Source organism: Callithrix jacchus, chromosome 7, assembly GCF_049354715.1.
Source record: "Callithrix jacchus isolate 240 chromosome 7, calJac240_pri, whole genome shotgun sequence".
Taxonomy (NCBI): Eukaryota; Metazoa; Chordata; class Mammalia; order Primates; family Cebidae; genus Callithrix; species Callithrix jacchus.
The window spans coordinates 47,003,951-47,074,558 of record NC_133508.1 but is presented as its reverse complement, the minus strand read 5'-3'; the positions used below and the strand labels follow the sequence as shown (position 1 = coordinate 47,074,558).

At 50.7% G+C, this 70,608-nt stretch overlaps 1 protein-coding gene across 1 annotated transcript; it reads left to right on the top strand.

Annotated features, from left to right (window-relative positions):
- Nucleotides 1-10,139: 10,139 nt before the first annotated feature.
- Nucleotides 10,140-64,719, top strand: LOC118143124 (uncharacterized). The gene is made up of 7 exons (XM_078333100.1): nucleotides 10,140-10,209; nucleotides 10,661-10,730; nucleotides 25,684-25,759; nucleotides 26,031-26,175; nucleotides 26,328-26,781; nucleotides 27,090-27,376; nucleotides 59,429-64,719. Exons 1-7 carry the CDS (start codon nucleotides 10,140-10,142, stop codon nucleotides 59,431-59,433), a joined length of 1,107 nt encoding a protein of 368 aa, XP_078189226.1. The 3' UTR covers nucleotides 59,434-64,719.
- Nucleotides 64,720-70,608: the final 5,889 nt, after the last annotated feature.

The window sequence follows — 70,608 nt, the reverse complement described above, 5'->3', positions numbered from 1 at the left end:
GGAAGGGATTTTACAAATCATGAACTGCATCTGGCTTTGTCATCTTCGTAGCTTCACATGGCATTGCTCGGAGCAGAATTAACTCCATGCAGTGCAGTTATCAACATGAGCTATATAAGAGATTCAAGGCAGGGAAAGCCTTCATCTTCTGTTGATAATGAAGGCCGCCATCTTGTTCCCCTCCCTGTGGACTGTGGTTTTGTGTTGGTGGAGAAGAGGCCCGGCATACTGAGGTCATCAGAGAAGGCTTTACTCATCCGGAAAGAAGAGTCACTGTGATGCATGCAACTTTCTCCAGTTTCAATCCAGATGTTTTACCATCTAGAAGTCAAGGGACTTTTTCTGATTTAAGACACGGAGACTCTCCTGAATAGAATGGCAATCTTGAGTTTGTCTCTGCCAGCCCTGTTCTCCAGGCAGCACCATTTCCGGCCATTCAGGGGTTCTGCCTTATCCTTAAAAGGGAAAGCCTGGATGCTATGGCGCATATCTATAATTCCAACACTTTGGGAGGCAGAGGTGGGTGGATCTCCTGAGGTCGGGAGTTCGAGACCAGCCTGACTGACATGGAGAAACCCCGTCTCTACTAAAAATACAAAATTAGCTGGGCATGATGGCGCATGCCTGTAATCCCAGCTATTTAGGAGGCTGAGTCAGGAGAATTGCTTAAAACCAGGAGGCAGAGGTTGTGGTGAGCCAAGATTACACCATTGTACACCAGCCTGGGCAACAAGAGCAAAAAAAAAAAATAGGGAAAGACTGTTCGATTAACTGTAGACTGTAGAGGTAATATTTTAGAACAACTTCCAGACAGAACACTTTGCCTAGGTTTAACCTAGTTTTCTCCTGCTGTTACTGAAAATAAAGAGACAGTGGTATTGTTGCGTATTAACCCCACAAAAGGCACACAAGGAAAAGAATGTAGCCGGATCTGCCTTCACCCCTGTGTCTGCAAACTTCTCATCCCCACAATAGGAGGTGCGAAGAGGAATTAGACTGCATGCATTTAAAAAAATCAAGACCTAAGCGGACAGGGGTATTTGCATGCCAAAGCTGCAAGGTTTAGGGGCTGAGAAGAAATCAAACATTTGTTAGAACTTGCTCTTGAAAAAAGGGAAAGAATCATCAGGTTTGACAAAACATGGCTGGGAAAGCGGAGGTCAAAAGCAAAATTCGACAGTGTCCAAAAGGCCGCCAGTGTCCTTCAGTTTTTTTTCTTTTTGATTTAAAAATGAATGCTCATTTCCATTAATAATTGCCCCAAGAGACATTTTGTTAATCACTACTGACCAAGTGAGATGTGCAGCACATCTCCTCCATTCTTTTTCTTTTTTGGAGATGGGGGTCTCACAATGTTGGCCAGGGTGGTCTCTAACTCCTGACCTCAAGGGATCCTCCCACCCTAGCCTCCCAGAGTGCTGGAATTGCAGGCATGAGCCATCCTGCCCAGCCATTCTCCATTCTTAGGAGGACTTCCTGTGTTTACTGAGTCTCCCCTGTGTATGCAAAGGCAGTAGAGACCATTGCTGGTAAGGGCAGCAAAGGAGGATGCCCAAAGTCAGATCAGCACAGAGCACTCATCCAAAAATGCCCAGTAACTATCATGAAGAGACACAAATCAGAGACATGGGTTGGATAGAAAATCAATGGCGTAAAGTTGAGACAGAGAAGAATCTGCAGCCCTAGCATCATTAAGCAGAAGCATGGGAAAGGGCCCACATACTGGAGCCAGATGGCCTAAATCCTGCCACTTGCTAGCTATGTGATCCAAACCTCTTTGTGCCTCAGTTTCCTCAACTGTAAAATGGGGGTGATCCTAATAGCACCTGCCTTGAAAGGGTTGTATGATAATTAAATACCAACACAAAGAAAAAAACTATAAAAGATCAAACGTTCTATAGATGTAGGTATTAACTTATTATAACCAAAGGGGTCCATATTATAACCCCTCTAAAGATGGAGATGGGGAAGCAAGGCGCTGTGGCTCACGCCTGTAATCCTAGCATTTTGGGAGGCCGAGGTGGGTGAATCACGAGGTCAAGAGATTGAGACTATCCTGACCAACATGGTGAAACCCCGTCTCTACTAAAAAAAAAAATACAAAAATTAGCTGGGCATGGTGGCAGGTGCCTGTAATCTCAGTTCCTCGAAAAGCTGAGGCAGGAGAATTGCTTGAACCCGGGAGGCGGAGGTTGCAGTGAGCCAAGATCATGCCACTGCACTCCAGCCTGGGCAACAGAGCGAGACTCCGTCTCAAAAAAAAAAAAAAAAGGTTGAGATGGGGTCGGTGGCCATCACATTTTATTGCCATTTTCACACGAGACAGTTATTATATGAAAATTTTCACTGGTTAATGTTGTGAATTGAAAGATGGCCCCAAAAGATCTGTCCAGCTAGAACCTGTGAATGTGACCATCTGGAAAAAGGGTCTTTGTGGATGTAATGAAGGGTCTGGAGATGAGATCACCCCACATTAGGGTGGCCCCTAAATCCAGTGGCAAGTGTGTTTGTGGGAAGAAGACACATAGAGGAGAAGACACCAGGAAGACAAAGACAGGGACTGGAGTGATGTGAAACCATCTAGAAACCAAGGAGCACCAAGGACTGCCGGCCACTCCCAGAAGCTGCAGAGAGGCCTGGGACAGATGCTCCCTCTGAGCCTCCAGAAGGAACCAACACTGCTCACACCTCGAGTTTGGACTGTTGGTCTCCAGAACTGTGAGAGAATACATTTCTGTTAAGACACCAAGCTTGCAGGCAGTCATTAGAGCAGCCAGCGAAACTAATGCAGAGGACATTCTGGGTTTCAAAATTGGAGGAGACTAAAGAAACGCTTGCTTTGGACTTGAACCCTGTGCCTGTTCTCTGCCTCTGGTTATAAGAAAACGACTTGGTATTTTTCCTGGTTTCAGAGTTGAAATTTTTTTGCTTCAGTCTTCGATCTATCACATCTTCTATGGAGGGGAAACTGAGTCTCGGAGCAGAGACGTGGTCATCAAGGTCATGTGAAGAAGTGGTAGAGGCAGACCACTTGCCCAAGAGGGTACGATGACAGGTACAGTGAGGAGATCACAGGACAAAGAATCTGAAGACCCATATTCTAATCCAGGCGCTGCATCTCACAGGCTCAGTGACCTTGGGTGACTAAGACCCAGCCATTTATCACGTTTCAGTTCTTCCATCCATGAAATGGAAGAACTGGGCTACATGCTCTCTGGGGTATCTTCCCCACTATGACACCCCATGAGTCTGTGGTCTTCCCCACCTCAGCCTGGGTGCAGCCAGGAGGAGGAGAAGGAAGACCGCCTGATTGCAGCTGGCCCTCGTCTCTGTCCGCCAGCATAGCACAGGCTGCACAGCCTCACCTGTGTGCCAAAGCCCTCGAGGGAGGGCGGGTGAGGGCAGCCGCAAGACACTGTGCCCACATTGGCCATGGTGCACTGCAGCAGTGTGGCTGTGTCCCAAGCAGGATGCGGGCAGCAGAGCCTCCCCTCACCTCTGTTTAGAAACAAGTCACACACTCCTGGGCTTACTTCAGTAATGAAATGTACATGGAATTGATGCAATTGGTCTTTCTGAACAGTTTATTTAGAAGGGGAGTTTTAGTCTCCCCACTCAAACATACACACGCACAGGCACACACACACACACACACACACACACACACACACACATCCTCCTTTATTTTCCTTTCTCAAGCTCTGAGTTTGGGATAAATTCAAAACCTGTAAATACCTACATTCCTGACCGCCTTCTACCTCTCAGTATATCTATTCTGCCTAAGCCCTTGTGGGTCATATTAGAATGCACTATCTTAACCATATCTGCATTTAAAGTGCTTCTCTCTCCTGGAATTTTCTCAATTAAATCCCTACCTCAATCTTAAAGAATATTAACTTACACAGAGGCTGGAACGGGAATTTTAAGAATCACAGATGTGTCAGGACAAAATTGACACTTAGTGGCAATCTTGTACATTTCATGAGCATGAACAAATTTTAAATGGGGTTTTCTTGAAGGAAAACAAAAATAGAGATTTCCCAAACTGTTGAGAATTTGCCAGTGGATGGAGAGGAATTTTCCTCTTCTCTTCACCCCGGGTCTACCTCTGCCCTTCTTGATAAAGCAATGGTGTCGACCTGTCTGGTGCAAAGCAGACTGTCAGCTCGCCGCCTCTGCTCCTTTCTGGGCGTCAGGCTGCAATTCTCAAACTTCTGAACAAGTTCCACCTTCTCCAGAATTAAGGATTAAAGACTCTGCAGAGTCTCAATCTTTTTTTTTTTTGCAAGAAAAGCATCTTCAGGTGAACCAATCGGGGAGGTGGGGCAAAGCTTTGGACCTAGTTGAGTGAGAGCGTGGGGAGGGAGGAGGCTCCGTGGAGAGATGTCTTTGTAGGAGTGGGCATCTTGCAGTGTCAGGGGTTTAAATTCAACCGGCGGGGGGCAGGTGCGGGGTGGGGGAGACCATTCCTGCCTCCTGCAGCGTTGATTCCCAGCACCATTTGGGTGCAGGGACCCAGCTGACACTTCTTATTTCGGGTCCTGCCTCTCCCGAAGCAGTCTGCAACTTGCCAGCATCCAGGCAGGACGGCAGCGGCTCAGCAGATGAGAGAGGTAACTTTTAGGGAGGGGTGTGTTTGTTTCTGGATGCTAGATCGGCTTATTGACACACTCCTTGGATAGCCAGCAGAAAGATCCCCTTTCCTTTGGGTTTTAAAAAGCTTTCTCCCCTAAGAAGCTGGAGTCCTCTGCCTGCACTTTGCAGAAACTCTGGGTGCTAGGAACTCCATCCAGGTCCTTCCCCGATGGCTTACCGGCAGAGCACTATGGGGAGAGCTGAGTCAGTTGCTCACAGGAGTAAATTTTTAGAAATAATTTTTTAAATTGCTGTTTAAATTATTTTTTAAAAATATTGGGTTTCTTTCTCATGTTGGTTTTATGTTTGCACTTTGTATTTTAATTAAGCTACAAAGAGTATAAGTTTGTGAAGGAGATCTTGGTGGAGGTTTTACGATTGGAAAAAAAATTCTACTCCATTGCAGTCCCGCTGCAGTCCCAGAAACCTGGTTTAACTGCAGAGGCTCTCACGGTACAGCCTGCTTCTCCTCTTTACCCTTGCCAGAGTCTGAGCATCTGGTTCCCACTCGCCTGACTTCTCCAAGCCCCCCATCCCATCTCCTTACCCACCTACCCTCTGCAAAGGACCCCGGTAAGTTTGCTGATGTCAGTGACAGTTGGGGTTTGAAGGAGAATTTGGACACTGTAGCTTTAAGAATGCCGTACTGCGAAATCTTTCTCCTTCAAGTGACTGCAGACCGCAACAGCGGCAGAGGCAGCAGTGGCAGCAGCAGCAGCAGCAGCAGAAGGAGTCAGCTGGAGGAGGACGAGGAGGAGGAAAAGGAGGAGGAAGGGGAGGAGGAGGGAGGGAGGGAAGGGGATGCTGCCCACTCTCCGGTCAGCTTGTTGGGTGCCTCAGACCAGGGAGTGCTCAGCCCTGGGCAAATCCACAGCACCATCAGGACGTTGACTTTGGGCTAGTTTCCCTATCCCACATGCTGGGGGCGGAGACCCCGCGGACTTACTGATGAGTTGAGGCTTAGTCCTTGCCTTGGTCGCCAGCCGTCCTGTGCGTGTGTTTGTGTCTGGTTAACTGGCTCTTTCAGCCATGCGGAATTGGGCTGGAGGATGTGGGTCTGGTCTCTGTTGTGATGTTCCTCCACCTTGGCTTGAAACCTGGGAACACTGGTGCAGCCTTCACGGTCTTCTTCACTGGGGGTGGAGGTTTTCTTCTTTTGGATTTACTGAGAGGAGCTTTGGAGGGAAACTCGAAATAGAATGATGAGTGACCGCAGGGCAGAGGCTGTAACCTTTAAGAAGAAGACAGACCTCTTCTGGTAGCAGATGTTGAATGATGGGAGAATCGGGTGCCAGGCAGTCAGGGAGGGGGCTCCATAAGGGGTTCGTCTAGATGGGATTGCACAAAAGCAGCAGGAAGCGCACTTGGGGCAGTGGCTCTTTCTGGGGAAATATACAAGCAGCCTGAGGCATGTAAGTGATGGTCTCTGGGACCAAGACTCCTGCACGCCCAGCCAGAGGGCCTCCCCGAAGCCATTTGCTGCCACAGTAGGTGCCGCCTGGAGGAGCTCCCAGGCTGGCATTGCTGGAGTGGCATTCCCAGACATGCAGAGCTCAGCTCAGGTCTGCACTGGGGGGAATGTTATGCAGTGCCAACCGCAGCATCTGCCCAGGTGGTCCTGGGCCCTGGAGGGCTGAGCTCCTTGTGATCCCTCCCAAAGCAAAAAGGTATCCTTTTACAAAGAAATTTTAGACTCATCACAAATCACTCAAAGGATGTGCAGCAAACCTCTCAGATAGAAATGATCCAGGCAAGTCCCTGAAACAGCAACTGGGCTCTTGGGAGCAGCCGAGGCTGGTGGAGCCACATGACCCCTCTGGGTCCCGGCATTGTGTTCTGGTTCTCACTCTAGACAGGAGCCTGAATTAAGGCTGTGCTTAGAGTACCTGCCTGTACTATGGCAGGAAGCTGCTGGCATTGAAGCTCCTTAGGGCATGTGAGGTGCTCATACCAAACACTGCAGTCATTTAGACAAATGCTTTATGAGGCCTTAGGCTAAATCATCCCCTAGACTAGAAAAGCACTCTGCAGGCTTTACCCCACAATTAGGAGTGACTCTACTGTCTGCTTTTGAAGCCCCCATTCCCTCCTTGCAGCCCTGTCTCTTGCTCCATTTTAAAATACATTCCCTGTATGTTGAAACCATCTTTGACTTTTGTCCATCAATCTGCAGTACCTTTAATTTTCCAGACTAACATCCTTGGCCACAAATGATTTTGAGCCCAGCACACCCAAATGTCATTGGGGTCCCATGCACCAGGGGACAGCATGGTGTCCCCTGAGGTCAGCATGGTGGGATGCTAAGGATGGAACCTCACTTGTGCAGCAGGCTGAACTCTAACCCACCCCAGCCTCTGACCCCCAACCCTGGAAGCTGCTAGGACCAGCTGTTTGTCTCTGGACTTCTAGTTTGCCTTCACCCATGGGATGGAGGTATCTGTGACCTCTCCACCCTGGGGAGGGAGAGAACAGACTGGGCCTGCCCAGACGCACACCTCTCTTCTGGTGCCTCTCTGCCCAGGCTGGATGACAAGCAAGCATCCTTCCTGCCTGGAATTAGCCAATGGAGAGGGCTGCTGGTAAGGGCTGCAGAGCAAATGCCACCGTTGACCCCCCGCACTCTGTCCCTGCCCATTAGTCTCTGGTTCCCTGCGGGGAGGTCAAGGGAGAAAGGAACTTCACAGATGGGCCCCGGGGAAGAGCAGATGACCCCAGTGGAGCTTGTGAAAGGAACTACAAGGTTGAAATGAACAAGAGGTGGCCGCCCTGGCCTCTACGGTCTTCATATGGCCGGAGGCCCCCTTCCCTCAGACAGGCACTGTCTCAGCCAAAGCGACCACCGGGGTGTTTGGGAAGAGGAGGTGCAGCCACCAAGGTGACATGAGACCTTCAGGGACAGGCAGGTGATGGGGGAGATCTTAGCTTGGGACACCTTCGTCTCTCAGGCAGCAGAACAGGGAAGTTGGCCGCTAAGTAGCTAGTAAGACAAGAGCAGAGCTGGGATTGTGGGGACTGCATTTCCCAGGCAACAAATCCACTGCAGTGAATGAAATGATGAACACCGCACCTGACAGTCACCCTCGTATCAGGCCCACTAGCTTTGGGGTTGCCCTTGTCCCTGCCCACACATCAAATTCTCACGGCCTTGTCTGTGACCCCACAGTAACATCTAGGGGGTTCCTCGGGCCTGGGTTGCGCTTGAAAGAGAATTCTCCCTTTCCATTTCCAGAGACCTCAGAGCAGGGTGCATTACAGTCTGATGGACGGGAAAAAGGAGGCAAGAGCTGGCTTCAGAATTAGGTGGGGGTGCATGACTAGAGGGTGACACAGTGGGGGTTGCGTTTTGGACACTTTGTCCATGCCGTGGGCCAGGTTCCCCGGGACACCTCCCAATGCACCAGTGCTGACTCAGGAGTATTTCTCCCACTCACTGGGCTCCCACTCCCTTGCAACTGCCCCAGCCTTGGCCAGCCCAGTCCTTACAGCCGGCTTCTCCCGGTCTCCTTGCGCAGGGGCAGTTAGAGCCCAAACTGCTGCGGGCCCTCCCCCCTCCCCGCCCGCCTGCCCGCCTGCCCGCCGCCCGGGCCAAGTCAGCAGTGCTGAGCGCTACGGGGCTGCAGCAGCAGCAGCCGGCGATGCAGAGACCCTGCACCACTGCTCCGGGCGGCGCTCGCGTCCCGACGGCCACCTCCTGGCGGCTGCGCGCAGCCGGCGCCGAGACCCAGACGGACGCGCGGTGCTGATTGGTGCAGTGAGTGAGTCTCCGGCTTTATTTAGACCACCTTTTCTTGACGACTGTACTTCATTGGAGTTGAGGGCTGGGAGCAGGCAGCCTTCCCCGTGGGAAGAATGACAAATGGGAAGTGCTGCTTCCAGGCGCTCATACCAACTGGCTTCGCGCATCCTGGGATGGGCGGTTCACAGGCGCTTCGGGGCTGAGCGCCCACCAGGTGTGGCGCGCGCTTTTGGGAAACTCCGTGGAAGACCAGGACGGACCCTTGGAGGGTTAGGAAGGCTTTGAGACCAGCAAGGGGAAATCGTGTCCCGGGCCCTGGCTGTGGATCTCCCACTCCGAACCACGGACTCCAGTTTGGAAGGCCAGGCTGCCTTCCGGATTGGGGGGTAAGGAAGGGATCCCCAGCTCAGGCAGCCTCTTGGGCTAGAGCAAGGGGACCTCTGGGACCATATTCTTGAATGCTGCCACCTATGATTTCTGGGACAGCCCCTGGAGACAAATAGAGGCTCAAAGCTGTAGGAGAAAGACTGTGTGCCTGATGTCATGTAGTTGAACTTGGATGTGGAGAAAGTCCAGCTTCCCTTACAGAGGAAAACTGAGCCAGCAAATGTGGGTCGGGGCCAGCAGCTGCGGACCCTCCTGAGTGATGTGATGGGCTTAGGTGGTAGGAGCCAAGGGCCTGGGGACAGAGAGGGCAGCCCCAGGGGTCCAGACGGTACCTTCTTTCCAGAATGGCAGCCTTTGATACAAGTCTTTATTTATGCCAGCGGCATGAAAATGCTGCCCGAGAATCCCCTGGGGCCCATTCTTGGCAAAAGCCCCATCTCCCAGCAAGATGGGAAGTGATGTCACACTGCACTCTGGAGCCCACTGTTCTGGGGTTGTTCGAAGTTGTGAGATGGTTTGGTGACAGATGCCTCTCACTGTCCCAGACCTTGTGCTTCTGCTGGGAGACCCTCTGCCCTGGTGGCTGCTTTTTCCTGTCCCCACGCATTAGGTTGAGCATCTCCATCTTGGAGGCCGCACTGTGCTGGGGAGGAGAGGGAGACTGGAGAGGGGGAGGAGGAGGTGGCAGGGGCTGTGGGGGCTGCAGAACTTGTGCTGTGGTCTGCTGAAGTCATCACTTTCGGGGGCCTCCTCAGGCCTGTGGCTGCTCCAGAACCGACACCAGGAGCGTCTTGCTCAGCCTGGGACAGGCCCAGCACTGCGGCTGCCAGTCTCCCTACCAAGGACACGACCTGCACCCTTCAGGCAGAGCCAACTGGCCTGCTGAGGTCCTGCGGCTCCTGCAGGGATGAGGGTGTAAGGAAAGGTGAGGGCCACGAGAGCCTGCAATGGGACGCTGGCGGGGCTCACCTGGCAAGTTGGTGGCACCAGACTCCGGAAGAGAGGGAGCAGCAGGGAGGCAGGCCAGGGACTGCAGAGAAAGGCTCCACGGCACTGGCAGGATCCTAGGGCCTCAGCACCAGGTCCTGACCATGGCACCTCCCCACCCACCATTTTCACTTTGCATCCAGTGCGGTTGGTAGCTTGCTCTGCTCTTCTTATTCTCTGCAGTTCTCATTAAGGATCAGATCCCACTTTCCTTTTATGCCTTTAAACTTTAAGCCGGGCTGCCCAAGACAAATGCTCTATTCAAAGCTGGAAGATACTTAGAAATCATCTGCTCCAAGTCCCCAAGCTCAGAGATGAGGACGGTGAGGCCCAGAGCTTAACCGACTTTCCCAAGGACACAGGGAGCTCAGGGCAGACCTGGGATTCCCTGGACATGTGGGACAAGGATGAGATCATCAGCGCTCAGCCCATCAGGCATCCTGACTCAGACGCAGTAGGACAAGGTAAGGAAACTGGGGACTGGGAGGTGACAGAGACCTGGCACCCTAAGAACCATGGGAAGAATTAATGGCAGCAGGCGGTGTGCTGCAGGCACTGAACGCCGCCTTTGAGCCTGTCTGCAGCACCTCTGCCCGACCACTCTCAATGGGCATAGTGCCAGAGGGAGAAAACATTTAGTCTTTTTTATGGTTTCTCCTCTTTTCAATTCTGGAAAATCGGGGGGCACTTGAGCCTGGTGGCTATTAGCTTAAAAGCGCTGTCATTTAGGCTTCCTCCATCAGAGGGCTCCCGAGGACACAGGAAGGAAACCCAGCTGCTGCCCACGGGGCAAAGTGGTTTGCAGAATGGGGTTTTTCATTTTATTCGATCCCACGGGTTCGGGTAGAAAAGTTTTTCAGGATGAGATGAACAGAAACAGGAAGTTTGCCGATCGGCATCTGTGTCATCTCCTAGGTCACCCCACATTCCATTTTCGCAACGCAGAGTGTGCTGTGGCTTCTGCTGCTGCTTCTCACTTCTTAGGGTAGGCCTGATTAGTCATGTGTGCATCTGTTATCTGAGGAAATGTAGCGATTTTCCCAGGAGGGGCCAGCCATTCTTGAACAGGGTGGCGAAGGAGAGGTGGGGGCGGCCCACCAGCAACGATGAACTCAGCATTCTGATCCGGCAAGAACTTGAAGCCATCCTTGGGTTTCAAGCCGGGCCTGGCATCCACATCTTGCCTGGGGAATGTTACTGAACAGCAGTGCAAACCCAGACAGGAGTCCCCACGGATCAGCCACTGGGGCTGGGTCGCCTCCTTCCCCTGCCAGCCTTGTCCCTGGGGATGTGTCTCTGTGTCCTTGTTTGGGGGCTGCTGTTCACAGTCTCAGTGCACTTCTGTGTCGAATGAGTTCCCTCTTTTCTCTTGAACGGTTCCACTTGTATAACACATACTAATGACCTTCAGTGACTCAGAGATGAATTGCTGCGGTTATCCAGAAGACAGCCCATTTTCTTGTATCAGGAGATGACCTCTCCTCTGCATGGTAAAATAGAGATCACACGGTGTCACACTTAGTTGGTGCTCCGGCTTAGGGAAGCATGAGACTGTGTTGCCAGCGTCTGTGTGTGCGCAGCAAACGCTCGTCGGGAAAATGCTGCAGAGCCAGAAGGCTGCCAGGTTTCTCCTGGAGATTTAGGTGGTGCCTCAGTTAACTTGACAGAGGTGGAGAGAGTTAGCCGAGAAATTTCACCAGGGTCGTCTCAAATGGGGCCAATAGCCAAAATAGAGGTTTTCTTTTTTTTTTTTACTCTCTGGTGATGTAAAATTATATCTCCCAAAGAATTCTTTTTTGTTTGTTGGTTGGTTTTGAGACAGGGTCTTGCTCTGTCACCCAGGCTAGAGTGCAGTGGTGTGATCTCAGCTCACTGCAGCCTCAACCTCCTGGGCTCAAGTGATTCTCCCATCTCAGCCTCTAGAGTAGCTGGGACCACAGGCACCCAATAGCACCCCTGGCTAATTTTTTGTACTTTTTGGAGACATGGGGTTTTGTTTGCCATGTTGCCCATTCTGGTCTCGAACTCCTGGGCTCAAGCGATCCGTCTACTTTGGCTTCCCAAAGTGCTGGGATTACAGAAGACAGCCACCATACCTAGCCAAATAATTCTTTTTCTTTCTTTCTCTTTATTTCTTTCCTTCCTTCCCTCTCTTTTTCTTCCTTCCTTCCTTCCTTCTTTCCTTCCTTCCTTCCTTCCTTCCTTTCTTTCTCTCTCTCTCTCTCTCTTTCTTTCTTTCTTTCTCTCACTCTCCTTCCCTCCCTCCCTCCCTTCCTTTCTTCCTTTCTTCTTCTTCTTTTTATTTAAGACAGGGTCTCACCCTGTCACCCAAGAGTGCTGTGGTACAATCTTGGCTCACTGCAACCCCCACCTCCTGGGTTCAAGTAATTCTTTTGCCTCAGCCATCTGAGTAGTTGGGACTACAGGCATGCGCCTCTATGCTCGGCTAATTTTTGTATTTTTTAGTAAAGATGGGGTTTTGCCATGTTGGCCAGGTTGGTCTCGAACTCCTGGCTTCAAGTGATTCACCTGCTTCAGCCTCCCAAAGTGCTGGGATTATAGGCATCGGCAACTGTACCAGGCTCAAATAATTCTTGATAGCGTCTTCTTGACAATTCAGTTCAAGCCAACAATAAGTTTTTTTTCTTTTTTTTGAGACAGAGTCTCACTCTGTCACCCAGGCTGGAGTGCAGTGGTGTGATCTCGGCTCACTACAACCTCTCCCTCCTGGGTCCGAGCAAGTCTTCTGTCTCAGCCTACCAAGCAGCTGGTATTACAGGCCCGTGCCATGATGCCCGGCTAATTTTTTATATTTTTAGTAGACACTGAGTAACACCATGCTGGCCAGGCTGGTCTCGAACTCCTGACCTCGTGATCTGTCCGCCTCGGCCTCCCAAAGTACTGGGATTACAGGTATAAGCCACCACACCCAACAGTCAACAAAAATTTATTGGGCATTCACTGACATAAAAATCAGAGCCTGAATCAGGCACGGTGGCTCTTACCTGTAATCCCAGCTACTCAGGAGGCTGAGGCAAGAGGGTCAGTTGGGCCCAGAGGTTCAAGACCAGCCTAGGCAACATAGCAAGACCTCGTCTCAACAAAAATAAATAAATTTTTTTTAAAAAAAAAAGAATCAGAGCTGTGGCCAGGTGCAGTGGCTCACGCCTGTAATCCCAGCACTTTGGGAGGCTGAGGGGGTGGATCACAAGGTCAGGAGTTTGAGACCAGCCTGATCAATATGGTGAAACCCCATCTGTACTAAAAATACAAAAATTAGCTGGGCATGGTGCCGTAGGCCTGTAATCCCAGCTACTGAGGAGGCTAAGACAGGAGAATCACTTGATCCTGGGAGGCAGGGGTTGTGGTGAGCCGAGATCGTGCCACTGCACACTAGCCTGAGTGACAGAGCAAGACTGTTCCCCCCCCCAAAAAAAAAAAAAAAAAAGAATCAAAGCTGTTAGTGTGTACAAACAGTGTAAAGTATGCCTGCCTTTAAAAATCATGGCTGGGCATGGTGGCTTATGTCTGTAATCCCAGCACTTTGGGAGGCTGGAGTGGGAAGATTGCTTGAGGCCAGGAGTTCAAGACCAGCCTGGACAACATAGTGAGACCCCCATCTAAATAAAATAATAATAATTTTTTTTAAAGAATAAAAATCAATAGCATTTTACTATAGGGGTGGCAAGAAGAAGGTGGCAAAGCACTAAATTTGGGGGACCACTTTTCAGAGTTGATGGTTCTGTCTGTGCCTCTTTCTCCTTCCTCTTTGATCCAAATCGAGAATGAAACTTTGATCTCAGGTGAAGAATGAAACTCACACATTTTGCTGGCTTGCCAGATCACCTGCATTTAGAAGCATTGCCTGTTGACCTGTCCAATCCAGGGCTCAGATTCCTATTGTACACCTTATGTCAATATCTGTCACTTGTGGTCAGGCACAGTGGCTCATGCCTGTAATCCTAGTACTTTGGGAGGCCAAGGTGGGTGGTTTGCTTGAGCTCTTCTCAGCTCATAGTGAGCAGCCAACCCACATAGTGAGACTCCATCTCTACAAAAATTAGCTGGGTATGCTCACATGCACCTGTAGTCCCAGCTACTTGGGAGGCTGAGATGGGAGGCTGGCTTGACCCCAGGAGGTGGAGGTTGCAGAGAGCTGAGATTGTGTCACTGCACTCTATCTAGCCTGGGCAACTTGACCCTACTGAGACAGAGCCAGACCCAGTCTCAAAAAAAACACTATCTGTCTATCTATCAATCAGTCATCCATATCTGTCACTTGTTTTTGTGGGGTATGTCGATTCAGGGTCTGTCTGTGGAAGGTGGGGCATTTGGCTGTGCTTTATGTTCAAAGGGGCATTCAGATATGTTTAGATCATTACTAGTAAATGGCACAATTATATTGTCTTGGGGTGTGTGAGAGAGAGAGAGAGAGAGAGAGAGAGAGAGAGCGCATTCTGTTTTTAAATGCTAAATGTTTTAAAGCATGCATGTTTCTAACCTGCTTTGACATTTCTTCCCTTCACAAAATCCCAGGTCCCCTAAAACATGGTGGTGGCCTGTGTGTCTCATGCCCTTGGAGAGACCCTGCCTTGCCACATGCAAACCATTGCCACTTTGTGGTCTGAAGGTCACCTTGCCTTGTACCCAAATGTTGTAAATAGTCTGCTAAAGGCCTCAGAGACATCAGGCTTCCTTCTGTGTAATAAATATGCTTATTTCACCATAGGGCATGGATCAGGCATAAATATTTTTTAAATTACAAATTTGGTTTGTCTTCAAAACAGGAGGGCTAAGGTAAGGCTGGCTCATGATAAAACTGTGAAATGGGCTGAGATTGCCTTTGGTGTTCCTCTGCTGTCCTCACCCCTCCAGCCTCCCAGGATCCCTCACAGGCTCAAAGGGGCCTCAGGTGGCCAAGAAGGCTCTGTGTGGCACCTTCACTCAGCCTGGTGGCCTGAGAGCCTTGTTTGTGTCACATCTGACCCCTGTCTGTATTCTCCCTTAAACATCTGCAAAGCATGTTGGGTGCACATAACGCCTCTCTCTGCAAAGGCACAGGGTCTCTCAGGCATGTCCTGTGGTCTGCAAAACCTTAACTCAAAGGAGGGTGTTCCTGCCAGGGAGAGAAGGTTGGTGAGGGCCCTGGGTTTCCGCACACCTGCCAGGTGCCCCGCAAACTGCCTTGATGTGCACGTGGCCCTGGAATTGGTTTCATTTTCACACCGCTTTGCCACTTGGCTTCTTTAAGTCCCCAGAGGTCAGAAGTTGCTGCCATCCCAAGAGGTTCCTCCAAGGCAGGCGGGAGAGACACAGCTCCAGTGAAGCAGCCCTGTTAGTGCCCTTCCCTCTTCCAGCCAGGACTCCAGATGCTGTCCACAGGCAGTTTTCTGAGGGCCATTCTGAGCGTTCTTCCTATTTATAGAAAGACTTGGGTGCTGCTGAGTGCACAGCTTACTACAGTGAAAGGAGTGGTGACTGCAGAGATGAGCAAAAACGTAGCAGTGTCCATCAGAAGGACCCAGGGCTTAGTGCCAGCGTGGCTGGGTAGAGAAGGGGTTCCACTAACGACAGTGACCTGTACCCCGCGGTCCTCATGTTGGAAGTATTTATATGTTCTAGGATCTGGGTGCTTTTCTTTTTCTTTTCTTTTTTTTTTCAGATGGGGTCTCACTCTATTGCCCAGGCTGGAGTACAGTGGTGCAATCTCAGCTCACTGCAACCTCTGCCTCCCAGTTCAAGCAATTCTCTCACCTCAGCCTCCCAAGTAGCTGGGATTACAGGTACCCATGACCACACCCAGATAATTTTTGTATTTTTAGTAGAGACAGGGTTTCACCATGTTGGCTAAGCTGATCTCGAACTCCTGGCCTCAAGTGATGCACCTGCTTTGGCCTCCCTAAGTGCTGGGATTACAGGTGTGAACCACCATGCACATCCTGCTCTGGGGTGCCTTTCTTTCTCTTTCTCTTGATCTCTGCTATCCTAAGGATTGACCTTAGATGGACAGTTCAGGCCGGGTGTGGCGGCTCACGCCTGTAATCCCAGCACTTTGGGAGGCCAAAGCAGGCAGATCACGAGGTCAGGAGATCGAGACCATCCTGGCTAACACGGTGAAACCCCATCTCTAATAAAAGTACAAAAAATTAGCTGGATGTGGTGGCACGCACTGAGTAGACCCAACTACTCAGGAGGCTGAGGCAGGAGAATCGCCTGAATCCAGGAGGTGGAGGTTGCAGTGAGCCAAGACTGTGCCATTGCACTCCAGCCTGGGTGACAGAGTGAGATTCTATTTCAAAAAAAAAGATGGGCAGTCCATTCCATCAATGACTGTGTTTCTTTAACAAGAACTCTATTTATTGAGGGTTCCACTGATCCCAGCATTTCTACAGCCTTCTCCATCCCAGGACCTCAAAGCCCAGGCATGGAATTCTATTCAGCTCACCCTTCAGTGGGTGATCCTTTCTTCTATACACCAATTCCTATTTCCTGCTGGCATGAGTTCCTTTTCCTTTTCTTTCTTCTTTTTTAAATATAGACTCAAGTAGTTATCTGCCTGAGAACTGAAGTGCTTATGTTAACACTTTCTGAATTGGGAGGGGACAGTTACTGTCCCCCTCCGTGGCCCTTTGGCTATAAGAGATGCGCACTTCCTTAGTACCCCTCCCGCTGACGTTTCCCTGGGGGCCCAGGATGGACACAGCCTTAGGTTCCGTGTCCTGTTGCTGTTACCAATGGCGCCAACTAATGATGGTGGATGGTGGCCTCTCCCCCCCAGTCTGCTTTGTTCCTTTGGCTTCAAGGAGGGGAGGAGTTACCTTCTTGCCAACTCCTTGGACACAGGAACAAGAAACCAAAGTAATATACCCAGGAGGTTGGAGAGCCAGGTGTCTGGAGACACAAACCAGGCCTTCTGAACCCAGGGAGGCTCCATAGCCATCACTCCTGAATGCTCAGGCGTCTGGTTTGCTGTTGTTATCTGATAGCTTCATTTGCCTGATGTGCCGCAAGCCAGTATACCGACATCCAGGACAGCAGCAGAGAAAGAGTTTAAATTGTAGGGCAGATACATGAGAAGATGGGAGGAAACCTCAAATCTGCCTCCTGAGGAGTCTGGGTCCAGGGAGTTTAAGGGGTTTGAAGGGGGAAGGTGTGGGATTGTTGGCTGGTGGAAGGGTGCAGGGTGAAGTTACAGGGGGCAGGAGCTTTCAGGTGGAAGGTAAGATGAGCACAGGCAGAGGTAGAGTAGCCAATACTGGCTTGTTCATTTCAATAAATGTTTCTGCAGCACTTACCAGGTGGTAGACTATTTTAGATGCTGAGATCCAGCAGTGGACAAAACTAAGCCATGCTCACCTGGAGCTTACATTCTAGTGGTTGCGGGGGGAGAGAGACAATAAATGGTCAGGCAGAATTCTGTTCTGATGGTAAATATGTGGACAGGCAGGAAAGCAAGTGAGCAGGTGGGGGTGATGTGAATAGTCCTTGTCAATTGGCAGGTATTTGATCAGGGAATGGGAGGAAAGGGGGAACAAATCACGTGGGCACCTAGGGGAGGAACAGTCCCGGCCTGGAATAGCAAATGAAAGGGTCCTGATGAGGACCGTGCCTGCAGTGTTCCAAGATCAGCAAGGAGGCTGGAACAGAGGGGATGGCTCCTGGATGCTGTGTGGAGAATGGACTTTGGGAAGGAAGGGTCCCGGGAAGCCAAGGCAATCATCCATGCAAGAGAATGATAGTGGGCTGGGCATGGTGGCTCACACCTGTAATCCCAGCACTTTGGGAGGCCAAGGTGAGCAGATCACTTAAGTTCAGGAGTTTGAGACCAGCCTGGGAAACACAGCAAAATCCTATCTCTCTTGTTTTTTTTTTCTGAGATGGAGTCTTGCTCTGTAGCTGAGGCTGGAGTGTAGTGGCTTGATCTCTGCTCACTGCAATCTCTGCCTCCTGGGTTCAAGCGATTCTTCTGCCTCAGCCTCCCGAGTAGCTGGGACTACAGGCACATGCCACCATGCCTGGCTAATTTTTGTATTTTTGGTAGAGATGTGGTTTCATCATACTGGCCAGCTGGTCTCCAACTCCTGACCTCATGATCCACCCACCTTGGCCTCCCAAAGTGCTAGGATTATAGACAGGTATGAGCCACCATGCCCAGCCTCAAAATCGTATCTCTTAAAAAAAATTAGCCAGTCATAGTGGCATGCAATTAGCTACTCAGGAGGCTGAGGTGGGAGGATCACTTAAGCTCTGGTAGAGGAGATTGCAGATTGAGCTCTGGAGGCGGAGCTGAGATTGCGACACTGCACTGCAGCCTGGGCAACACAGTGAGACCCTGTCTCAAAAAAGAGAACGATAGTAGCTTGGACAGGAGTAGAAGCGACGAATGTGATGAGAAAAAGCAGACAAGTGTTTGGATCCTGAATGTATTTTTCGATGGAGGCAGCAGGCTTTGCTGATGGATTGGATGTGGGCTAAGTCAGGAGCCAAGAATGGCCTGCAAGGTTTTTGGCCAGGCACTAGAAGGGTGGAGTTGGCACCCGTGGAGCTGGGGAGGACTTCAGAGAAGTCTGGGTAGGCAGGTTGCAATCAAGACTTTCGTTTCAGAAATACAACTTTGGAGATTCCTACCACACATCCACAGGACTTGGAATTGGCAGTTGGCTCTCAGAGTTTGGAGGTCCGAGAAGTGGTGGCTGCAGATAGTAACTTGGAAGGCATCAGAGTACATATGTTAGTAAAAACTAGGAGGTGGATGAACCACCTGGAAAGAGAGTGTGGGTAGAGAAGGGGTCCAAGGACCAGGACGTGGGGTCCTCCAACCCAAAGAGAGTGCGGGCTGGAGGAGGAACCAGCAGAGGATACTGAAAAGGAATGGCCGAGGGAGCAGGTGAGAACCAAGAGGGAGAGGCCTCTAGAGATCCAAAGGAGGAAAAAAGGAGTTCTGAAGCTCTAGAGGGGTCACTGTGTCAAATTACACTGATGAGCCCAGCAAACAGTTCTTGAAACTGACCATTGGATTTAGCAACATGGAGGTCAGCTTGTGACCTTGGTAAGATATGAGTAGAACAAAAGCAAGCTTTAATGCTGCCTCTCTAGACCCAGTGCCCAGAAAGGGAAGGATCTCTCAGATCGGGGCTCGTGGTAGCAAATTGGGCGCTGGGTGGCACTGGCCAGGCAGCCTTCAGGTTCTGTAGCTCAGCAGAGGCCTGTCCATTCCACCATAAGTTTTGGCAGCTGCAGGACCTGGGGACCTGTCCTCTGTCTCCAGTGTTTGCAGAGAGATGCCTCCAAGTCCCTGGTCTCTGGGGCCAATGGAATCTAGTTCTAGTCTTTTTTTTTTTTTTGAGGTGGAGTCTCACTCTGTCACTCAGGCTGAAGTGGAGCGCAGTGATGTGATCGCAGCTCACTGTAACTTCCACCTCCCAGCTTCAAGCAATTCTCCTGCCTCAGTCTTCCAATTAGCTAGAATTACAGGTGTGTGCCAGCATGCCCAGCTAATTTTCTTTTTGTATTTTTAATAGAGACTGGGTTTCACCTCACCAGGCCAGGTTGGTCTCAAACTCCTGACCTCAAATAATCCATCTGCCTCAGCTTCCCAAAGTGCTGGGATTATAGGCAAGAGCCACTGTGCCCAACCACTGGTTCTAGTGTTATTGTGAGCTGCCAGGCTTTCGCAGGTAGCTGTCCAGCACAAGTGACCCATCAGACTTTTCAGAATATTTTGTTAAGACTCAGTCACACACTGCCCTTCAGATGTCATCCATGTGCTGCATTATAATCAAAGCCCATTGGCCGGCTTTACATTGAAAGACCTTCTTCAGCCTTCAACTGGTCCAAAGATGACTTGGCGACCAAAGAAGTCTCCATACTATGTTGCGTTTGCTTGGGGATCCCAAACCACCAGTGTGAATTGTCATGGAGACCCCTACCAATGCCTGCTGTGCTTCATGGAACGAACAGCATTCGAGATTCCTAGAGTGAGGACAGCAGGTGGAGAGCAGTGTTCTGGGCTCTCTCATGAGGCCCCTCCATGTAACCAGTGACAGAGAGCCTCTGTGGGGCGCAGCTCAGGCTTGCAACTTTCTGAGACTCTGGCTTAATGCAGCAGAGACTTTAAAGCTGTGTTGTGCAATACAGTAGCCACTAGTCAGGTGGGCAAATACAATCAGGAACTGAATTTTAAATTGTATTTATTTAATTAATTCAAATAGTCACATATAGTTAGGGGCTACCCTATTGGACAGTGACTGTCAGACTTGGAGTGAGCTGGTGCTCCCAGGGTTCTTTGGGTGGGGGGATCCTTGGACAGGGAAAACGCCCTTCCCACAATCCTTAGGGATGGAGCTTCAAGTCAGTTTGGTCATTAAAAACAAACTGAGGCTGAACACAGTGGCTCACGCCTGTAATCCCAGCACTTTGGGAGGCTGAGGCAGATGGATCACCTGAGGTCAAGGGTTTGAGACCAGCCTGGCCAACATGGTGAAACCCCATCTCTACTAAAAATACAAAAATTAGCTGTGCATGGTGGTGGGTGCCTGTGATCCCAGCTACTTAGGAGGCTGAGGTAGGAGGATCTCTTGAACCCGAGGTAGAGGTTGTAGTGAGCTGCTGCACTCCAGCCTGGGCGACAGAGTGAGACTCTGTCTCAAAGAAATTTAAAAAATAGCTGGGCACGGTGGCTCATGCCTGTAATCCCAGCACTTTGGGAGGCTAAGGTGGGTGGATCACATGGGGTCAGAAGTTCGAGACCAGCCTGGCCGACATGATGACCCCTGGAGGCAGAGGTTGCAGTAGCTGAGATGGTGCCACTGCACTCCAGCCTGGGTGAATGAGCGAGACTCTGTCTCAAGAAAAAAAAAGAAAAAAGAAAACAAAGAAAGAAATTAAAAAAATAAAAGTAAAAGAGAACTGGCCCTGTTTTGACTTCAAGCTGGAGAAATGGGATATCCCTATGAGATGTATTTATGAGAGCACACAGGCAGCAAACAGACCTGGGCACATCTCACTTCTCTGGGCTCAAGGTCAGGGAGTTTTCATGCATTTTGATGAAAATGCAGGAGTTTCTCTCTGTGCCTGCTGCCTTTGTGAAATGGTGCCCTGTGTGCTCTGCGGAGGTGCAGAGTGGAGGGGAGTGGTTCCCTGCCCCCTCACCCCAGCCTTTGGGGACCAGCAGAGGTCCAAATCCGAGGTCTGTTGCTTACAAAATGCAGCATCTTAGATAGGGACATGGGACTGAAGCTTCTCTGAGGCTTAATTTATCATCTGCTAAATGGGCACAATACTAGGAATTTTACAGAGCTGTGGGGTGGTCAAAAGAGAAAGTCTGTAGAACCCGTAACAGTGCACAACATATACAATACAGACTCCATCTAACAGCTAAATCATACATCTTTAGGTATTAAATATCATTCCATCTATTGATTTACTATGGATATCTCCTAAGAATAAATTGACCTCTCTCTGACCTCAGTTTGATTAGGAAAAAGGCTGACTTGATGCATAAGCCAAGGAATGGGTTTAGGAAAATAAACTGGAAAATAAACAGAACCTTAAAGCTACATTTGGTTAAAATGTCCAGTCAGCAAAGCAGTAAGTAAACACCTAAAAGTAATTTCCCCTTTGTACGGTATTTTGACTTCTTGAATTTATTTGCTATTTTTAATCTGGTGGCAATTTCGTCACCAGTCCAACAAATCAAATGGGCCTTCCTTATTAAGAGATGGGGCCTGGTAAATACTAGGTGGGCTCTCTGGAGCACCCCTAGCCATACAGAATCACCCCCTGCCCTGCCCCTCCCACACACCCCACACACACAGTGGCCTGCCCCCGCTGCGCCACACACACACACACACACACACACACACACACACACGCATGCACGCATGTATGGTGGCCTGTCCATCACCCCACCAAGCAATTCTCTAATCTCAGGGTGCAATGAAGAAAGTCCCTTCCTATGAGACTCCTTCCTTCTGCAGGGTACAGTCTGGGGCCCTGCGTCCCTGTAGTTCTGTCTGAAGAGGGTATAAGAGGCAGGTTTCCAGGCCTCTTGGTGACATGCTGCTGCGGCCACTACAGCCACTGCAGAGGTCCACCGCAGCCAGAGGATGCCTGACCTCCATGCTCCCTACTGAGGTTAGATCATCTAAGTTAGCAGAGTTGGTGTTTATCAAGAGTGCCGAGGCTCTCGGGCAACTAGCTGGGTTTATGACGTGTCTTTCAGCCAGTAGGAAGAATGGGATGGTGGCTTTTTTTTTTTTAACTGACATAAATCTACATACCATAAATTCCACCATCTTAAAGAATGCAGCTGGGCGCAGTGGCTCATGCCTGTAATCCCAGCACTTTGGGAGGCCAACACGGACAGATCACCAGGTCAGGAGATCAAGACCATCCTGGCTAACACAGTGAAACCCTGTCTCTATTAAAAAATACAAAAAATTAGCTGGGTGTGGTGGCACGTACCTGTAGTCTCAGCTACAGGATGAGGGAGGAGAATCGCTTGAACCCAGGAGGCTGAGGTTGCAGATTGCACCTGAGCGACAGAGCAAGACTCTTTCAACAACAACAAAGTATACAACTCCACAGGTTTTAGTATATTCACAAAGTTGTACAACCATCACCACTAATTCCAGAACATTTTCATGTTTTGTTTTTTTTTTGAGACAGAGTCTTGCTCTGTCACCCAAGCTGGAGTGCAGTGGCACCGTCTCGTCTCACTACAACATCCGCCTCCCAGGTTCAAGTGATTCTTCTGCCTCAGCCCCCAAGGTGGCTAGGACTACAGGCGTGTGCTACCACACCAGGCTAGTTTTTGTGAATTTAGTAGAGATGGGGTTTCACCATGTTGGCTGGGCTGGTCTCAAACTCCTGACCTCAGGTGGTCCACCCCCCTCTGCCTCTGGCAGTGCTGAGATTACAGGCGTGAGCCACCATGCCCAGTCAGAACATTTTCATCCTTTAATTTATTTTTAATTTTTTAATTAGTTAATTAAATTAATTAATTAGTTGAGCTTGTTTCAAATTCAGCGGCCTTGATTCCGCAAACCGCAGCAGTTAAAAACAAGGATATCAGGAAATTTTTGGATGGCATCTATGTCTCCGAAAAAGGAACTGTTCAGCAACAAGATGCCAATGACTCCTAAGACCTACTTTGTACCCCCTCACTCCCCCCGCCTCCCAGGCCTGGGCTTCTGGTCCCTCCTACTCCCTTTGGCAGGAGTGGTGATTTTCCCACTGAAGTGATATCTAAACGATGCAATAAAATACTTACTGATTTGGAACATTTCCTTAAAAAACAAAAATTTAATTAATTAGTTAATTTTTAAAGACAAGGTCTCTGTTGTCCAGGCTGAAGTGCAGTGCTGTGATCTTGGCTCATTGCAGCCTCAAACTCCTGCCTCAAGCGATCCTCCTGCCTCAGCCTCCTGAGTAGCTGGGACTACAGGTGTACACCACCATGTCTGGCTAATTTTTAATTTTTTTTGTAGAGATCAGGTCTTACTCTGTTGTCCAGGTTGGTCTCAAACTCATCTTCCTCTTTAAATTCTCACTTTTGAACAAGATGGCGCCATGGGCTCACTGGAGATCCATGCTCCTTGGGTTCCTTGCTGGGCTTTCCCATTGGCCTGGATTGGGATGTTTCTTTCCCAAGCATTTTATTGAGTTCATTTTTCTCATCTGAGGTAAAAAGGTACTCTCAGAGGGGTAGGTTGGCAGGGCGCAGTGGCTCACTCCTGTAATCCCAGCACTTTGGAAGGCCGAGGCAGGTGGATCACTTGTGGTCAGGAGTTAAAGACCAGCCTGGCCAACGTGGTGAAACCCCGTCTCTAGTAAAAATACAGAAATTATCTGGGCATGGTGGCAGGCGCCTGTAGTCCCAGCTACTTGGGAGGCTGAGGCAGGAGAATCACTTGAACCCAGGAGGTGGAGGTTGCAGTGAGTTGACGAGATTGTGCCAATGTACACCAGCCTGGGCGACAGAGTGAGACTCTGTCTCGGAAAAAAAAAATGGTGGGGACAGGCTGAGCAGGCAGTCACCACCATGTCTGGGCCTCTGGGCCCCTGTGGTTAAATGCAGGACTCAAGAAAGGCTTCCTGAGGGACTGCTGTGCACCATGTCTGGGGATGTGGGTGTGCTGCGACAGGGGTGGTTAATTGAGGCTTGTCCATGCTACCTCTGTGCTTCCCTTTCTCCAAAGCCCTCTTTGCTGTGGCCTGTAGGTTAAAGGTGTAAGTTACAGATGTGGCTATCTTGATGCTGGATGGATTCTAGATGAGATATAGATGGGTTTGGTGTCCTCATGGCTGGCAGGCCTGGGAAGAAGTGAGACAGAGTTTAGCAGACAGTGAGGCCTTTATAAAACAGTCTTTGTCAACACAAAAATGTTTAAAGAAAAAAAAAAATGAGGCCTAGACTCGGTGTGGCCTCTCTGGATGGGAAACTGGATAAGAATCAGGTTATTTCAATTCTCTAGCTGGCAGAGTCTGGTGTCTCTAAAGCAGATTCATCCCACTGTTAGCTGCCCAGGTCCAGGTGTTTTGGTAGCTGTGAAAGGAAAGCAAAAAGAAAAGAGCCCACAAGGGTGGGGACCTCCACGGGGAATGCTCTGGGGAACGGAGAACTGGTGTCCCCTCAATGCCTGGAACACTACAGCTGCTTCAGAGACTTTTTAGAAGAGCGACTTCTGTGTGCAATCACTCTGTCTTGCACAATCCTTATCATCACCCTGAGGGTATGGAGGTGTTCATTCATTTCATTAATTCATTAATTCATTCATTCTACAATACTAATTGCCTACATACCAGGAGCCTGATGCTGTCGGTATACGTGAGGACACACACTCAGAGTGTGGAAACAATTTTCGAAGTTGAGGCAGGATGGCACGTGTGTGAGGGGTGAGGGCTTGGGGAACCCATGGGCACTGCCTTGAGTCATGGGTCCACCACCACTCTCCTCCCTGCTTTGGCGGCCAACCCAGTCTTACCTTTCAGGCCCTAATTTCCTCACTGTAAATGGAGCCGTCCTAGAACTTATCTCAAAGGGCTGTTTGAAGATTGAATGAGATTACTTGTGGGTGCAGGGGGCGTTTGGGAAGAGGCTGGCACATTGTCCAAGGCCTTGTAGTGAGTCAGGGTTGGAACCCACTTTTGTCTGAGCAGAAAAACAGACCTTGGCTGGGTGTGGTGGCTCACAACTGTAATCCCCGAACTTTGGGAGACTGAGGCGGGTAGATCACCTGAGGTCAGGAGACCAACTTGGCCAACATGGTGAAACCCTGACTCTACAAAAATATAAAAATTAGCTGGGCATGGTGGTGGGTGCCTGTAATCCCAGCTACTTGGGAAGCTGAGGCTGGAGAATCACTCGAACCTGGGAGGTGGAGGTTGCAATGAGCCGAGATCATGCCATTGCACTCCAGCCTGGGTGACAAAAGTGAAACTCCTTGTAAAAAAAAAGACTTCTCCCTTGCTGTCGGCTGCCTCTAGGACCCATCTGCCTCCTTTCATCCCTCTGAGTCTTTGAGGATCTGAGAAGCCCTTCACCTACCTGCCTCGAGGTGACAGGCACCCTGGGCTGAGAGTGGGTGTGGAAATGCGCCCCAGCAACAGGTGTAGGAAAAGTAGGCCTGACCTGCGGCCATCCACCTGCACCTGGGCGTTCTCGCCTGAGGCTGGCTCACTGCTTCTCTAGGACTGTTCTAGAATCCTGCAGGAGTTTGGAAAACATGGGCTCAGCACAGATACCTGTGAGAATGAGCTCACCATCCCCGCCCCCCACCGTGAGAATGGGGGCAGGTCACCCCTGGCCTCCTCTCAGGCCTCCGAGGGTGCCCAAATGTGATTACGCACCAGGGTAGCATTCGCTTCCCTGTCCTCCTCCTAAAGAGTCGCTTTCTCCCAGTGCAGGAGCAATGAGTCTCCCGTTCTCACCCCAGGGAGGAGAATCCGCCCTTCGGTTTTGCGCAGGTGGAGATCTTGGGGGCGCGGTTCGGGGTCCTGCAAACCATGAGTGTGCGAGGAAGGCTAGTTTCAGATGAAACCGTTTCTGTCCCGCAACAACCCCGAGGGCAGAAACCCTTCCAAAAGGAAGCAGAGAGGCTTTCTGTCCTCTTGATACCAGGACGCGGTGGTCCTGGGGCAGCTTCTCCTGGGAGGGTCGCGGGGTGCTCTGGCTGGGATCTATAGTGGTTGGGACAGGAGGGTGGGTGGGGAGCCCCGTCTCCATAGCCGCGGGAGGTCTTCGGCTCTGCCCCCCTGCCCGTGCCCTCCTACCCACCCCAAGGGCGCCCCACCGCGCGCGCAGGGCAGCGTGAAAACGGTGGGAAATGCAGGGCGCGCGCCTCGGGGGCTGCCCCAGTTCCCCCCTGCAGCTCCGCGCTGCTCAGGACCGGTGTCCGACTTTGCCTCTCCCGGAACCTTTAAGGCCGGTGCGGGGAGCTGAGCCCCAGCCCCTCGGCTGAGGCAAGCCCTGCCCGGCACAAGGTCCCCAGCATGGCGCACCCGGCTCCCGAACGCCGCGTGCCGACAGTGTCCCTTCCTACCCCAGCCACCCGGGACTCGAGAGCCGTGCAGGGCTGAGCCTCGCGCCCCGAGGCACCCCGAGCCAAGTCAGCCCTGCAGCCCGCGGCGCCGGAACTTGGAGGTGCGGTGAGTGGGGGTGGGGCGCTGGGCCGGCGGGAGGTGGCTGTGGCCGGGTGCCGGTTCCTGGCTCTAGAAGTCCTTTCGCGTCTTCTAGAATCTGGGGCTGCATTGGCCCTCCGAGCTCTCCCGACTGCCAATGTCGAAGAGACAGCGGGTCCAGACCAGGGACATCCCCTACACCCGCGTCCAGGACTTGGGTTTCTTCCCTCTTCCAGGGGAGAAGCCCTCCCACTGGGCGTCGCGGCGAGCCCCCAGTGGTTTCCGTTTGCTTTTTTACAGTACCCTCCACCCCGCCCCAGCCCGGCCCCACTCGGGCCTTGGTCCCACCGCAAAGGGGCGAGGAATCCCCGGAAGAGTCGCGATGACTGGGGAGTCCGGGACCTCGGCTCCCGGTAGGCGCACCCCGGGACCAGGCGGCGGCGTGGGCGAGGGGCGCTGCGCAAACTCCGCGCTCTAGCTGGGGAAACGCCAGCCCAGGCGGGCGGAGGCAGTGGAGGGGGTGCGGGGGGACCCCGTGCCTGGTGGGGCTGGCCCCGCGGTGGTCCCCACGCCACCCCCCTGAGGTGTGTCCCGCATCTACGCCCTAGGCCGCGGCCGGCGCTCCGACCCCTCCCCCGCACCGACGTGACCCGGATCGCACGGTGCTGGCACCGCCCTTGTGCGCCCGCCTGGCCCCCACTTGGTCCCCTTTCCTTTTCAGGTGGAGGAGCTGCCGCCACTCTGTTGGTCTTGGGCTAGCCCAGCTCCCAGGATCCTGGGCTGGAGAGACTCGTCGCGGCCCCGGGCCCGTTGGCACCGGCAGGAAGGAGGACCCGGCGGCGGGCTCTGCCTGGGCTTGCCTGGGCTTGTTCCGAGCCGGCTGCTTCCCGGTGACCAAGCAGATCGGGGGCATTTGGAGATTTTGCGGGAGTCCTGCAGCCAAGCCCCGGGGCAGGAGAGGCCTGGAAGCCTGCACTACCTGCTCGCTCCGCCCCAGCGGGCACCCAGGTAAACGCTTGTGTTTCTCAGTCTGTGTGAAAGTTTGAAAAGAAGGAGGCGGGAACTAGACCAACAACTTGAATAATCATAGTCATCATAATGAAAACCCTGTTCAATTGTGTATCCTGTGTCATAAGGGGAGGACTTTCCAAGAAGCAACAAAATGCTCTTTGATTTCATCATCTCTGGGGAGAAAGGGTTCCTTTTTGGGGGGTTTTGCCTGGCTAGTTCTTTCTTCGCTCCTCGCTCTCCAGCGTGGTGCGAGGAAGTCCGACGGGTCCATGGGTGGAAAATGGCTCACGCCTGTAATGCCAGCACTTTGGGAGGCCGAGGCGGATGGATCACTAGGTCAGGAGATCAAGACCATCCTGGCCAACATGATGAAACCCCGTCTCTACTAAAAATACAAAAATTAGTTGGGCGTGGTGACACGTGCCTGTAGTCCCAGCTACTCGGGAGGTTAAGGCAGGAGAATCCCTTGAACCCGGGAGGTTGCAGTGAGCCGAGATTGCGCCACTGCACTCCAGCCTGGACAGAGCAAGACTCTGTCTCAAAACAAACCAAAAAAAAGTGGAGGCATTGATACAAGCCAGCCACGGTTGTAAAAAAAATCTCGCAAGAATGGGAAAGGAAAAATGCTTCGGTCACTAAAGTAGCGTTGTCTAAGAGGTTGAGGCTTTGGTGGACTTTTGCTCTAGAAAAGGGGAACCGGAGGGGCTTTCAGCCAACCTGGCCCCGAGGTGAACGCGCGCGCCCTCTGCTGCCCAAAGCTCTGTCCTGCCTGGGAGCCGCCGGTGGGGAAGGAGACTGTGGGGGAGGTGGTCCCTGGAGTTCCCTGCTCCTGGCCTGGAGCAGCCGGTGCCAGTGCTGCCGAGGCTCCCTCTCCCAGGTTACGTGGATGAGGCCTGTAGCACCGACAGGGCACATACTTAAGCACCTCCCTGTTTCTGTGTCAGGTGGGGTACAGGAGCTAGGCTCTGCAGAAGGTTCCAGAGCCTGGGCCTTCCTGCTGCATCCATACTAGTCTCCTGGCCTGGGCTCTCTGCATACATACATACATGCATGTGTAACTCCAGCAGATGCCAAGTCATGTTAGGGGGGCAAAATGGCCCACTGCAGTTATGTAAGCCAGTTCTGCCTCTGCTCAGTTCTGAGAGATCTTTGGGACAAATGGCCATTCCCCTGAGTCCCTGTGTCTTCCTGCATGGGCCACAAATGCTGTGTAGTCATGGCTAAGGAAGAGAGGAGGTGCCTGGACTTGCTGACATTCTCCTTGAAGGACTCTCCAGGAGCAGAGGGAGCATCTGGGGGCAGCATCAGTTGGTACCCGGGCCCATTGGCATCTACTGCCACATGGGTTAGTGGCCAGTCTCCTAAGCTTCCTCAGCCTGGCCGAGACTGGCCAGGACTGCCCTCCCAATCCAGCTTTCTCTTGGCCTCCAGGATCCCTAGGCTAAGTGGTGAGGAGGCTGTAAGGACTGTGCTTTTACATGCCACCCCTGCCCTTGGCATGCATTGCAAATCAATAATGCTAGACAGGCCCCTAGGTCTTTCTCTCCGTAGCATCCATGCAGTGCTTCCCATTGATTGTGCCACCCAATTGCCACCCCAGCCCTGCACCTGCCCTTGTAATTGGCTCCTAGGCTGGGGGTGTAGGAGCGTGCCAGGATGAATGAAATGCTGCCCCTGGTGATAGGATATACTACCTCCAGCTAGAGGTGATCAGATCTATGCATAAGAAAATAACTAGGCAGGGCCAGGTGCAGTGGCTCACTCCTGTAATCCCAGCACTTTGGGAGGCTGAGGCAGGAGGATCACCTGAGGTCAGGAGTTCAAGACCAGCTTAACCAACATGGAGAAACTCCATCTCTACTAAAAATACAAAATTAGCTGGGCATGGTGGTGCATGCCTGTAATCCCAGCTACTTCGGAAGCTGAGGCAGGAGAATTGCTTGAACCCAGGAGGCAGAGGTTGCGATGAGCCGAGATCACACCATTGCACTCAGGCCTGGAAAACAAGAGCAAAACTCGGTCTCAAAAAAAAATAATAATAAATAAGTAACTAGGCAGGACTCATTCATTCATGCAAATATTTACAGAGTCCTTGCTATAAGCAGTGAGTCACTGACGAGAAACCTGCGGAAAGATGAGGCGGAGGGCTTTTCAGGCGGAAGCGTTAGTAAGTGCGAAGGCCCTATGTTTGGTGCATTGGAGAAAATGCAAGAAAGCCGGTGAGACTGAGAATGAACTCGTGACAGTCGGCAATGAGTATCACAAAAACAAGGAAGTTTTCTTGTCTAGCCCTGAAGTTTGCCTTGGTTGGCAGAGCCTTCCTTCCCAGAGAGCACAAATCAGTACTGCTGCTTCGGCTGTCTGTCTGATGTATTTATAAGAATGAACTGTTTTATTTACTTTTTTTATTTTTTGAGACAGAGTCTTGCTCTGTCGCCAGGCGCCAGGCTGGAGTGCAGTGCCGCGATCTCGGCTCACTGCAACCTCTGCCTCCTGGGTTCAAGCAATTCTCCTGCCTCAGCCTCCCGAGTAGCTGGGACTACAGGCACGTGCCACCATGCCCAGCTAATTTTTTTATTTTTTTTTAGTAGAGACGGGGTTTCACCATGTTGGCCAGGATGGTCTCGATCTCTTAACCTCGTGATCCACCCACCTCGGCCTCCCAAAGTGCTGGGATTACAGGCGTGAGCCACCGTGCCTGGCCTAGAATGAACTGTTTAGTGCAGGCTCTGGGAGGCAGTGTCACACAGGTCGTTGACATACCTGGTGCGGATCTTTTTTCTCCATTCACCCTGGGGCCCCAATGTTTCAGTAAGGATGTGGATTTAGAGTTAAGGACACGCCTTCCAGCTCCATCTCTGTCACTAGCTGTGCTAATTTGGAAATAGGACTTCCTTTCCTGGCTTTGGTTCCTCATCTATAAAAATTGCCCTTATGTTAGGACAACTTGGTGGAGGCATGGGATAAAATAATTAGATAATGTACATAAATCATGGAGCACAATGCTGTAGCAGCTATTAGGTAGCATCAGTGATAAAAGCACTTTGCTTTCATGGATATTTTATATGTTCACTAAATCAGAACCTTCCTCTATGCTGATGTGGTCTAGTGAGATCTGGGGAGTTTCTTGTTTGATTTTTGCATTGCAAATAAATATTTTTCTCTTCTCCTACCTAAAAAAAAAATCATTGCTTTTTTTTTTTTTTTAAATGAGGCAGGGTCTCACTCTGTCATCCAGGCTGGAGTGCCGTGGCACAGTCCTAAGTCACTGTAACCTGGAACTTCTGAGCTCAAGTGAACCTCCCACCTCCACATCCTGAGTAGCTACCACTACAGGCATGTGCCACCATGCCCAGCTAATTTTTAAATTTTCTGTAGAGATGGGGTCTTCTCATGTTTCCCAGATTGGACTCAGCCTTCTGGGCTCATTTGATCCTCCTGTCCCAGCTTCCCAAAGTGTTGGGATTACAAGTGTGAGCTACCATGCCCAGTATACTTTTTTTTTCATTAACTAGTATTGCAAATATTTAAATGAAGTAAAATGCCTTGAGTTGATGCCAAAAGGAAAAAGAAGGATCTAGAGAGGGATCCATTCGACTGAGGCATGACCCGGTTTGAGTATGCCCTCTCCGGTGTCCCTGGGACAGCACCTGGGGCAGGCAGTGGCAGCTGGGGAAGGCTTGGCACTTCAGAGCTCCTGTGTCTCGAATTCATGGAGCCTTTGACCCACCAGGCTCACCCCAGGGCCCCACTCTAACCTCCATGGCACCAGGTGGCTCTTTCTCTGCACTGTCATTTGGGGCTCTCAGCCTTCCCACCTCACCCTGCACGGTCCCAGCTTCCCCTGCCTGATTCCCATGCCTCCTCTGGACAGAGAGCTCACCCTCTTCTTGCCAAATCAGTAGCTCCTTATAAGGAAAGAGGAGTTTCCATACTCAGTAGGTGGGACAGTGGGGGTGGCCAGGGAGAGTCTGCCAGAGGAGACGGAGCTGGCCTGACAGTGGTGGGAGGTAGGGTGTCCATTGACTTGTTGAACCAAATTGATTCCTAATCCTGATATTAAACATCCTGAGGCTATCACCTCATCTCAAAACAAGATGAATTAAATGGACTTGAATTGAAAGTGGATAAGACTACTGTCATTATCACCCCCTATTACTATGTAATCCACCACCAGTGAGGGGTGAAGCGAGTTTAAAGTCCTGGGCCACATAATCTTCTGATCACACAAGGACAGTGGTGCTGAACTGACTTCCCAAACCCCGAAGCAAATAGCAAGCCCTTGCCTGCAGGGCCAGTCACAGTGGCTCATGCCTGTAATCCCAGCACTTTGGGGCACTGAGGCGGGTGGATCACTTGAGCCCAGGAGTTCAAGACCAGCCTGGACAACATGGTGAAACCCCTGTCTCTACTAAAGAATAAAAAGATTACCTGGGCATGGTGGCTTGTGCCTGTAATCCCAGCTACTTGGGAGGCAGAGGTAGGAGAATTGCTTGAACCAGGACCAGGGAGGCAGAGGATGCAGTGAGCTGAGATCATGCCGCTGCACTCCAGCCTGGGCTACAGAGCGAGACTCCATCTAAAAAAAAAAAAATAGCCAGGCATGGTGGTGCACACCTGTAATACTAGCTATTTGGGAGGCTGAGGCAAAAGAATCACTTGAACCTGCGAGGCACAGGTTGCAGTGAACAGAGATCACGACTCTGCTCCACTACAGCCTGGGTGACAGAGCAAGACTGTGTCTCAAAGAAAAACACAAAAAGAAATCCCTCACTTTCAGCCGGAAGGACAGAGAAATAGTTCTTGATAATTGGCTGAGAAAAAAAAACAATTGTTGAATTTATTACAACCTGGCACCACCCAGCCACTCCCTGTTCTGGACACCCAGTCTCATAGTGCAGGGTGGGGGTCAAGAGACCCTGCTGGCGTTGGAGGACAGCGGCAGTGGCCTTTTAGGGAGAAGGTGAAATAGGCCCAAAAGTAATACAGTCGACCCTCCTTACCTGGTGGTTACACTTCGGCTGATTCAGCCAGCCTAGGGTCCAAAATATTCAAAAAAGCAAAAATAAATAATAATACAACAATAAAAAATAATATAAATGGGCCAGAGGCGTGGCTCATGCCTGTAATCCCAACACTTTGGGAGGCTGAGGTGGGCAGATCACAAGATCAGGAGTTTGAGACCAGCCTGACCAACATGGTAAAACCCCGTCTCACTAAAAATACAAAAGTTATTTGGGCGTGGTGGCAGGCACCAGTAATCCCAGCTACTTAGAAGGCTGAGGCAGGAGGATCGCTTGAACTGGGGAGGTAGAGGTTGCAGTGAGCTGAGGTCGTGCCACTGCACTCCACCTCGGGTGACAGAGAGAGACTTCATCTCAAAGTAATAATACGAAATTTGAAACCATGTAGTATAACAACGATTTATATGGCATTTACATGGTATTAGATACTTTAAGTAATCTAGAGATGATTTAAAGTATGTGGAAAGGCCAGGTGCAGTGGCTCACACCTGTAATCCTAGCACTTTGAGAGGCCAAGGTAGGCGGAGCATTTGAGGTCGGGAGTTCCAGGAGTTTGAGACCAGCCTGACCAACATGGAGAAACCCCATCTCTACTAAAAATACAAAATTAGCCGGGCATGGTGGCGCATGCCTGTAATCCCAGCTCCTTGGGAGGCTGAGGCAGGAGAATCTTGTGAACCAGGGAGGCAAAGGTTGCAGTGAGCCGAGATCATACCATTGCACTCCAGCCTGGGTGACAGGGTGAGACTCCATCTCAAAAAAAAAGAAAAACTTAAATGAAAAATAAATAAATGAAATAGTAAAGTATATGGAAAGGCCAGGCACGGTGGCTCACTTCTGCACTCTCAGCACTTTTGGAGGCCAATGTGGGAGGATCACTTGAGGTCAGAAATTCAAGACCAGTCTGGCCAACATGCTGAAACCCCATCTCTACTAAAAAATGCAAAAAAAAAAAAAAGGTATCTGGGTGTGGTGGCAGGTGCCTGTAATCCCAGCTACTTGGGAGGCTGAGACAGGAGAATCACTTGAACCCTGTCGGCAGGAGTTGCACTGAGCTGAGATCGCACCACTGGATGTGACAGAGCAAGACATGTAGAAGATGTGTGTGAGTTATATACAAATACTACGTACGCCATTGTGTAAAAGGGGCGTGAGCATCCTTAGATTTTGATATCCACAGGGGTCATGGGACCAGTCTCCCTGCAACATTGAGAGACAACTGTATTTCAGACCAAGTATAATTCACGTTTGGCCCCTTCCCTTTTGGTCTTCGGCATAACACTTTGCCCGCTGCCCCACAGCTCTGAGCCTGCACTGTGGGGCCTGGTAACTCTCCAGAACCCCCCAACTTTGACACCTAACAAGGACTGTCCTATCCCTTCAAATGCTGTTGAACCCTAAGATACTTCAAAACTTCTGTTCCCCTCAAGCTGCTCATAAGCCCAATCATTCCACACTGAATTTTTAAAAACAGCAAACACTGCCTGCTTGTCATTCTCTCCCCTTCATCAAAGAATCACACCTTCTCAAAACGCTGCCAGATACGCATGCTTTGACGGCACACACAGCACTCATTATGTTCATTTAAGTGAATTATTTCCAGTCAAGCCCAATTACCGTACGGGAGGCACACACTTGAGCTTGTCCTTAAATGTGTGTCAAATTGACTTTGTTAGAAGTTGTCTTTAGGTCAGGCATGGTGGCTCATGCCTGTAATTCCAGCACTTTGGGAGGCCAAGGTGGGCAGGCCACCTGAGGTCAGGAGTTCGAGACCAGCATGACTAACATGGTGAAACCTTGTCTCTACTAAAAATACAAAAATTAGCCGGGCATAGTGGCAGGTGCCCGTAATCCCAGTTTCTTGGGAGGCTGAGGCAAGAGAATCGTTTGAACCCAGGAGGCAGAGGTTGCAGGAAGCTGAGATTGCGCTGTTGCACTCCAGCCTGGGCGACAGAGCGAGACTGTCAAAAAAAAAAAGTTGTCTTTCAGGCAGTGGAGAAATAGAAAAAACATTGTCTGGGTGTTCGTTGGTCCTTGTTTTTTGTTTGTTGTTTGGCTTTTTGAGACAGGGTCTCTGTCTGTTGCGTGGGCTGGAGTGCAGTGGTGCGGTCTCAGTTCATTGCAGCCTTGACCTCCCCTGGCTCAAGTGATCCTCCCACCTCAGCCTTCCAAGTAGCCGAGACTTCACATGTGCACCATGCCTGACTAATTTTTTCCATTTTTTGTATGGACAGTGTGTCATTATGTTGCCCAGGCTGGTCCTCATTTTATCTCTTCCTTCTCTCAGTGGTGCCTGACCAGAATATTACACCTCTCAACCAATTTTCTTTTTTTTTAATTAAAAAATAATAATTTTTAGGCCAGGCACTGTGGCTCACACCAGAACTTTGGGAGGCCAAAGTGGGTGGATCACTTGATATCAGGAGTTCCAGACCAGCCCGGGCAACATGGTGAAACCCTGTCTCTATTAAAAATATAAACATTAAGGCAAGGCAGGGTGGCTCACGCCTGTAATCCCAGCACTTTGGGAGGCTGAGGTGGGCAGATCACGGGGTCAGGAGATCGAGACCATCCTGGCTAACATGGTGAAACCCCGTCTCTACTAAAAACACAAAAAATTAGCTGGACATGGTGGTGTGAGCCTGTAGTCCCAGCTACTCAGGAGGCTAAGGCAGGAGAATTGCTTGAATCTGGGAGGCGGTGGTTGCAGTGAGCCAAGATTGTGCCACTGTATTCCAACCTGGGCAACAGAGTGAGACTCCATCCCAATAAAAATAAAAATTCCCCGGGCGTGATGGCATGCACCTGTGATTCCAGCTACTCAGGAGGCTGAGGTAGGAGAATCACTTGAACCCAGGAGGCAGAGGTTGCAGTGAACCAAGACCACACCACTGTACTCCAGCCTGGGCGACAGAGTGAGACACCATCTCTTAAAAAAAAAAATTTTTTTTTTGAGATGAGGTCTCACTCTGTCGCCCAGGCTGGTCTCAAATTCCTGGCCTCAAGCAATTCTCGTGCCTCAGCTCAACCTGTTTCCTTACCCTAAAATAAATCACTCCTGCCTCAGCCTCCCAGAGTCGGTAGGAGGATCACACAAGATGGGTCATTTATTCCCAAATACTCCCTGATACCCATCATGTTCAAAGCTCTGTGCTCCAGGTACAATAGCTAGATAGCTCATTGCCACCGTGATACTCGTTACAGTCTGGTCAGGACAACAGAGGGCAAATAACTAATGCACAAAGAACCAACATTTATGGAACACTTGCAGTATGCCCAGCCCTAACGGTAAAGTGCTAAGCAGTTTACAAATATTACCTTATTTCATCCCTATACGAGCCCTCTGAGGTGGCCGCTTTTGTTCCCATGTTTACATGTAGGACACTGAGGCTTAGAGGGGTCACACTGATCGGTACGTGTGTGATCATGGCAGAGCCTGGTTTGAACACGTGTAATGTGACCCAGATCTGTGGTCATGATCACTCTGCTTCTGTCAAGATGCAGGGGGACAGGCACCAGGAAGGGAACTGAAATGGGTGTAAAGGTACCTGGAGAACCACAAACCACACACTTGTTGGGGACTGTCATCGTGGTCATCTTCATTATCATCATCGTATTAGTTTTCTATTGCTGGGTAACAGAGTGCTACAAAGTGACTTAGGAAACACACATTTATTATCACATAGTTTCTGTGGGTCGGGCATCTGGGCACAGTTTAGCTGGGTTCTGTGTAAGGCTGTCATTAAGGCCTGAGCCAGGGCTGGGATCTCGTCTGGTGACTCAGCTGGGGAAAGGTTATCTTCCAAGCTCGCTCAGGTTGTTGGTGGAATTCAGCTCTTTGTGGTTGGATGACCAAGGTCCTTGGCTTCTTGCTAGCTATTGACTGGCACTGCTCTTGGCTCCTAGAGTCTGCCCACTGGCCTTTGCCACATAGCCCCCTCCCTAGGTTCTCCCATAGCATGGCAGCTTACTTCTTTAAAGCCAGTGAGGGACGGCGTCTTCAGCACGAGCCTGCTAGCAGGAGAGGAAATCTTATATAATTAGTGCAGTCTTTGAGTGACACTCTGCCATCCACACCACATTCTGTTGGCTAGAAGCCAGTCACAGGTCTCGCCCATACTAAAGGAGGGAGTCACAAAGGCATGAACACCATGAGGCAGTGGTCATAGGGGCCACCTTAGCATTTGTCCCCCACAATTTCTAACTTTATTCGTGCTTGTCCTTACATATGTGTCAAATGTACTTTGTGAGAAATTGTATGTAAGTCAGTGGAGAAATAGAACATTGGGAGTGACACCGTTTCTGATGGTTTCTTGTCATGTCAACAACTTACAAGAACATTTAGGCTGGGCGCAGTGGCTCACGCATGTAATCCCAGCACTTTGGGAAGCCAAGGTGGGCAGATCACCTGAGGTTGGGAGTTCAAGACCAGTCTGACCAACATGGAGAAACCTTGTCTTCGCTGAAAAATACAAAATTACCTGGGCATGGTGGTGCATGCCTGTAATCCCAGCTACCTGGGAGGCTGAGGCAGGAGAATCACTTGAACCCAGTAGGTGGAGGTTGCAGTGAGCCAAGATCACGCCATTGCACTCCAGCCTGGGCAACAAGAGCAAGACTCCATCTCAAAAACAAAACAAAACAAAAAGAACAGTGTGTCTGACATGTTTTCTGATCCCATCTGGACTCCATGGACCTGCCCCTGCCCTCTGGGGAGTTAATACAGTCAGGGGCGTTCATATGGGTAAATGGTCCCCGAGAGTTTACAGAAGAGGAACTGAGCCATAGGCTCTTAAGACAGAGCAGCAAGGGAAGAGAGAGCCCAGTGATGAATTTAAGCATTTAGTGAAAACTTTAAAATTCATCCATTTATTTTTAATTAATTAATTAATTAATTAATTTTTGAGATGGAATCTTGCTGTTGCCCAGGCTGGAGTGCAGTGGCACAACATCCTCCTCCCGGGTTCAAGTAATTCTCCTGCCTCAGCCTCCCAAGTAGCTGGGACTACAAGCGTGTGCCACCATGCCCGGCTAATTTTTTGTATTTTTAGTAGAGACAGGGTTTCACTGTGTTAGTCAGGATGGTCTCAATCTCCTGACCTCATGATCTGCCTGCCTCGGCCTCCCAAAGTGCTGGGATTACAGGCGTGAGCTACAGCACCCGGCCCCATCCACTTATCTATGGATTCCCCAATTCATCTGCATGTGTGTTCCTGTGTCCAGCACGCTTCAGTGACTTCCTTCTGAATGGTGTGTTCTGTACTGTGCTGGTGTTGACACAAACATGGCTGTGTCCCCACCGTGGCCAGGGCAGAGTTCACAGGTAGGATAGGTGGGACACCTCTGCCTGAGACATTGTGGGTGGCTTCATTCCCTTTGGGTGTGGGGACCATCCTGGAGTCCACCGCAGGGACAAGCAGGCAAGGGGAACAGCATGTAGGAGTGCAGAGGTGGAGAGGGCAGGTGTGGGGCAACCCCAGGGGACTTGGTCATGCCTCAGGGTAGGTAGGGGGCCAGAGGGTAGGTAGGGGGCTACCCTACCTCCCCACTTCACTAGGAAAATGGGAGGGAGTGGAATGTCACCTCTTGAGGCAATTTGTCCTTGGGGCATAAGATATCTCTAGACAGGAGCCTCAAAACCAGACTGACAGATTCCTGGGAAACCTTGAGTGTTTTATTTTATTTTATTTATTTTTGAGATGGAGTTTCACTCTTGTTGCCCAGGCTGGAGTTCAGTGGTGTGATCTCAGCTCACTGCAACCTCCACTTCCCAGGTTCAAGTGATTCTTCTGCCTCAGCCTCCCAAGTAGCTGGGACTACAGGTGTATGCCTCCACGCCTGGATAATTTTTGTATTTTTAGTAGAGATGGGGTTTTACCATATTGGCCAGGCTGGTCTTGAACTCCTGACCTCAAGTGATCCACCTGCATTGGCCTCCCAAAGTGCTAGGATTACAGGTGGGAGCCACCACACCAGCAAGTGTTTTAGACAGCTAAAGATTCATCCTGGCTGGATGCAGTGGCTCAGGCTTGTAATCCCAGCACTTTGAGAGGCTGAGGAGGAGAACTGATTGAGCCCAGGAGTTTGAGACTAGCCTGGGCAACATGGCGAAACTCTGTCTCTACCAAAAAAAAAAAAAAAAAGTCAAAAAGATGAGGCAGGAGGATCACTTGAGCCCGGGAGGTTGAGGCTGCAAGGAGCCTTGATTGTGCCACTGCACTCTCCCTCCTGGGTGACGGAGTGAGAACTTGACTCAAAAAAAAAAAAAAAAAAAAAAGATTACTCCCCTTACCAGAACTTTTCAGTTGTATCATTTTTGGTTGGAAATCTTTCTAGAATGTAACTCATGCTTCCCTCTTCTTTAAACAGAATAAACACAATTTTACCTTTTCTTGTTAAGCTTACTGTTCACTTGGAACATGCATTGCTGTGACTGTGTGGAGCAACTTCCTGAAGGCCCTGGCCTTGGGTCACAGGGCTTTTATAAGTGTCATGAGTATGTCTGATGGAATTTCCATTTCTTCCCTTGTTCTCTTTCTCTCACTTGTGTCTCCTTGTACTTGCTGGTGAATCTGATTTCAGCAAACCTTTCCTTCCCTTCTGAGTTGCTGCTCCCAAATTACTGAGGGTCAGGAACCCTAATTCCTACTTTGAGATTTTGAGATGAGACCATCTTGGATCATCTGGGTGAGCCCTATGATAGGTAGATACAGAGGCAGAAGGAGATTTAAGACACTCAGAAGAGGAGAAGACACAGACACAGAGAAGGCCACTGAGAGGCAAAGACAGAGACTGGAGCGATGCAGCCACCAGCCTCGGGATGCTGGGACAGCCACCAAAGCTAGAGAGAGACAAGGGAAGCTTCTTCTGGCCTGGCGTGGTGGCTCATACCTGTAATCCCAGCACTTTGGGAGGCCGAGGAGGGTGGATCACCTGAGGTCAGGAGTTCGAGACCAGCCTGGCCAACACGGTGAAACCCCATCTCTACTAAAAATATAAAAATTAGCTGGGAATGGTGGCATAGGCCTGTAGTCCCAGCTACTCTGGAGAGTGAGGCAGGAGAATTGCTTTAACCTGGGAGGTGGAGGTTGCAGTGACCGTGCCACTGCACTCTAGCCTGGGCAGTAGAGTGAGACTCTTTCTCCAAAAAAAAAAAGAGTTCCTATAGTGGAGTTCAAGGGCAAGCTGGGCCTCACCCCAATGTCAGAATGAGGGGGCAGAGGTCACTGGAAACAAAGTATTGCTTTGATTCATCACTTTCCTTTAGCTTGGCTTTAGTTGTGCTATTTACTTGATATTGAATTTCAGCTAACTGTGAAGCTGGGAGGGGGGAGAGTGTTTATCCAAGGAGAGTGTTGATTAACAGAATATGAGATATTAACAGAACATTATGTTGGGGGTAACAGCATGTTCTGAGGAGGGACAGAAACTTGGGCGCAGGAGTTTGAGCTGCTCAGAGACTTTCTTTCTCTTTCTTCCTTTTCTTTCTTCCCTCTCTTCTTTCCTTTCCTTTCCTTCCCTCCCTCCCTCCTTCCTTTCCTCTTTTTCTCTCTTTCTCTCTTTCTTTTCTTTCTTTCTTGGTCTTGCTTTGTGGCTCAGGCTGGACTGCAGTACAGTGATCACAGCTCACTGTAGCCTTGACTTCCCAGGCGCAAGCCATCCTCCCACTTGAGCCTCCCACATAGCTGGGACTATAGGCATGCGCCACCATGACTGGCTAATTTTATTATTATTATTATTATTTTTGTAGAGATGGGTTTCGCCATGTTGTCCACGCTGGTCTTGAACTCGTGGGCTCAAGCGATCCGCTCACCTCGGCCTCCCAAAGTGCTGGGATTACTGGCAGGAGCCACTGCGCCCGGCTCAGAGGCTGCTTTGTTACCCTGCCTCCCTGTGCCAACCCCAGTGCAGTTGTTAATGAGCTCCTTCATGACTCCAGGAGTGTGCTTATTTCCTGTGGCTGCTGGACAGCTTAAAGAATTCTCTCACAGTTCTGGAGGCCAGAAATCTCAAGTCCAGCAAGGCCATCCTCCCACTGGAGGCTCTGGGGAGGAAGCCTCGCTTGTCCCTTTTTAGCTTTGGTGGCTGTCCCAGCATTGCTGGGCTGGTGGCTGCGTCACTCCGGTCTCTGCCTCTTTCAGTGGCCTTCTCTTTGAGTCTGTGTCTTCTCTTCTTCTGTCTTGTTTCCTTCTGCCTTGGTTTCCTAAGGACACCTGTTTCTAGAACTCACCCAAATCATCCAAGATGGTCTCATCTCAAAATCTTTTTTTTTTTTTCTGAGACAGAGTTTCACTCTTGTTACCCAGGCTGGAGTGCAGTGGCGCGATCTCGGCTCACCGCAACCTCCGTCCGCCTTCTGGGTTCAGGCAATTCTCCTGCCTCAGCCTCCTGAGTAGCTGGGATTACAGGCACGCGCCACCATGCCCAGCTAATTTTTTGTATTTTTAGTAGAGATGAGGTTTCACCATGTTGACCAGGATGGTCTCGATCTCTTGACCTCATGATCCACCCGCCTTGGCCTCCCAAAGTGTTGGGATTACAGGCGTGAGCCACCTCGCCCGGCCTCAAAATCTTAATCAGCTCTGCAAAGACCCACATGCTCTGGTTGCAGGGATTTGACGTGACTGTCTCTCCAGGGTGTCTTTCAGCCTACTGTAGTGAGTGACACAGTGAAAGGGTTAAGAACAGTGCCTGACGCATAGTGGGGCCGCTGTGGATAATTGCTCTTGCTGCTGTTTTTGGATTACGTCTCATCCTTTCATCCATTCACTGGGTATCCAGATATCGGCCCTGGCTCCCCATCATGCTAAGTGCCAAGAGGGATAAAGCGAAGTGAGGCACCCTGACCCATGGGGGCCTGATGCTCCATGTTTCTGAATATCTGAGGTCCAAGAGTACAGTGGACTCTCCTGGCTGAGCCCACAAACCTGCCACACTTAAGGTATTGTGACTTTGGGATGTGGCATTCCTAATTGCAAGCAGCCACCCTGCCAAATAACCTTGTGAAAAGTCCAAATCATTGTCACCTTATGAATTAGGTATACTCTACCGGGCATGGTGGCTCACGCCTGTAATCTCAGCATTTTGGGAGGCCAAGGCGGGTGGATCACTTGAGGTCAAGAGTTCAAGACCAGCTTGGCCAACATGGTGAAACCCCCCTCTCTACTAAAAATACAAAAAATTAGCCATGTGTGGTGGCAGGTGCCTGCAATCTCAGCTACTTGGGAGGCTGAGACAGGAAAATGGCTTGAACCCAGGAGGTGGAGGTTGCGGTGAGCCGAGATTGTTCCACTGCACTCGCCCGGTGAAATAGCAAGTTTCAGTCTCAAAAAAAGACAGTCTGAAATGGAAGCATGACTCCTTGCAGTTACAGTTTTTTTTTCTTTCTTTTTTTTTTTTTTCTGAAATGGAGTATCACTCTGTCGCCCAGGCTGGAATACAGTGGCTGGTCTCAAACTCCTGCCTTATGATCCACCAGCCTCGGCCTCCCAAAGTGCTGGGATTACAGGCATGAGCCACCGCACTCAGCTGCAGTTACAGCTTTTAAAGCCCTTTCCCATCTGCTGCCTCACCTGTGTTGTCGGTGCTGATGATAGACCAAACACCTGGGGCTCAGCCTGCTCGTTGAGCTCTTGAAGGATTGGAATGTGCAGTCCACTGACTGAGTGTAGGCTGGCCGGCAGCGCTGCCTGTCTTTTTTTGCCCATTCCTTCTCCCATGCTTTCTCAACAGACCTTTACTGGCACCCCCTGTGTCCTGTCTGCTGGGCTAGATGCTGGGAGCTGACACTGGTAGGAGCTGCCACTGAGTCTGGTGAGAGGGGGGTACAAGCGAGTCGGCCACCATGATGCGGGCACTGGGAGTGCATAGCTGAGTGAGGGAGGCTGTAGGCACTTAACCAAGGCCTGAAGGACAAGTGACAGTTGGTTGGTGAAGCTGGAAGGGAGGGGCCTCAAGGCAGAGAGACCAGCCTCAGAAAGCCCCAGGGGATAGAGCCAGCATCTGAGCAAGGAGGGCCCTGGCTTATGAGCTCAGAGACACCTCCCCTTCTGCCACCTGCCTCCACCCAGTCTCCTCCAGTGAGCTGATTTGTGGCTGAAATTCAACCATCAGAGCTTCATTCTTTTGGCTTAAGCCAGATAGAAAATGTATTCTAGTCCTGGCACAGTGGCTCAACCTATAATCTCAGCACTTTGGGAGGCTGAGGTGGGTGGATCACCTGAGGTCAGGAATTCAAGACCAGCCTAGCCAACATGGTGAACCTCTGCAAAAATACAAAAATTGGCTGGGCGCAGTGGCTCATGCCTGTAATCCCAGCACTTTGGGAGGCCCAGGTGGGTGGATCACGAAGTCAAGAGATTAAGACCGTCCTGGCCAACATGGTGAAACCCCGTCTCTACTAAAAAAAAACAAATACAAAAATTAGCCGGGCATTTGGCATGTGCCTATAGTCCGAGCTACTTGGGAGGCCGAGGTGGAAGAATTGCTTGAACCTGGGAGGTGGAGGTTGCAGTGAGCCGAGACTCATGCCACTGTGCTCCAGCCTGGTGACAGAGCAAGACTCTGTCTCAAAAAAAAAGAAACCCCACAAAAATTAGCTGGGCATGGTGGTGGGGTGCCTGTAGTCCCAGCTACTTGGGAAGCTGAGGCAGGAGACTCTCTTAAACCTGGGAGGTGAAGGATGCAATGAGCCGAGATCACACCATTGCACTCCAGCCTGGGCAACAGAGCGAGACTCCTCTGAAAAAAAAAAAAAAAAAGAAAAAGAAAATGTATTCCATACTCAAATGCAGAATCTTCTGAAGATCATCTCTTGTAGCACCAACCCCTTTCACGTCAGGGCATCTGGTTTCACCCAAGGGCAGGTTTTGCTATGAACCAGACGTCAGGTAGGGTTGAAGACACTAAGTGCTTAGAGGTGTGGTTGGAAAGCAAAGCATCTCTATGTGGGGACAGAACAGAGAGGACAGCACTTGGTGGTCCACACGTGTTCCTTGGGCCAGATGTGGGTTATCCCACCACACTCAGAAATCAGGTCCTGACACTGCTTTTTTTTTGTTTTGAGACAGAGTCTCCCTCTTGTTGCCCAGGCTGGAGTGCAGTAGCGTGATCTCGGCTCATTGCAACCTCTGCCTTCCGGGTTCAAGCAATCCTCCCCTGCCTCAGCCTCAGTGGGATTCACACTGGCTGCGAGTAACAGAGCCAGAGGTGGGAGCCCAGAGCTCTCATGGGGAGAGGAGTAAGGAGTTGAGGCCGCAGAAACACTGCTTCGGCCTGAGGTGGAGGCCCAGCTGTCAATGGAAAATTCGATGGCAGTTCTGAAGGTTGGGAAGTGGGTGATAAAGTGGGTGTGCGGGGGCCGTTCCAGGAAACTGTGCCTTGTGTGCATTGAGAGCAGGTCAGGTGGCCAGGAGGCTCCAAGCTTAAAGCTGCCAGGTGGGGCCAAGTGTGTGTGTGTGTGTGTACGCGTGTGTGTGTTTTTTCAGACAGTGTCTCGTTCTTGTTGCCCAGCCAGGCTGGAGTGCAATGGCGAAATCTCAGCTCACTGCAACCTCCACCTCCCGGGTTCCAATGATTCTCCTGCCTCAGCCTCCTGAGTAGCTCAGATTACAGGCATGCACCACCACACCCGGCTAATTTGTATTTTTAGTAGAGACGGGGTTTCTCCATGTTGGTCAGGCTGGTCTTGAACTCCAGACCTCAGGTGATCCTCCCACCTTGGCCTCCCAAAGTGCTGGAATTACAGGCATGAGCCACCGCACCTGGCCTTTTTTTTTTTTTTTTTTTGAGGCAGAGTCTGACTGTTGCCCAGGCTGGAGTGCAGTGGCTCAGTCTCAGCTCACTGCAATTTCTACTTCCCGGGTTCAAGCGATTCTCCTGCCTCAGCTTACCGAATAGTTGGGATTACAGGTATGTACCACCACGCATGGCTAATTTTTGTATTTTTGCAGAGATGGGTTTCACCATGTTGGCAAGGCTGGTCTTGAACTCCAGACTCCCAAAGTGCTGGGATTACAGGAGTGAGCCATCACAACTGGCCGGGCCAAGCATTTCCGCAGTGACTTTCCTCCTTGTCAGCAACCTCAGAGGCAGGCAGTGGATCCAGAACCTTGTCTTGATGCTAACAGCCTCTCCGTGTGCCAGTTGCAGTGGTGTCCAAGCTCCAGGAAAGCAGTTTCTATTTTCACCCTGGAGGAAGCGGCTCCTGCCTGCCTGCCTAGTGGTTCACATCTCCTGTTCTTTGCTCAGACTTCAAACGGGGGTTCCAGGTTCCGCTTTCCCAGGGTGCATTGATGACCTGGTGCTTCCCCACATCCACCCTCTCTCCCGAGGAAAGGCCTTGGTCTGAGGGGATGGGCAGTGGCAGTGGGCCACCTACTGGGGGTGGGGTGCAGGCAGGAGGCCTAGGGGTGTCAGATGGGCAGCCTCCCTCTCACAGGGGCTTCTGGCTGGAGCATGGACTTGTTTCTCTCATTTCCTGAGATTTGCTGGAGACAGGTGTTTGCTTAGTGCCGTGAGCTGTTTCCTATGGCCTCTGTCCCTTGGCTGATTCAGAGTCGCACTTGGGGTCGGTGTACCAGCGTCTGGTGACCAGGATCAAGGACACATAGATTTGCAACCTCGACTGCAGTTCAGGAGTTTCCTAAGCAGGCAGGGCTCTGTTTCCTAACAAAGAGGGTGTGGATACGAGATATTCTGCCCTTATTCTGATTTTTTTCCTAATGTTCTTTTGGATTTATAAAATAAGTAATAATACTCATAAAAAATCAAACGGGCCAGACGTGGTGGCTCATGCCTGTAATCCCAGCATGTTGAGAGGCTGAGGCTGGAGAATCTCTTGAGCCCAGAGGTTTGAAATCAGCTTGGCCAACATAGTAAGACTTTGTCTCTAAAAAAATTGTTTTAAGCTGGGCGAGATGGCTCACACCTATAATCTCAGCACTTTGGGAGGCCAAGGTGAGCGGATCACGAGGTCAGGAATTTGAGACCAGACTGACCAACATGGTGAAACCCTGTCTCTACTAAAAATACAAAAAAAAATTAGGCAGGTGTGGTGACACATTCCTGTAATCCCAGCTACTTGGGAGGCTGAGGCAGGAGAATCACTTGAACCCAGGAGGTGGAGGTTGCAGTGAGCCGAGATCATACCACTGCACTCCAGCCTGGGCAACAGAGCAAGACTCCATCTCGAAAAAAAATTGTTTTAAAAATTAGCCAGGTTGCCAGATGCAGTGGCTCACACCTGTAATCCCAGCACTTTGGGAGGCTGAGATGGGCAGATCGCCTGAGGTCAGGAGTTCAAGACCAGCCTGGTCAACATGGTAAAATTCCGTCTCTACTAAAAATATAAAAAATTAGCCAGGTGTGGTGGTGGTGCACACCTGTAATCCCAGCTTCTCAGGAGGCTGAGGCAGGGGAATTGCTTGAATCCGGGAGGCAGAGGTTGCAGTGAGCTGAGATCGCACCACTGCACTCCAGCTTGGGTGACAAGGGCAAGACTCTGTCTCAAAAAAAAAAAATTAGCTGGGTGTGGTATAGTGGTGCACACCTGTGGTCTCAGAAGCTGAGGTGGGAAGATGGCTTGATCCCGGGAGGTCGAGACTTTGGTGAGCTATGATCATGGCACTATGCTCCAGCTCAGGGGACAGGACCAGATCCTGTCTCAAAAAAAGAAAAAAAAAACGCTGGGCATGGTGGCTCATGCCTGTGATCCCAGCATTTTGGGAGGCCGAGGCAGGTGGATCACAAGGTCAGGAGTTCAAGGCCAGCCTGACCAACATGGTGAAATCCCGTCTCTACTAAAAATACAAAAATTAGCTTGGCCTTGTGGTGCATGCCTATAGTCTCAGCTGCTCTGAAGGCTGAGGCAGGAGAATCGCTTGAACCCAGGAGTCTGAGGTTGCAGTGAGCTGAGATTGCGACACTGCACTCCAGCCTGGGGGACAGAGCAAGACTGTCTCAAAAAAAAAAACAAACAAAAAAAAGCAGTTCATACGTAGATGTAGTTAATAAGCAGGGCCTATTTCTGTCCTGCCTTTTCCCCAAGTTCCCAAACTTGACCCAAATCAGCCCTGGGGGCATGTATCCTGGTTCACTCACTTTTTAGAGATGGTTTCTGTTAACTATTTATTTGCTGAACTTTGTGGCTGCTCAGAAAATACTCCAGGGAATGTAATGTGCGTCTATTTCCAGAGCATCAGTCTCAGCAGGGCTGGTGCCTGGCCAGGGTCTAGACCCTGCACCTAAGGGCCTGCTGTGGAGCAGCAGGAATCCTGGCTTTCCCCAGGTCCCCCAGACAGGCTGCTGTCACCTCTGCCTGGCTCTGGACTCTGGGGGCTCCCCAGATGATGCACGGCTCTCCCTCCCCCGGCCCCTCATCGGGGACAGGTGGCCTCTGCATGTTCCACTGGTCTGGCAGGTCAGGAACTCAGAAAGACTGCTTTAACAGTGGGTGAGGCTTTTATGTATTCAGGTGAGACTAAGAATGTGAAAGCTCATTGTCACCTGTAAAGCACCTGCCAGTCTGCTGTGATGATGCTGAGAACTGTTATCATTCCTTCTTGCTCCTGTCACTTCACTGTGGGATCTTGAGAGCCAGAGCAGCAGAGGAGAAGTTCTGAGGGTCTAGAAGCTTCAGCAAAGGGCTGGTGCAGCCCGGGGCAGCCACTCAGGGTCAGCCATGTGGGGGCAGCCAGGCAGTTTTCCCAAGCTGGGGTCTGTGCCCAGAGGACCCTCCAAAGATGCTGACCCCGTGAAGCCTGGCCTCACCCAGGGAGGAGCTGTCACCACTGTGGCCTTCTGGGCTATGGGTCATATCAGTTACCAAAAAGAACCATTTCCCAGGACTTCCAAGGAAGAGAGAGAGAGCTCTCAGTGGGTGAAAATGGTTTTTCAGTGGCAGTGGTCCTGACATTTGGGGCAGGATAATTTTTGTGGTGGGAGCTGCCCTGTGCACAGTAGAATGTTTAGCAGCATTCCTGGCTTCTACCCACCAGAAGCCAGGAGCACTCCCTACCCTTCAATTGTGATAATCAAAAACATCTGGTTTTTTTCTTTTTTTTTCGAGACAGGGTCTCTGTCACTCAGGCTGGAGTGCAGTGGTAGGATCTCGGCTCACTGTAACCTCTGCCTCCTAGGTGCAAGGGATCTCCTGCCTCAGCCTCCCAAGTAGCTGGAATTTCAGGTGTGTGCTACCACGCCCAGTTAATTTTTGTATTTTTAGTAGAGAAGGGGTCTTGTCAAGTTGGCCAGGCTGGTCTTGAACTCCTGTCCTGACCTCAAGTGATCCTCCTGCCTCGGCTTCCCAAAGTGCTGGGATTACAGGCATGAGCCACCACACCCGGCCCCAAAAATGTCTTTAGACATTGCCAAATGTCCCCTGAGTGACAAAATCATCCCCCAAACTGCTGGGTTAGAGGCTTTGGAGATGGACTTCTTGTGACCACTGCTTCACCACTGTACTCTGCCTCTCACTTGGGTGCAGTTTCCTTTGTTCCTTTTCCAAAAAGCTGACCTCATCAGGCAGTTTGTTTGTTTCGTTGACTCACCCGTCTAACCACAAGCTGCCTTCCTCCTCTGGGGGATCCCAAATGACTTATCATGGGACTTTGTATGTAAATTTTAAAGATACTTTTCTAGTAAATCAGAGGCAGAAATCCTCAACTTGTTTTTTAGCAGCCTTGGTAAATACTTCCTTAAAGTGTTTAAGGGCGCGCCGCACTCCTGCTGGCGGTCTAATTGTGGACATCTTTGTAATTCGGTTCTCTGCAATCACCAATATTTCCCTCTAATTCGTTTGGGTCTCAGCCTAGTAACTAGCGGATGATCTAAGGGCCAGGGCGGTCTGAGTTGGCTACTGCATGGGGGATTTTCTTAAGGCTTTTGACGCGGGGACTAGTGTGGGAGGAAGGCAAAGGCCTGGTTGTTTATGAACAAGGAGGAGTCGGGTCCCAGGATGGAGCCCTTTGGGGCCACTGTCCCGGGTCCTACCCCTCTTCTGCACATCAGGCCCCTTGGGCAAGGCCCGTGTGTTTGCAGGTCCGTCTTGGGGCAGCAGAGCAAGTGCTGGCTTTGAGCAGGGGGGTCACTTTCAAGCCTAGTGCTGTTCCGAGGGGTAGACACAGCCCTGAGGTCAGTGGCTGAAGACCTGCTGGACCACGCTCAACAACAGTTAGCCTTCTCTTGACCCTCGGCCGTGAGCAAGACGGTACCCCGGGGGAGAGGAGGTTGGGCTCTGTCTGAATTCCATCACCGGTCCTCTGCTGTCTGCTGGGCTCCTTGCCCTGCTTCGTTGCCTCCTTAGGAAGATGAGTTCGGTTTCCTAGGAAGGACTTTACATCTTAGCATCCACCGTGCATTCAAAACACAAGTTATCAAAAGACCACAGGGCACGACAGTCCTGCTCTTGGCCTTGCTGTTTCTATTCTGCATGGCTCCCAGAGGCTTGGCTTGATTGGCAGCTTAGAAGCACATGATTGAACTTGAGCAGTGGTTGAGACTCAGAGTCTGTGATCTCATACCCAGGCTGTGCTGTGTGCTCGGTTGTTCAGTATGAGCCTGACAGGCATCAGGGGCCAGGGAGTGAAAGGGAAGAGAAGCCAAATCTGGCTGCAAAGGGCTCTGGGTCGTGGATGGCAGGAAGATGGTGGTTTTGCCACTAGACCTGATGCCACCTGCCCCACCAGCTGTGCCCATCAACACCCTGAGTAATACCTCAAGCCCCAAGCTGGACAGGACCCCAAGTGTTGGGTGATCCTTCCTGAAGGATAGGGACCGGAGGGTTCAGTGGGCCTGCGTGTACTCAGAGCAGAGTTCTGGGGGTGGCTGCAGCAACTGGCACTGTTTCTTTGCTCTCAGGCTGTCCTCCGTTGCCTTTACCTGTGCTGGGCCCTGTTCCGGATTCCAGTGTCCATGGTGGCTGGTCTGTCGACTGCTGGAGGAAAGCCACTTTCCCAAAATAGCCACCTGGAGGGAAAGAGCAGCCCTGGAATTTGACCCTGACGATTACCGGGACAGGGCTGCTGGCCCCACCTGGCCTGACCTCCATGGCATCACGGAAGGACTGTGGGGTAGTTGTCGGGGCCAGAGTCCCCTCCCCTCTTCCTCCTCCCTTTCTTCTTCCCTTCTGCCTGCATCTGGCTTGAAATTTCAGTGACACTGGGGAGAGATGCTCCTGTGCGTGTCCAGCTGGGGGGCAGGTCACGTGGTAGGAGCAGAGAAGGGAGGGCACTTCTGTGCCAGCACCTCTCGGCAGGTGAATGCACACCTATGGAGGGGCCGAGTGCTGGCAGCGAGCCTAGCTCCCTGTGGCTGTGCCAGGCCCAGAGGCGGGCAGCGAGCCGAACAGGTCAGACAGGTGGAGCCAGCCCCGGCAGCTGCAGGGCCAGAGCTGACATCCGATCAATCCCGAGGTCCTTCTTCAGCCTACAGAGCAGGTAACCCACCCTTTTCTTTCTTTCTGCTGGTTTAATTCACTGACAACTTTAGGGAGCATCTACAACTTGAGAAAAAGGCCGTTGGGACTGGGGGCAAATCACGAATTTGTTTGGAGAGGGACTTGTGGCGTTTCGTGTGGAGGAAATTCGGCCTCAGCCTTAGAAAAGCATTTCTAGTGTTCAGGTCTTTGATTCTGAAAAGCCGGTTTCTCTTGGAGCCTGGGTGCTGGATGGCAGATTGGGGAGTCGAAGTCCAGAAGCCATGAGAGTTCTCCTGTGACTGCCAATGGAACGCCCATGGGAGGCTGTAGTCAGGTGCCTGTTTGCCTCCATAAGGAGGGGTTAACGGGAGAGAGGATGGTCGGGGACTGCTCCGTGACAGGACTAGGCTGTCTGGGTGAAGACCTCCCAGCTCCTACTCAGAGAAACACATGGAGGGCTGGGCTCCCTCCAAAATTTAAATTTATGCTGCAGCCCCTTCCTGGGTCTGGATTTTACTTGGAAATTGTTTGAAGTTTTGAAACTGCCTCTCCTGGTAAGAAGACTCTATCTCCTGCATTCTTGCCGGCTCTGTATCGTGGCCAGTGATGGTTCCCTTAGACAGATGTGTGGGGGATTTCTGGGATGAGAACAGGAAGAAAAGGAGTCTGTTCGGTGAAGAACGAGCCCAGGACACCCCATCTGAAACTGAGACTGCTTTTGCCCAGTTTGGCATCGTTGAAAATGCATTTGCGCTCTTCCACGAACCAGGCTGTGCCTTCTTCTATCTGTTCCCCTATATGGAACATCACCCCAACACTTTACTGGGAAGGGGAGGGGAAAGAGCAGATACGTGACTTGTCTGAAACCCCCTGTGCCTGGCGTTCTCTGCAGGGACAGGACAGACCCCTTTGTGACAGAGATGCTGTTTGTTAAGTGATTTGCTTTAAAAAAAAAAAAATTCCAAGGTAATTAATGATGACAAAGTTGCTTAGACTATGGCATATACCGCTTAGGATTCCTTCATCTGCAAGTACAAGAAAACCTTACTTAAAATGACTTTATCAGGACAGTAAACATTGTTTAAGGCCAGGTGCAGTGGTTAACAACTGTAATCCTAACACTTTGGGAGGCTGAAGTAGGAGGAACCTTTGAGCCCAGGAGTTCAAGACCAGCCTGGGCAGCACAGGAAGATGTGGGGTGTCTCTATGAAACAAAATACTCCATCTCAAAAAAAAAAAAAAAATTAGCCAGATGTGGTGGTATGCACCTGTGGTCCCAGCCACTCAGGAGGCTGAGGTGGGAGAATCACTTGAGCTCAGGAGGTAGAGGCTGCAGTGAGCTGGGATTGTGCCACTGCACTCCAGCCTGGCAAAAGAGCAATGCCCTGTCTCAAAAATAAAAAGTAATAGACCAAGTAGTCCAGAGGTAGGGCAGCTTCAGGACAGGTGACATCCAGGGGCTCACTAATGTCAAGGACTTTGATTCCTTCTGTGTCCCTGCTCTGCTGCCCTCATCCCACTGGCTTCATTGTGCCTGCCAGCTTCCCTCCCATTCGGCTCCTCCCGAAGTTTCTCATTCTGAGTGGGGAAGCCTTTCCCAAAGCCCCTGCTGACTTTCTCACACACCTTATTGACCAGAATTGGGTCTTGTGCCCAGCTCCAACCAGTCACTGGCAAAGGAAGGGATGACCTTGAGGACTTCATGAGGTACATGGCCAGGGGAGATGGGAGGGTTACCCAAACCAAATCAGGGTCTGTGAGCCAGGGAGAAGAGAGGGCGTGGATTTGGGGCAGGCAATCAACAGCATGTGTTACATCCAAAAATTTTAATTTACTCAGATTCTTAAGCGATTTGGGGTAAAATGATTATCCTTACTCCTCAAATGTGTGTATATATATATATCTCTCTCTCTCTTTTTAAGAAATTCTTGCTGGGCGCGGTGGCTCACGCCTGTAGTCCCAGCTACTCAGGAGGCTGAGGCAGGAGAATTGCTTGAACCTGGGAGGCAGAGGTTGCAGTGAGCCGAGATCACGCCACTGCACTCCAGCCTGGCACCTGGCAATGGAGTGAGACTCTGTTTCAAAAAGAAAGAAAGAAAGAGAGAAAGAGAGAAAAGAAAAGAAAAGAAAGAAAGAAAGAAATCTTCTTGCTGTGCACAGTGGCTCATGCCTGTAATTCATGAGAATTATACTTTGTGAGGCCAAGGCAGGTGGATCACCTGAGGTCAGGAGTTCAAGACCAGCCTGGTCAACATGGTGAAATCCCATCTCTACTAAAAATACAAAAATCAGCTGAGTGTGGTGGCACAAGCCTGTAATCCCAGCTACTTGGGAGGCTGAGGCAGGAGAATTGCTTGAACCCGGGAGGCAGAGGTTGCAGTGAGCCAAGACCCTGCCATTGTGCTCCAGCCCGGGTGACAAGAGTAAAACTCCATCTGAAAGAAAGAGAGAGAGAGAGAGAAAAGAAAGAAAGATATTCTTAATGCAGTGGTAATTTTTAGACAATTCCAGCATCTACTCTTCACCTTTCACTGCCCAGGGAGACCATCCTTCCCAGTAAGCAGCTGGGCTGCTACTTTTTCGGTGTTTGAGCCTTTTTTTCTTTTTTGAAATGGAGTCTTGCTCTGCTGCCCAGGCTGGAGTGCAGTGGTGCCGTCTCCGCTCACTGCAGCCTCCTGCGTTCAGTCGATTCTCTTGCCTCGGGCTCCTTGAGTAGCTGGAACCACAGGCATGTGCCACCACGCCTGGCTCATTTTTGTATTTGTTAGTAGAGATGGGATTTCGCCATGTTGGCCAGGCTGGTTTTGAACTCCTGTCCTCCCACCTTGGCCTCCCAATGTTCTGGGATTACAGGCGTGAGCCACCAAACCTGGCCTTTTTTTTTTTTTAATGAACCTGCTGCCTCCCAGAGTTGGCTGCTTAAGGCTCCATCCATAAGAATGAGAAAAAGGGAAAATCAGAGTCCTAAATATTAAGAGGTGTGAGATGAATGAGTCTCTCATTCTGCAAATGGCAAAGGCAACAGGCTTCTGGCTGGTGACCCCAGAGACAGCAAGGCTCTCTCCCATTCATCCAGGGGTGCTGTGGGGATCTGCAGAGGGACAGCATTTGAACACATCACCGACAGGGCAACTAGCGACTTGCTGCAGTTTTCTCTTGTCTCCTGAGGACATGAGGGTGATGGCTCCCCACCCGGCACAGCTGGTGAAAGTTTGTTCCCGTAGCCACGGACCTGTCAGTCACTTTTGAGGCTTAAAACTTCCAGGTCTTTCTTTTTGGGCCTTTTCCCAACTGCCACTTTTATCTCTGCCGTGGCTCCAACCTGGACGGAGCCCGAGGCAGATCTGGATGGAGCCGCTGAAGCCCTCTTAGCCACCAGATTCTTCCAGGTCAGGCCAGAGCTGCTTTTGTTGTCATTGTTGTTGTTCTTTGAGAGAGTCTCACTCTGTCACCTGGGCTGGAGTGCAATGGCATGATCTCGGCTCACTGCAACCTCCACCTCCTGGGGGGTTCAAGTGATTCTCCTGCCTCATCCTCCCTAGTAGCTGGGATTGCAGGCACGTGCCACCGTGCCCAGCTAATTTTTTGCATTTGTAGTAGAGACCGGGGTTTTACCATGTTGGCTAGGCTGGTCTCCAACTCCTGACCTCAAGTGGTCCACCCACCTTGGCCTCCCAAAGTGCTGGGATTACAGGCATGAAACCCAGGCCAGGGTTTCAACAGGAGATGACACGGGGAGAACAATTCCTTCCAGCGGGCTCTGAGCTGGTGTTACACATTCGCAGCCTCCTCTCGAAGCCTGGGACACCGGCTCCTCCACAGCACAGTCCTCGTTCCACCAGGACCGGCACTTCACTCGTACTCTAGTTCAAGGGGATTAGAGGGAACAATTAAACTACCCTGCAGAGTGAGAGAGGAGGGCTCTCTGGAGATATTTTTATTTTTTATTTATTTTATTTTATTAATTTATTTATTTGAGATGGAGTTTCGGATCTTGTTGCCCAGGCTGGAGTATAATAGCGTGATCTTGGTTCACTGCAATCTCTGCCTCCTGGGTTCAAGCGATTCTCCCACCTCAGCCTCCTGAATAGCTGGAATGACAGGCATGCACCACCACGTCTATCTAATTTTCTTTTTTGTATTTTTAGTAGGTACAGGGTTTCACCATGTTGGCCAGGCTGGTCTCAAACTCCTGACCTCAAGTGATCTGCCCACCTCGGCCTCCCAAAGTGCTGGGATTACTGGCATGAGCCACGGCACCCGGCCTATTTATGTTTTTAGAGACAAGGTCTCGCTCTGTCACCCAGGCTGGAGTGCAGTGGTGCAATCATGGCTCACTGCAGCCTCCACCTCCCATGTCAGGCAATCCTCCTGCCTTACAGGCATGCACCACAATGCCTAGCTAACTTTTTAAAATTTTTTGTAGAGATAGCATCTTGCTATGTTGACCAGACTGGTCTTGAACGTCTGACCTCAAGGGATCCTCCCTCCTCAGCCTCCGAAAGTGGTGGGAATAATAGGTGTGAGCCAATGTGCTGGGCCAAGATATACTTTTAAATGAAAAGATACCGGCCCAGCCTTACCCAGTTTCTTTCGTGAAATTGGATTTTCTTTCTGAAGCCATCACCTGTGGCCCCTAGCTTAGCTGTGCTGGCCTTTAACCTGTTAGAGGACATTAAAGCAATCTCTTTGCCCTCATATAGGCATATTGTGTTTGGATCAGAGGGATGTCTGAGGTTTCATCTGCTCATGCAGATGGTGCCAGCTGAGCTGTGCCTTTTGGTCCAGGTGACCTGCAGAACAGGCCTCTCCAACACAGAGATCCTTGGGGTGTAGTTATGTATGAGGGGTCTGCCATGTGTCCACTGTGCATTAGATGCTGTGGGGGAAACGGGAGCAGAGGGTGAGGTTGTGACCCAACACACCCCAACCTGATGTTCGCTGTCTTGGTGGAAGTGCACCCTCGAGGAGGGGCAGGGGTGTATGTGGCTTTGTTTTGTTTGGTTTTGTTTTCAATGTATTTACCAGTTCCCACTGCCAGGCTTCTAGAACAGTCTGGCAAGAGATCCCTCCACCCCTAAACATGCTGTGGCTTCCCATTGCTCCTAAAACAAAGGTGAGTTCTTCATGGAGGCCTGCAAGGCTGCTCACCTCTCCCACCTCACCTGTCCCCGCCTCACCTGTCTTGGTTACTTCAACACCCTGGCCTCCTCGGCAATTTCAGCCACCATGTGCCCCTCCCCGGCTGCCGATCCTCCCTCTCCGTCCTCCCTCCCCGCTGCTGATCCTCCCTCCCCAGCTGCTGGTCCTCCCTCCCCATGCCCTACTTCGCCCACCCTGACACCCGTGGTGTGACGTGTTCCGTTACCCTTCTCTGACCTCCTTGATGAGGACACAGGGACGATGTCCCAGACCACCTTCTCCTCTGGGAGAGAAGCTGGGAGTCTTCCCCGCTGCTGCTCATTGTAATTTTGCCCAGCTCTGATTTCTTACCTGTGTCCGTCCCCATGGACATTAGATTACCCAAGGCTCAGGACACCTGTCTGTCCCTCTGCCATGACTTGAGAACACCCAGCACAGTGTCCACGGTCAGAGGCTCTCGGTGGCTGAGTGTTGGATGTGGAGGGACCATCATGCTTCTGGGAGATGAGCTGTGGGGCTGGGGACATTTCCAGAATGAATCTCCACATCCCAGCGATGCCGAGGGCTCCTGCGTTCCTGGGAATCATACCGTCCGAGGGCTTTGGTACCAGAATCAACTTTTTCTTTTCTTTTCTTTTTTGTTTTGAGACAGAGTTTCATTCTTGTTGGCCAAGCTTGAGTGCAATGGCACGATCTCAGCTCACCACAACCTCCACCTCCAGACTTCAAGTGATTCTCCTGCCTCAGCCTCCCGAGTAGCTGGGATCACAGGCATGTACCACCACACCTGGCTAATTTTGTATTTTTCATAAAGAGAGGGTTTCTCCATGTTGGTCAGGCTGGTCTTGAACTCCCAACCTCAGGTGATCCCCCCGCCTCAAGCCTCCCAAAATGCTGGGATTACAGGCGTGAGCCACCGTGCCCTGACTTCTTTTTTTTGAGATAGAGTCTTGCTTTGTTACCCAGGCTGGAGTGCAGTGGTGCCATCTCAGCTCACTATAACCTCGCCTTACCGGTTCAAACAATCCTCCCGCCTCAGCCTACCCAGTAGTTGGGATTACAGGAACCTGCTACCATGCCTGGCTAATTTTTGTATTTTTAGTAGAGACAGAGGTTTTACCATGTTGCCCAGGTTGGTCTCAAACTCCTGACCTTAAGTGATCTGCCCACCTCAGTCTCCCAAAGTGCCAGGATTATAGGCATGAGCCGCTGCACCCGGCCAGAATCAATGTTTTCTTTTGTGCTGAAGGAGCTCACAACTCCCCCGGAGTTCTGTTCCCTGGTAAAGATGGCTTCTGTTTTTCTCGAATTCCTCCTGGTTTGGTGGACCAGCAGGGCTGGCTGGGCAGCAAGACGCATTGGGCCTGGGGCTTTATATGTCTTCTGTTTAATGCAGCAGAAGCTGGGCCTGATACTTAGAGTGAAGGCCTTTCTGTAGCAAGGAAAATCGTTTAAATCTCTGTCCTCCGTTTGTGACTCCAGGAGTCTGACTTGGTTAAAGACTGCTGACTTGGTGAGTTTTGTATTTTGTGGAACACAATCCAGTGTCATGTATTGATTACTGATTCCCCATTGCCCAAAATCCTGGCCTCCTCTCTTGACAGAGAAGGTTGTCCCCAAAGTCCAGGCCTAGAAACTCTGACTGGAAAGATTATCCTCAGGTGATTGTCCTGCCTTGGCCTCCCAAAGTGCCGGGATTACGTGTGTGAGCCACCATCCAATTTTTTTTTTTTTTTTTTGAGACAGATTCTTGCTCTGCCACCAGGCTGGAGTGCAGTGGTGCAGTCTCGGCTCACTGCAACCTCTGCCTCCTGGGTTCAAGTGATTCTCCTGCCTCAGCCTCCTGAGTAGCTGGGACTATAGGCACACACCACCATACCCAACTAATTTTGTATTTTTAGTAGAGATGGTGTTTCACCATCTTGGCCAGGCTGGTCTCGATCTCTTGATCTTGTGATCTGCCCACCTCACCAATTTTTTATTTTTATTTTTAGAGACAGGGTCTTGCTCTGTCAACCCAGGCTAGAGTGCATTGGCTCACTGTAGCCTCAACTCCTGGGCTCAAGTGATCCTCCCTCCCTGGCCTCCTGACTAGCTGGGACAACCGGCATGCACTACCACCACCTCCTCCTCTGTGTAACTGGAAAAAATTGTCCCTGAAGCCCAGGTCTCCTCTCTCTGACAAGAAAGATTGTCTGCAGGGTCCAGACCTCTCCTCTCTGACTAGAAAGATTGTCCAGGAGGATTTTCTTTTCTATCTGAGGGCCCTGACTTTGGAGGAGGAGGAAGGGCCCTCCTGACCACCTGGTGCCTGGGGCAGACGCCTTCACCCAGGTGGCTGCCTGGATTCAGAAAAGGGAATTCTGTTTGGAAGTTTGGGTTGGGGGCTGCTGAGCAGTGGAAGGTGCGTATGGTTTAGCTCAGATGTCCCTGGGATCTTACTCTCTCTTGCGAACCATCTTTTCCTCTGGGGCCGTTTCTGAGCCTGAGGAGTGGGCTGGCTGGAGGAGCGGGCTGGCAGGAGGGCTTGGCAGTTACCGTTCAGTGTGTTAGTGTTTACCTGAGACCTCCACCATGCTCACCCCCAAAAACACACGGCCCTCCTACCGTCCCCACTGACCTTTGCTCTCACTCTGGCAGCACTGCTGGGGCTGAAGCCAGGAGCCACCACAAGTCCACGCTCCTGCCTCTCGCACACCATCTCTGGATGGGCCAGCCCATCCCACACACTAATCCTGTGCTCACAAAGCTCAAGTGTGCTGGGGTCACTTTATTTCTCTATGGCTATCTGTTTTTAGGATTCTGGGGTCCCCCGCCCCATCCAGTCTTGGCCGGGAGTTGAGGGAGGGAGGATGCTTTATTTGAGTTTTTGCTCATCCCTGTGCTGATGTGGGGACACAGCAACTGCAGGATGTCCCTGTCCCCATCCCACAGCTACTGAGTCAGAACTTCTGCAGTGCCCCGATCTTGGCGAAACCTCCGCCTCCCCGGTTCAAGCGATTGAACCTGCTTCAGCCTCCGCCTCACTGAAACCTCCGCCTCCTGGGTTCAAGTGATTCTCCTGCCTCAGCCTCCCAAGTGGCTGGGACTACAAGCATGTGCCACCACGCCCGGCTAATTTTGTTCCCAAGTATGAACTTGGGAATCTGCATTTTACCAAGCTCCCCAGCTGATGCTCACACAGTGACGCTGAGAACCATCGCTCTGGCTGATGCGCCCTACGGGAAATTACCTTTGGATTAAAATCTGACATATTAGGAGCTTTTTTGTCTCACTCTATCGCCCAGGCTGGAGTGCAGTGGTGTGATCTTGGCTCACTGCAACCTCTGCCTCCTGGGTTCAAGTAACTCTCCTGCCTCAGCCTCCTGGGTCCCTGGGACTACAGGCATGTGCCACCACACCCAGCTAATTTTTGTGTATATATACATATATTTTTGTAGTAGAGACTGGGTTTCACCATGTTGGCCAGGCTGATCTCGAACTCCTGACCTCAAGTGATCCACCCACCTCGGCCTCCCAAAGTGCTAGGATTACAGGCGTGAGCCACCACATCTGTCCTTTTTTTTTTTTTTCCTTTTTTTGAGACAGGATCTTGCTCTGTTGCCCAGGCTGGAGTGTAGTGGCATGATCACAAGCTCACTGCAGCCTTGCCCTCCCAAGCTCAATCAATCCACCCACGTCAGCTTCCCTAGCAGCTGGGACCACAGGCGCATGCCACCACACCTGGCCAATTTTTTTGTATTTTTGGTAGAGATGGGGTTTTGCCATGTTGCCTAGGCTGGTCTCAAACTTCTGAACTCAGGTGATCCACTAACTCCGGCCTCCCTAAATGCTGAGATGACAGGCGTGAGCCCCCACGCCCGGCCTAAGAGCGTTTCCCACACTAAGAGATGGCACCGCGTAGCCTGGCGTACTTTTTAACCACAGCATCACAGGTTCACCTGTTTGGAGCAGGAGGACTGAGTTCAGGGCAGGCTCTGTCAACTCCAACAGGACATTTCACAGTGGCCCCCACAGGCTGACCTTGTGTCCTATGTCCTGCTGATGTGTGTGGAGGCCTCAGAGGGGCTCTTTCCCTTCGCATAGAGAGAGACAGCACTGGCTCATGAGCCTGCTTTTTTCTGTACTGCCTTACCTAGAACTCAAGTTTCTGGGACCTCCCATGCTTGGGTAGAGGTCACTTTGATGTTTCTCAAAACAGCCCTCCATGCCCCCATGCCCACATGCAAGAGGAACTGTTCCATGGTGGTCCATATCCAAAGTCGCTAGACCTTGGCCTGGCATGGTGGCTCATGCCTATAATCCCAGTACTTTGGGAGGCCGAGGCAGAGGCATCCCTTGAGACTAGCCTGGGCAACATGGTGAGACCCCATCGCTATAAAAACAACAACAAAACAACACGAAATGACTGGATCTCAGAGTGACTCTAGTGATCTTAACCCTGTGACGGTCAATTTCCTGTGCCAGCTTAGCCGGGCTGTGATACCCATGATTCAACCAAATGCTCGTCTGGGTGCTGCTGTGAGGTGTGCTGTAGACACGGTCAGCGCTGGTGATCATTGGCTGTAAGTAAAAGGTTCTCCTCTGCGAGGTGGGCGGGCCTCATCCAATCAGTTGAAAGGCCTCAAGAGCAGAACCGAGGTTTCCCTGAAGAAGAAGAAATCCTGGCTGGGGCCTACAGCGTCAGCTCCTCCGGGGAGCTTCTGGCCTGTTGGCCTGCCCTCTGGATTTCAGATTTGCCTAGCCAGCCCCCACAATCACGCAAACCAATTCCTTGAAATAAACTTCTTAATCTATCTCTCCTTCTGGTTCTGATTCTCTGGCAGAACTCTGATCTTCTCCCTAAAGCGCCCGGGATGGGGGAGGAGTTGGCGCGACTTCATTGCTTCCTTTCACACAGACATGCTGACTTTTCAACCACTGTCCTTTTCGAATTTTTTCTCTTCCAGGGAAGTGCTGACTTTTTTTCCTCCTTGTCAACCAGCGGTGGGCCAGCCCTCTGGGGATCTGTTGCTGGTCTCAGCTTTCTCCTCCATCCTCTTTTTCATTATTTTTATTTTGTAGATACAGTTGCTGAGGGTGGGGTCTGGCTATGTTGACTAGACTGGTTTTGAACTCCTCAAGTGCTCCTCCCACCTTGACCTCCCAAAGTGCTGGGATTACAAGTGTGAGCCACCACCTAATTCCTACTTTATTTTTATTTATTTATTTGTGTATTTATTTTTGAGACAAAGTCTTGCTCTTGTCCCTGAGGCTGGAGTGCAATGGCGCCATCTTGGCGCACTGCAACCTCCACCTCCCAGGTTCAAGCGATTCTCTTGCCTAAGGCTTCCGAGTAGCTGGGATTACAGGCGCCTGCCACCACGCCCAGCTAATTTTTGTATTTTTAGTAGAGATGGGGTTTTACCATGTTGGCCAGCAGGCTGGTTACAAACTCCTGACCTTAGGTGATCTGCCTGCCTCAGCCTCCCAGAGTGCTGGGATTAAAGGTGTGAGCCACCATGCCTGGCCTATTTTTATTTTTTATTTTATTTTTAGAGATCATCTTGTTCACCCTGTCACCCAGACTGGCGCAATCACGGCTCAATGCAGCCTTCACTCCTGGGCTCAAGCAATCTTCCTGCCCTGGCCTCTACAGTAGCTAGGACTGCAAGCACACACAACACCATGCCTGCCTAATTTTTAAATTTTTTTTGTAGAGATGGAGTCTTGCTATGTTGCCTGGGCTGGTCTTGAACTCCTGACCTGATGTGATCCTCCTGCCTCAGCCTCCCGCATCCTTTCTTTCCTCCCCACATTTCCTTCTTATCAACAGGTGCTGGGCAGAGGCAGGACAGGCCTGCCCCTGCATCCTCTCCAGTTGCCATGGAGCGGCCGGCTGTGAGTGTTTCTTTGGCAGTGTCTTAGCTGGTTGTTGTGAGCAATAGTGAAGGAAGCAATCAGCAAGTATACTGCCCTAGAAGTGCTGCACGTTGTGGGGCCCGAAAGGGAAGAGGAGGCGAGAGATGCCCGGACCGGTGGGAGACACCAGGACTTCGGAAGCTCTTCTGTGCCACAGTGGGTGGTGAGGTTGGCTGGGAGAGTGAGCTCCAGGGCCCCGGGAGCAGCCTGCTCCTGGGTGCGAAAGGAAAAAGGCACAGGGGCTTGGTGTGGGCGGCTTTTGGCTGGGAGAAGTTTGCACATAGGGAGAATAGTAGCCAGTGTTTGAAGGCACTTACTATGCAGGAAGGCCTGTCCTGAGCATTCTAAGTGTGTCACATCATGGCCAAGTGTCTGATTATCCCTGTCTTGCAGAGAAGGAAACAGAAGTACAAACAGAAAAAGTCACTTAGAATGCAATTAATAAAAAGGGACCAGGTTTTGAACACAAGCAATCTGGCTCAAGAATCTGCACCCAACTACTGGCTCCTGTTCCCAGAGATGAACACGGAGTCCTGGAGGCCTGCTTCACATTGGGACTTGATCCTGAGCATATGCACCCCGTCTCTCCAGGAGACAGATTTCCAGTGCAGTCATAGAAAGGGCCTGTGTGGGTTTTGGGAGATGCGTCTGCCTTGGGGAGAGTTTTCCTTTTCAGCTAGAGCCGGGCCCAGGATGTTGACGTCTGTGAGATGCTGGTGACGTTCTCTGCTCCAAGGGCTGATGAGAAAAGTTCCTCCAAGGCAACTCAACTGAGAAGAGTGAAGTCTCTGGGTCCCACTGGCTTCACCTACAGATGCCAACTTTAAGGCTGGTGAACTGAGGCCAGCTGGACTGATTGCCATGGCAACAGGAATCAGAACCAAGTCACGGGAGGATGGAGAGGGAAGACAGAGTGGTGGCTTCCCCGGGCCTTGGACCACAGGCACAGCCGAGGCCTCCAGGAAGCCTGAGATACCCTGTGAGTGGGTCCTGCACTCCAACACAGCTTGCTCCGTCAGCCTCTGGTCCTCGTTCCTCCCATTGATGTTGCTATGATCTCTGACGTTGACATTGAGCAGTGAGTGCTCCCAAACTCTGTCCCACTGATTTTTTTCCCATGGTTCTCCAGTCTAGCACTTTCAGAAATTCATCCCAGCCTGAGAGGTGACACTGATTGTCATGGCTTACACCTCAGACTCCATGGACTAAGACAAGCCTCTGGGGTTCATGTGGCACCAAAGGTGGGGGTCTTCTAGTACTTTTGATGGAGGCCAGGGACAGCACCTGCTGTGACCCGCCCCCACCCCCCACCACCACCTCCACTTCTTCTCTATTCCCCTTCCAGTATCTTTGACCAAGCCAGGGACAGTATCTGCTGTGACCCCATCCCCAGACCCTGTTTCTTCTCCGTTCCCCTTCCAGCCACCGCCCTGGGCACCTCCCCTGCTCCTGCCCGCTCTGCCTGGGCCCGTCTTTCTTTCTGCCTCACTGATCACTGGTCTCCCTAGTGCTGGAGGGGAAGGGAGCCCGCTTCCATTCTCCCCACTCTGAAAGTCAGACGACCCTGCAGAGAGGTTTTCTGGGATTTGGAGCCTAACCTTAGCCTCGACACAGTCTGACTGAAAAGGCCATCCTCCAGTTAAGCCAGTCCTCCCTCTCAATGCTGGAGAGGAAAGCAGGCAGCTGGACACTTCAGCAAACCCCACCCCTAAGGGAATTGTTCTCTTTTTCCTGAAATAGACTGGAGTGCAGAGGACTTGCTGCAGAGAGAGCCCCTTTGTAACTCACATTGCATGGGCCATGCCCCATGCCCACTCTGCCACAAACTCCCCTCAGCTGCCAGCCCCGTGGAGCCGAGCGTGGGCTGAAGTGGAGCCCATGAAATGCCTGGAATGCCAGCCACAGCGACAGGCCAGCACTCATGCCTCTTGGGAGTTCTGACCGAAGCAGCACAGGATCGCTTCAGAGCAGTCTACATTTTCCCCAGTTTCAGGCAGAAGTAAAGAATGTCGCTGCCTTCTCCCAACCAGCAATGGATTCAGCGTCCTGAGCTTTTAAATTGAAGGGACCCCTCTGTTGCTCTATGCAGTAGCCAGCCTATTCATTTGAGTTCAAGTGAAATCATTTTCAAGTAACCTCTTCCTATCCAGCTTTGCTTTTAGTTATGCCGACATAAAAACAAGAGTTGTCCTCAGAGTTTGCCTGTAGAAGTTCCTGGATAATTAGTAAGGAAACGGGAACAGCAGACAGTTGTTGCTTCAGATAAAAGTGATGTGTAGGCCAGGTGCGGCGGCTCAAGCCTGTAATCCCAACGTTGGGAGGCTGAGGTTGGCGGATCCCTTGAGCTCAGGAGTTTCAGACCAGCCTGGACAACATGGTGAAACCCTGTCTCTACAAAAAATACAAGAATTAGCCAGGCGTGGTGGCAGGCAACTGTAGTCCCAGCCACTCAGGAGGCTGAGACTGGGAGTGGGAGTGGGATGGCTTGAGCCCAGGACACACAGATTGAAATGAGCTGAAGTTGTGCCACTGCACTCCAGCCGAGGCTACAGAGCCAGACCTTGTCTCAAAAAAAAAAAAAAAAAGTAATGTATTTGTGGTCATTTAATTTACTTCTGCATTCTATTCTTTTTTTTTTTTTTCTTTTTTTGAGATGGCCAGTGGTGCCATCTCAGCTCACTGCAACCTCTGCCTCAGAGGTTCAAGTAATTCTCCTGCCTCAGCCTCCTGAGTAGCTGGGATTACAGGCACCCACCACCACACCCGGCTAATTTTTGTATTTTTAGTAGAGACGGGGTTTTGCCATGTTGACCAGGCTGGTGTCAAACTCCTGACCTCAAGTGACCTGCCGACCTTGGCCTCCCAAAGTGCTGGGATTACAGGCATGAGCCACTGCACTTGGCCTAGTGGATTCTGCATTCCTTATAATACATCCTAGCTGGGATATATTCAGTTGTCTTTAGAGCTAACAGTAGAACAAAGGTAGTTGGATGCATATCTGGCTCTTTATCTTTCTAGAAGTTCTAGAAGACGAGAGGGGCAGTGGTGCTCTGAGGTAGTGATTTTAGGATGGATCGAGACAGAGAGGGGCTGCCTACACACACACACACACACACACACACACACACACCATTAATTTAGGGAGTTCAAACTCCATGAAGGTGAGGACATCCAGGCCTATGGCAGAGCCCACTCCTGCTTTGGGGAATGTATGGGCACATTCTTGCCAGTAATTGGAGGGTTAGAGAGGGATCAATAATTTCATGGATGGACTTGAGTTTGGAAGCCAGTGGCGTTAGATACAAATTCTGTTTTGGGGGAAAGTATTTGATCTTCTTAGCTGTGAGGCAAAGTGAGGTTTAAAAATATTTTCGACTTAAAAAATATATATGCATGTATATTTAATGCCATCTATGGATTGCACCAATGTCTATTTCATGGATTTGATATTGAGTAGTTATACAAGGAGTTACTGCTGAAGGAAACTGGGTGAGGGGTACACAGAATCTCTGTACTGTTTTTTGTTGTTGTTGCAATTTCCTGTAAATTTATGATTATTTTAAACTAAAGTTAAAGCATACATATTTACATTTGATTAAATGCAGTGTGATATCCTGGGTTGGATTCTGGAACCCAAAAAAGACATGAGCAAAAAAACTGGTAAAATCCAAAAAATCCTTGAGTTAAAAGTAATACCAGTGTTAATTTTGTAGTTTTGACAAATGTGCCATGGCTGTGTAAGATGCAAACGTTAGAGGAAACTGGGCGGAGAATTTGAGGGAACTCTCTGTGCTATTCTTTGCAGTTTTTCTGTAAATCTAAAATTATTCCAAAATAAAAGTCTCTTAAAAATGTAAGTATATACACACATTTATATTTGAACACATCTAGGCATCCAGCATCCTTAAAGAAGACAATTTCCTCAAATGACGCCTCTGTGATGGGTATAAGGGCCCCTTGACAGTTGTGCTGTAGGTCATGTTACTCCCTGATTTGGCTGTCTGGGCAGAGGGAACCCTACAGAGGTTTTTAGGGGCCGGCGTGGTGGTTCACGCCTGTAATCCCAGAGCTTTGGGAGACCGAGGTGGGCAGATCACCTGAGGTCAGGAGTTCGAGACCAGCCTGACCAATATGGTGAAACCCCGTCTCTACTAAAAATACAAAAATTAGCTGGGTGTAGTGGTGGGTGCTTATAATCCCAGCTACTCCGGAGGCTGAGGCCGGAGAATCACTTGAACCTGGGAGGCGGAGGTTGCAGTGAGCTGAGAATGCGCCCTTGCACTCCAGCCTGGGGGACAAGAGTGAAACTCCATCTCAAAAACAAACAAACAGAAAACCCAAATAGAAACTCTGGTCACAGGTCAGGAAGAGTTAATTGTGACACAACCCTATTTTTCAGGCTAGAAACTGAGATATAGTCATTAGTAGATGCAATTAGATTGTAATTTCCTGGAATATTTTAAACTAAATCCTTTTCTGTTTTCTAAGCATGTGCTTACAAACATACAAAATACAAACTGTAGCTGTGACACATTAAAAAAAAAAAAGGAAATGACCTTTGGCACTCTTCTTAGCTCTTGTCAGGAGCCTTGATTAAAAGTGGTGGGTGGGGTGGGGATCCAGGAAAAATGCAAGTATTAACTCAGCACTCACTCTGTGCGCTTTGCACTTGGCAGGAGCTTCCAGGCATGCTCAGGACTAGGGGGCATCAGGGGTTTTGCCGCCCAGCTTCCATTCCACCCCTAGTAGCACCTGATACACCACCAGGTGCAGTCCGGAGGCCTCCCACCAAGATGCCTGCCCTTCCCTGGTCAAGAAGGGATGTGATCCCAACTTCCTGATGGAATGTGAGTCAAGAGCTTAGGGTACAGACGAAACATACTCACAGCTCACTGGCCCCACTGAGAGCTTTATTTATTTTTGAGACAGAGGTTTGCTCCATCACTCAGGCTGGAGTACAGTGGTTCAATCTCGGCTCACTGCAACCTCTGCCTCCCAGGTTCAAACGATTGTCAATTCTCAGGCTCCTAAGTAGCTGGTATTACAGGAGTGCGCCACCATGCCCAGCTAATTTTTTGTATTTTTAGTTGAGATGGGATTTCACCATGTTGGCCAGCCTGGTCTTGAACTCCTGACCTCAAGTGATATTATTTTTTTGAGAGAGTCTCACTCCGTCGCCCAAGGCTGGAGTAGAGTGGCACAACCTCCGCCTCCTGGGTTCAAGTGATTCTCCTGCCTCAGCCTCCCGAGCACCTGGGATTACGTGCCTGGCTAATTCTTGGAGTTTTGTTAATAGTAGAGACAGGGTTTCTCTCTGTTGCCCAGGCTGGTCTTGAACTCGTGGCCTCAAGTGATTCGTCTGCCTCGGCCTCCCAAAGTGCTGGGATTACAGGCATGAGCCACCGCACTGGGCTGAAACTCACAATCTCAAACTGATATACCTCCCTTGTGGGGGCTGGCGGAGGGGAGGGGAGGAGAAGGTGTAGGAGAAGGAGGAGAGGGAAGGAAGAGGATGGGGGGAAAGGAGAAGAGAGGGAGGAGGAGGAATGGGCGCTCACTCTTCATCCCAAGTGCACCTCATTGTGTTCATCATCCCCCAAGTCCGAGCATACCAGAGTAAACTATCAAATATGAAGGCCTCTGGACTCCAGTGGAGAAGTTCTTTGTGTACTTCCAAGTATTTTTGCAGCAGTGATGCAGGCTAGTACCACCTCTCACCTGCCAGGATCCTTGTGGCTGCACCTTTGCAAAACAAAGCATGTCTTAGTCTCATTTTCTTTTCTTTTTTTCTGAGACAGGTTCGTGCTCTGTTGCCCAGGCTGGAGTGCAGTGCGTGATCGTGGCTCACTGTAGCCTCAACCTCCTGGGCTCAGACAAGCCTCCCACCTCAGCCTCCTAAGTAGCTTGGACTACAGGTGTGTACCCTCACACCCGGCAAAAGTTTTAAATTTTTCTAGAGACATTATGTTGCCCAGGCTGGTCTTGAACTCCTGGATGCAAGCAGTCCTCCCACCGCAGCCTCCCAAAGTGCTGAGATGACAGGTATGAGCCACCACACCTGGCCCTAATTTTTGTAGCCGAGACTGAAATCACAGCTGATCCCGTCTGTCTTTAAATTAGTAACCTTGAAGGGGTTGCCTTTTTTTTTTGAGATGGAGTTTCACTGTTGTTACCCAGACTGGAGTGCAATGGCACGATCTCGGCTCACTGCAACCTCCGCCTTCTGGGTTCAAGCAATTCTCCTGCCTCAGCCTCCTGGGACTACAGGCACGCACAACCATGCCCAGCTAATTTTTGTATTTTTAGTAGAGACGGGGTTTCACCATGTTGACCAGGATGGTCTCGATCTCTTGACCTCATGATCCACCCACCTCAGCCTCCCAAAGTGCTGGGATTATAGGCGTGAGCCACCACGCCCGGCCTGGGGGTTGTCTTTTGAAATGAATCTGGTTGGAGAGGAATCTGGTTAGGAGAGGGGAGATGAGAAGAAAGGATTGGAAGCCTCAGAGTCTAGCTGTGTTTGGTCTCGGAAACTTCTGGATGGCTCAGATCAGAGCAGGCAGCCGACTGGCTGAAAGGGCTTCCTCATGACTCACTGGCTCCTGGTGACGTCACTGCCCTGGACACTCTTCGGCCTGCCTGAGCCTCTCTCCATTGTCCCCTACAGCAGAGCTGGCTTCATGGGTGTGCGGCTTGGAGGGCCACACAGGGCCCGGTGCCTACAGGGGTCTACATTTGCGCTGTGGCTGTGTTGAAATGTGGAGGATTTGGGATGAGTGTCCTGTGAACAGAGGAGCTGTTTCTGCCCAGCGGCCTTCCACAGGGCTCAGGGTGCAGGTCACAGGGATTCTACCATCCTGCACCAACCCAGATGCGATCAGGACTTGGTGCCCACTTCCCAAGAGGCTCGTGGTGAGTAGGGCTGAGTGAGATCAGAATCCTCCCTCTCACTAAACCCAGGGCTCCCCGGCACACACACAAATAGCCCCAGGTTCCGTGTACGGGCTGCCTCTGGCACCCATCAGAAACTCCTACAGCTGCCCAAAGTGCTGGGATTACAGGCATGAACCACCACGCCGGGCCCATGTTTCTTTTTAAGGATATACTCCTATTGGATTAGGCTGCACCCTAACGATCTCGTTTTAACTTAGTTACCTTTAAAGACACTATCTCCAAATACGGTTGTATCCTGAGGTATTGGAGGTTAGGATCTCAAAATATGAATGGGGAGCTGAGCATGGTGGTTTACACCTTAATTCCAGCACCTTGGGTGGCCAAGACCAGCCTGGGCAACATAGTGAGACTCCATCTTTACAAAAAATTAAAAAATATATGGCTAGGTGTGGTGGCTCACATCTGTAATCCCAGCACTTTGGGAGGCCAAGGTAGGTCACCTGAGGTCAGGCGTTCAAGACCAGCCTAGCCAACATGGTAAAACCCCGTCTCAACTAAAAATACAAAAATTAGCCAGGTGTGGTGGTGGGCGTGTGTAATCCCAGCTACTCGGGAGGCTGAGGCAGGAGAATCACTTGAACCTTGCAGTGAGCCGAGATTGTGCCACTGCACTCCAGCCTGGGTGACAGAGCAAGACTCCGTCTCAAAAATAAAAATAATAAAAAGTATATATGTATGGGGAGAGGGGACAATTCCACTCATAACAGGGATTGTTCTGGACACTCAGAATTAAGTTTTAAAAGCTTGACAGTGTCTTTCAGCGTGAAACACAGAGACTCTGCCTAGCCCAGGGCCTGCCCTCCATCGCAGGAAGAGGCCATACCAGGAGCCTTGTGCCAGCAGAACGTGGCTGTGGCTCTTGCTCAAGGGCCAGACTGATGGGCGTTACCTCACCCTGGCTTTCAGAGCCACAGGAAGAGGCTGCGCAGGGAACCAGAGTCAACTGTTTCCCAATTCCTGTGGTGCCTGAGCAAGAGGACAGGAGTGGGCCCAGGGCTTAGGGCAGACGTGGGCAAGACGTTCATGTGTATGGGAATGGCTGCCGAAGGTCCGGGCATGGTCACCAGGTGTCTGGGGGGGTAGGAGCCAGGCTGTGACAATGGTTCCCAAACAGCCTGGCAGCTCTGTAACCCTTGTCTCTGATCCCCCATATGTGGCAGGGCAGACGTCTATATCTTGAAAGCGCTCCCAGGCAGGTGAAGAAATGACCTGGGTCCCAAGGTGATCACTGTGGTCACTGATGGCTCTCGTGGGTTCATATATTTTCATATGTTTGAAATTTTTCATAACGAAAAGTTAAAAGGGAGGAAAAAAGAAAGGAGGGAAGGAGAGAGAGGGAGAAGGGAAGGAAGCATAGAAGACAGGAGGGAGAGAGGGAAGGAAGGAAGAAAAGAAAGGAGAGGGATGCAAGGAAGGGAGGGAGGAAGGAAGAAAAGGAAGGAAGCGAGGAGGGAGGGAGGGAAAGGGAGGGGAGGGGAGGGGCAGCAATGCACAGTGGCTCATGCCTATAATCCCAGCACTTTGGGATGCTGAAGTGGGCAGATCACTGGAGGTCAGGAGTTCGAGACCAGCCTGGCCAACATGGTGAAACCTTGTCTCTACTAAAGATATAAAAACTAGCCCGGCGTGGTGGTGGCACGCACCTGTAGTCCCAGCTACTCAGGAGGCTGAGGCAGGAGAATCATTTGAACCCAGGAAGTGGAGGTTGCAATGAGCTGAGACAGCACCACTGCACCCCAGCCTGGCTGGGTGACAGAGCGAGAGAGTGAGACTCTGTCTCAAAAAAATAATAATAAAAATTAAAAAAAGGAAAGAGGGATGGAAGGAAGGAAAAATTGCTCCCAGGAGATTCTGATGCCAGCCCCAGTTAGGACAAAGATGGGAGGGAGGAAGCCCTAAACCTGCCCCGGGCTTCCTGTGACTCAGGGGAAGCAGGGCCTCCTGGTGGTGAGAAGGCAGGACTACTGGTATAAACCAGCCGTGAAGTGCAGACTGGGTGTGAATGTGGGGCCAGGACAGTGTGTGCCTGGGGTTGACCGTGCAGGGGGCAGCCAGGCAAGCCCTTGGAGCAGGCCCATACCCTTGGTTATACCACAACCCCCTTTGCCAATCCAGTGAAGCCTCTGGATTCTCAGAATAGAGGCATAAATTACATGAGATTACAAAGCTAATCAGTCATAGTGACGTACAAGGATTGAAGTGCTTGATAAAGACAACTTTGGTATAGGGCGGCAGATATGGCAGTAGTAGTAGATGTGATAGTAGATAGTAGCCATGTGACAATGAGAGTATTAGCACATTAAATCATATCCAATAACAACTGGTCTAATAACTAAAATTTAAAAGATATTCTCATGAGATCATGAGAATAAATGATATTTTGCAACAACTCCAACATGACATAAAAATATCTGCAATTTCTATTGTTAACAGACTCACAGGTACTACTATAACAACAAAAACCTCCCAAGGGCCAGGCATGATGGCTTACACTTGTGGTCCCAGCACTTTGGGAGGCCGAGGCAGGAAGATCCCCTGAGCCCAGGAGTTCGAGGCTGCAGTATGCTATGATCGCACCATTGCACTCCAGCCTGGGCAAGAGAGCAAGACCCTGTCTAAAAAAAAAAAAACAAAAAAACAAAACCACTCCCAAGACATATTGCCCACATTGATAAATAAAGGAAATGCATGATTTCTGTGAGAAGTCAGTGAAAACAAAGAAGTGCCCGGTCACCCTGCAGGTGCTGACCACCAGCTAAGAACCTGCCTTAGAAACGCAGCCAAGGGGGCAG

Coding starts and splice junctions, on each gene's coding strand:
- LOC118143124 (XM_078333100.1), top strand. CDS start 10,140: ATGTGGGACAAGGATGAGATCATCAGCGCTCAGCCCATCAGGCATCCT. Junction 10,210..10,660: donor CTCAGACGCAGTAGGACAAG/GTAAGGAAACTG, acceptor GTCATCTCCTAG/GTCACCCCACATTCCATTTT. Junction 10,731..25,683: donor GCTGCTTCTCACTTCTTAGG/GTAGGCCTGATT, acceptor TTCTCACCCCAG/GGAGGAGAATCCGCCCTTCG.